At 51.1% G+C, this 72,089-nt stretch overlaps 1 protein-coding gene across 1 annotated transcript; it reads right to left on the bottom strand.

The window, feature by feature from the left end:
• Positions 1-15,937: 15,937 nt before the first annotated feature.
• On the bottom strand, positions 15,938-45,668 carry LOC144717333 (DEP domain-containing protein 1B-like). Its single transcript, XM_078592815.1, has 12 exons — positions 45,439-45,668; positions 38,061-38,329; positions 34,940-35,219; positions 31,004-31,284; positions 28,968-29,098; positions 27,271-27,318; positions 25,371-26,160; positions 24,753-25,006; positions 22,183-22,328; positions 18,302-18,463; positions 17,566-17,742; positions 15,938-16,344 (listed from the first exon to the last, which is right to left on the bottom strand). The coding sequence occupies exons 1-12, from the start codon at positions 45,484-45,486 to the stop codon at positions 16,195-16,197; spliced, it is 2,736 nt and encodes a 911-aa protein (XP_078448941.1). The 5' UTR covers positions 45,487-45,668; the 3' UTR covers positions 15,938-16,194.
• Positions 45,669-72,089: the final 26,421 nt, after the last annotated feature.

Below are 72,089 nucleotides of genomic sequence, written 5' to 3' on the forward strand. Positions count from 1 at the left end.
ACCACTCAACCTCACCACTCACCCTCACCACTCAGCACTCACCCTCACCACTCACCCTCACCACTCACCCTCACCACTCACGCTCACCACTCACCCTCACCACTCACAACTGCCACTCACCCTCACAACAACAACTCACCCTCACCGCTCACCACTCACCCTCGCCACTCACCCTCACCACTCACCCTGACCACTCACCCTCACCACTAACCCTCACCACTCACCTTTACCACTCACCCTCACCACTAACCCTCACCATCACCACTCACCCTGACTACTCACCACTCACCCTCACCACTCACCCTCACCACTCACCCCTCACCATCACCACTCACCCTCACAACTCTCCCTCACCACTCACTCTCACCATTCACCCTCACCATTCAGCCTCATCACTCACCCTCACCACTCACCACTCACCGTCACAACCACCACTCACCCTCACCACTCACCCTCACCACTCAACCTCACCACTCAACCTCACCCTCACTACTCACCATTCATCCTGACCAATCACCACTGACCAATCACCACTCACCACTCTCCACTAACCCTCACCACTCAACCTCACCACTCACCCTCAAAACTAACAACTCTCTCACCACTCACCCTCACCACTCAGCACTCACCCTCACCACTCACCCTCACCACTCACGCTCATCACTCACCCATCACCACTCGCAACTGCCACTCACCCTCACAACAACCACTCACCCTCACCGCTCACCACTCACCCTCACCACTCACCCTCACCACTCACCCTGACCACTCACCCTCACCACTAACCATCACCACTCACCCTTACCACTTACCCTCACCACTAACCCTCACCATCACCACTCACCCTTACTACTCACCACTCAACCTCACCACTCTTCGTCACCACTCACCCTCACCACTCACCACTCACTCTCACCATTCACCCTCACCATTCAGCCTCACCACTCACCACTCACCGTCACAACCACCACTCACCCTCACCACTCACCCTCACCACTCAACCTCACCCTCACTACTCACCATTCATCCTGACCAATCACCACTGACCAATCACCACTCACCACTCTCCACTAACCCTCACCACTCAACCTCACCACTCACCCTCAAAACTAACCACTCTCTCACCACTCACCCTCACCACTCAGCACTCACCCTCACCACTCACCCTCACCACTCACCCTCACCACTCACGCTCAGCACTCACCACTCACCCATCACCACTCACAACTACCACTCACCCTCACAACAACCACTCACCCTCACCGCTCACCACTCACCGTCACCACTCACCCTGACCACTCACCCTCACCACTCACGCTCACCACTCACCACTCACCCATCACCACTCACAACTGCCACTCACCCTCACAACAACCACTCACCCTCACCACTCACCCTCACCACTCACCCTGACCACTCACCCTCACCCCTAACCCTCACCACTCACCCTTACCACTCACCCTCACCACTAACCCTCACCATCACCACTCACCCTTACTACTCACCGCTCAACCTCACCACTCTTCGTCACCACTCACCCTCACCACTCACCCCTCACCTTCACCACTCTCCCTCACCACTCACCACTCACTCTCACCATTCACCCTCACCATTCAGCCTCACCACTCACCCTCACGACTCACCCTCACCACTCCCCACTCTCCCTCACCACTCACTCTCACCATTCAACTCACCATTCAGCCTCACCACTCACCACTCACCGTCACAACCACCACTCACCCTCACCACTCACCCACACTACTCACCACTCATCCTCACCAATCACCACTGACCAATCACCACTCACCCTCACCACTCACTAATCACCACTCACAATCGCCACTCACAACCGCCACTCACCCTCACCACTCACCCTCACCACTCACCCTCACTACTCATCCTCACCAATCACACCCTCACCATTATAATTTTGCCCCAGTCAACGCCGGATATTTCCCATTCGTAGCAGTTTATATCAACTCTATAACCAACTTATATTAAACGGGAACAGCGCGATCCTTAAAGTAATCTACAACCTTCGATTAGTCCTTTGTGCGATTCAAAGAATCGATTCCTGGCATGTTGGGGGTTTACATTTTAATCTTAATTTAGGAGCTTTCGTGACTGCAGGAATTATTCTTTGGTTCTTTTCGGTTAAGTCACGTCTAAAAGTAAAATAAAATAATAAATAACATATTACGACGTTTCGATTGCAACACAAGCAATCATCATCAGGCATAAAAGAAACAGCAACAAAAAATCTAACTAGAAAACTCTAGACAGACATACAAGCAGACAGACATCACGACGGCACACAGAGAGAGGACACAAATCGGCACAAAGAGAGGGGTCGTTTCTGTGACGGTCCTTAAATATAGAGAGGGGGGGCGGGGACGGAGAGAGGGAGGGGGCAGAGAGAATTAGCATATAAATGAGTGTACGGCAACGTAGTGTACGGCAACGTACTGCTGTGGAACGGGCACGCAAGATTGAAAACTAGGAGGCACACGAAAATTAAATAACCTAGCAAAATATCGAAATGTGATGTAATACAACACAGAGAGTCGGTTAACACACAATTAACGCATAGCCTGGTTGATTACGTGTTTCAAAATTTGCTAAGTTAGAATTTAAGTGTGAACATTCCAAAGAGAGGACACAGGCAGAGAGAACAAGTAATCAGAGAGAGAGAAAAAAAAAGATAAGTTTATCTAAAAAAAATGCCCACCGACTCCTCGCCCCGCCCACCGACTCCTCGCCCCGCCCACCGACTCCTCGCCCCGCCCACCGACTTCTCGGCCCGCCCACCGACTCCTCGCCCCGCCCACCGACTTCTCGCCCCGCCCACCGACCTCTCGCCCCGCCCACCGACTCCTCGCCCCGCCCACCGACTCCTCGCCCCGCCCACCGACTTCTCGGCCCACCCACCGACTCCTCGCCCCGCCCACCGACTTCTCGCCCCGCCCACCGACTTCTCGCCCCGCCCACCGACTTCTCGCCCCGTCCACCGACTTCTTGCCCCGCCCACCGACTTCTCGCCCCGCCCACCGACTTCTCGCCCCGCCCACCGACTTCTCGCCCCGCCCACCGACCTCTCGCCCCGCCCACCGACCTCTCGCCCCGCCCACCGACTTCTTGCCCCGCCCACCGACTTCTCGCCCCGCCCACCGACTTCTCGCCCTGCCCACCGACTTCTCGCCCCGCCCACCGACCTCTCGCCCCGCCCACCGACCTCTCGCCCCGCCCACCGACTTCTCGCCCCGCCCACCGACCTCTCGGCCCGCCCACCGACCTCTCGCCCCGCCCACCGACCTCTCGCCCCGCCCACCGACTTCTCGCCCCGCCCACCGACTTCTCGGCCCGCCCACCGACTTCTCGGCCCGCCCACCGACTTCTCGCCTCGCCCACCGACCTCTCGCCCCGCCCACCGACTTCTCGGCCCGCCCACCGACTTCTCGGCCCGCCCACCGACTTCTCGCCCCGCCCACCGACCTCTCGCCCCGCCCACCGACTTCTCGCCCCGCCCACCTACTTCTCGCCCCGCCCACCGACCTCTCGCCCCGCCCACCGACTTCTCGGCCCGCCCACCGACTTCTCGCCCCGCCCACCGACCTCTCGCCCCGCCCACCGACTTCTCGCCCCGCCCACCGACTTCTCGCCCCGCCCACCGACTTCTCGGCCCGCCCACCGACCTCTCGCCCCGCCCACCGACCTCTCGCCCCGCCCACCGACTTCTCGGCCCGCCCACCGACTTCTCGCCCCGCCCACCGACTTCTCGGCCCGCCCACCGACTTCTCGGCCCGCCCACCGACTTCTCGCCCCGCCCACCAACCTCTCGCCCCGCCCACCGACTTCTCGGCCCGCCCACCAACTTCTCGGCCCGCCCACCGACTTCTCGCCCCGCCCACCGACCTCTCGCCCCGCCCACCGACTTCTCGCCCCGCCCACCGACTTCTCGCCCCGCCCACCGACCTCTCGCCCCGCCCACCGACTTCTCGCCCCGCCCACCGACTTCTCGCCCCGCCCACCGACCTCTTGGCCCGCCCACCGACCTCTCGCCCCGCCCACCGACCTCTCGCCCCGCCCACCGACTTCTCGCCCCGCCCACCGACTTCTCGGCCCGCCCACCGACTTCTCGCCCCGCCCACCGACTTCTCGCCCCGCCCACCGACTTCTCGGCCCGCCCACCGACTTCTCGGCCCGCCCACTGACTTCTCGCCCCGCCCACCGACCTCTCGCCCCGCCCACCGACTTCTCGGCCCGCCCACCGACTTCTCGGCCCGCCCACCGACTCCTCGCCCCGCCCACCGACTTCTCGCCCCGCCCACCGACCTCTCGCCCCGCCCACCGACTCCTCGCCCCGCCCACCGACTCCTCGCCCCGCCCACCGACTTCTCGGCCCACCCACCGACTCCTCGCCCCGCCCACCGACTTCTCGCCCCGCCCACCGACTTCTCGCCCCGCCCACCGACTTCTCGCCCCGTCCACCGACTTCTTGCCCCGCCCACCGACTTCTCGCCCCGCCCACCGACTTCTCGCCCCGCCCACCGACTTCTCGCCCCGCCCACCGACCTCTCGCCCCGCCCACCGACCTCTCGCCCCGCCCACCGACTTCTTGCCCCGCCCACCGACTTCTCGCCCCGCCCACCGACTTCTCGCCCTGCCCACCGACTTCTCGCCCCGCCCACCGACCTCTCGCCCCGCCCACCGACCTCTCGCCCCGCCCACCGACTTCTCGCCCCGCCCACCGACCTCTCGGCCCGCCCACCGACCTCTCGCCCCGCCCACCGACCTCTCGCCCCGCCCACCGACTTCTCGCCCCGCCCACCGACTTCTCGGCCCGCCCACCGACTTCTCGGCCCGCCCACCGACTTCTCGCCTCGCCCACCGACCTCTCGCCCCGCCCACCGACTTCTCGGCCCGCCCACCGACTTCTCGGCCCGCCCACCGACTTCTCGCCCCGCCCACCGACCTCTCGCCCCGCCCACCGACTTCTCGCCCCGCCCACCTACTTCTCGCCCCGCCCACCGACCTCTCGCCCCGCCCACCGACTTCTCGGCCCGCCCACCGACTTCTCGCCCCGCCCACCGACCTCTCGCCCCGCCCACCGACTTCTCGCCCCGCCCACCGACTTCTCGCCCCGCCCACCAACTTCTCGGCCCGCCCACCGACCTCTCGCCCCGCCCACCGACCTCTCGCCCCGCCCACCGACTTCTCGCCCCGCCCACCGACTTCTCGGCCCGCCCACCGACTTCTCGCCCCGCCCACCGACTTCTCGGCCCGCCCACCGACTTCTCGGCCCGCCCACCGACTTCTCGCCCCGCCCACCAACCTCTCGCCCCGCCCACCGACTTCTCGGCCCGCCCACCAACTTCTCGGCCCGCCCACCGACTTCTCGCCCCGCCCACCGACCTCTCGCCCCGCCCACCGACTTCTCGCCCCGCCCACCGACTTCTCGCCCCGCCCACCGACCTCTCGCCCCGCCCACCGACTTCTCGCCCCGCCCACCGACTTCTCGCCCCGCCCACCGACCTCTCGGCCCGCCCACCGACCTCTCGCCCCGCCCACCGACCTCTCGCCCCGCCCACCGACTTCTCGCCCCGCCCACCGACTTCTCGGCCCGCCCACCGACTTCTCGCCCCGCCCACCGACTTCTCGGCCCGCCCACCGACTTCTCGGCCCGCCCACCGACTTCTCGCCCCGCCCACCGACCTCTCGCCCCGCCCACCGACTTCTCGGCCCGCCCACCGACTTCTCGGCCCGCCCACCGACTTCTCGCCCCGCCCACCGACCTCTCGCCCCGCCCACCGACTTCTCGCCCCGCCCACCGACTTCTCGCCCCGCCCACCGACCTCTCGCCCCGCCCACCGACTTCTCGCCCCGCCCACCGACTTCTCGCCCCGCCCACCGACTTCTCGCCCCGCCCACCGACTTCTCGGCCCCACCCACCGACTCCTCGCCCCGCCCACCGACTCCTCGGCCCCGCCCACCGACTCCTCGCCCCGCCCACCGACTTCTCGCCCCGCCCACCGACTCATCGCCCCGCCCACCGACTCCTCGCCCCGCCCACCGACTCCTCGGCCCCGCCCACCGACTCCTCGCCCCGCCCACCGACTTCTCGCCCCGCCCACCGACTTCTCGCCCCGCCCACCGACTTCTCGCCCCGCCCACCGACCTCTCGCCCCGCCCACCGTCGTGGAGAGGGAGATGGGCCACTGGGCCAGTAGCAACGACAGGAGGCAGAGGGGAACGAGGAGTGGGAAGGAAAAACGAATGAATGAATGATCCGCCGAGCTCTTTCATTCCCCGTACAACCCAGCAACGACAACAACAGCAGCAGCGGCAGCAACAGCCGCCGTTGTGACGTCACCACTGCGCTTGTGCCAGGCTAGGTGCACTTTGGAGGCCGCCCACGTGAAGAAGTGAAATGCGTGTGTGTGTGGCAAGGCTGTGGGTTGATGATGTTAACTACCTCGCCTGGTATACAGGAGGTCGTGGGTTCGATCCCGACCCTGACGCCTGCTGCTGTATATTTGGAGTTTGCGTGTCTCTCTCTCTCTCTCATCATCATGGTGGCTAGGAGATGTTAACCACCTCGCCTGGTATACAGGAGGTCGTTGGGTCAATCCCAACCCCTGACGATGCCTGTTGCTGTATATTTGGAGTTTGCGTGTCTCTCTCATCATCACGGTGGCTATGAGATGTTAACTACCTCGCCTGGTGTACAGGTCGTGGATTCGATCCCGACTGACACCTGCTGTATATTTGGAGTTTGCGTGTCTCTCTCATCATCATCATCATCACGGTGGCTAGGAGATGTTAACTACCTTACGTGGTGTACAGGAGGTCGTGGGTTCGATCCCGACCCTGACGCCTGCTGCTGTATATTTGGGGTTTGCGGTAAAGTCACGTAGAAGGGAAATAATAAAATAAAACATAATAAAATAATTCTCGCGACGTTTCGTCCACAACGCTGTCTTTCCGACAGACTTGTTCTTCACCTGAGGACGGCTGCTTGCGTTGTGGCCGAAACGTCGTGAGAATTATTTTTATGTTTTATTTTTATTATTTTATTATTTCTTTTCTACGTGACTTTACCGAAAGAACCAAGAAGATGATATCACTGTCCTGGTCACAAAAGCAAATTTTGGGGAATCAAAGCCAATTTTGCTGTACTTTTGAGGCACAAGCAAATTATAAAATACCACTTACTACCCAGGAACAATTTTTTTTTTGTTACACAGTGAAATCCAATAGCCGCGGATGATTCCTAATATCGGAAGAGCGTTCCAGACGGCCGCGGAAGAGCATGTGAAAGCCCCGCGCGACGATGCAATGACCACCGTCTCTGTCCGACGGGTGAGTCAAAGGCGGCCGCTGCTGTCGCTGCTGCCGCGTGGATAACAGGAGTGTCACGTGATGACCGACGGTCTATGACGCTCGACGACATGGACGCGCATTGTGGTGGCTCATTTGTGAGCACGCACTTTGTGAGAGTGTGGGGAGCGGTGGTGGAGCGGTTAGCGCTGCGCTATGAAACCGGCCACCCGGGTTCGATTGCTGCTCACGGCCAACACCAGTGACGGGATTATCTGAATTGTCATGGGCCTCCCCTAGGTCGACTCAGCCTCAAATGAGCACCTGGTGCGGTGTGTAGTAAACATCGCCACTGGGGAGACGAAGGCGGTCGGGCGTGGTGGTGCTGGCCACCCACCCCCCTCGTGTGCCGTGCAGGCCCTTCGTAGGTGCTCGCCAACAGCACTTGCCCTTACAGTCTGTTAAGGCTATACGGGGGATCTTTGTCTTTGTGGGGAGCGGTGGTGTAGCGGTTAGCGCTGTGCTGCGCTATGAACCCGGCGAACCGGGTTCGATTCCCCCTCAACGGCCAACACCAGTGACGGCATTATCTGAAACGGTCATGGGCCTCCCCTAGGTCGACTCGGCCTCAAACGAGTACCTGGTCCGGTGTGAACATCGCCACTGGGGAAACAAAGGCGGTCGGGCGTGGTGTTGGCGACGTTTCGGGCGCAACACGCCCGAAACGTCGTGATTTATGTTATAGCTACGCGACTTTACCGAAAGAAGCAAAGAGTATGTTGGGGTAGGTTCCCCTTCTCCCCTCTCTTGAGTGCCGTGGTGAGGATTCGGCATCACGATGCTACGGGAGAAGAGACCGGTCACTCCCAAAGAGAAAACGATTCCGATCCGATGTACAGAATTGCAAAACGAGACACCCCCGCTGTAGAAAGCATGATATATTGTTTAATACTTGTTGTCAATATGATACACACACCCACACACATATATAATCTCAACAATGGAAACGGTAAAAAAAAAGATTGTTAAAACAGTGAAATACAGTCCAGTAGTACGGTGTAAAGTGTTAAGCGGTGTAATATACATATTCACAAGCATGCTAAGAAAATGCATGGCAGCGTAAGCGTGAAACCAACTTGGAATTTTGGAAACAAAAACTCGCCAGGACATTGCTCTACTCTAAACATGTGTCATCGTGCGGAGGAGGTTGTGATGGGTGCGGGCTCGATTGTGGATGGCAGGAAGGGCAGGCTTACCAAGCCAGGCCGGACTGGCACCCAATCTGAAGTTCAAGTTCATTTATTAGGTATAGCCCTCTTCTTGGTTCTTTCGGTAAAGTCACGTAGAAGGGAAATAATAAAAATAAAACATAATAAAATAATTCTCACGACGTTTCGGCCACAACGCAAGCAGCCGTCCCCTCAGGTCCTCAGGTGAAGAACAGGTCTGTCAGAAAGACAGCGTCTGACAAGAATTCTCACGACGTTTCGGCCACAACGCAAGCAGCCGTCCTCAGGTGAAGAACAGGTCTGTCGAAAAGACAGCGGAAAGACAGCGTCTGTCTTTCAGGACGGTTGCTTGCGTTGTGGCCGAAACGTCGTGAGAAGTATTTTATTATGTTTTATTTGTATTATTTCATTATTTCCCTTCTACGCGACTTTACCGAAAGAACCAAGAAGATGAATCCCTGCGGTCACGAAAACTTTCAATCGAAAGCTATAGCCCTGTGAGCCATTCGGCTCTTGAATCGGGTGCAACCGCAAGATGATGGTCGGTAGTCGATGGCAACGAGACTGTGGCAGCGGTTATTGGAGGTGTGGTGTTGACGAGCGTGCAGCAGCAGCAGCCATGGTCATCCGACGACTTTCTTCGCACGTGGAACATTGACGTCGCTTGCCCGTGTGCAAGGCATCGCCCTGCGGCAGCTTGACCCCACGATGAGCGGCGGCTCCAAGCGGTTCACACATCGCATCGGCCGAGCCACTGAAACGTGACGAATTTCACTCCGAGTGTGTCCATCCAATACGCACTCGAGTGTGTTCAAGGAGGTATGCGGTCAACAATGCTTGACTCAGGGAGGAGGACGCCCCTGCCATGCATAGTCCCATGGGATGTTGGCTATCAACAACAAGGCAACTCCAATGACTAATTGGGAATGGGACGCAAGCGTAGGATTGATCACCCTGTCGCTGGCCGCCTTTGGGGAGGGTGTATAGTGTGAAAGGCCGAAACACCCCAGGAACCAAAGGTACACTACTGACGATGCGCTCCCCAAATTTCACCAGGCTCACTGTTCATGAACTCTTGGAAGTGCTTGCACAAAGGAGAGTAACATCTCATCCTGTGTTCTTGGAATCAGACGCACGCATCAAAATGTACGAGCATATTGCCCGGAACAACGGGAAAAGGGAACGTGAGCCTGGAGCCGCCGAAATTAAATTGACGCATTCCCAAAGCCAGCCCCCACACGCAATTCATCCCAACTACCCACAATTGCTGTACACATTTTTTTTCTGCCAGGGAGAATGAAAAACTTTACCCCCCCCCCCTCCCAAAAAAAATGTGCAATAGGTGAAGCAAATCTCCGCGACTCCGATGGACGATGAAAGTTGACATTCATTGCAAGAAATCGCTCCCCGTTGGTTCGATTCTCAGTCGGCTTGTCCTGACCCGCGGCATGTTGAGTAGCGGCGGTCCAGACCTCCCTTTCCCTGGCGACGGACTTCCACAGCTCTTCTGGTGAATTCACAGGAATTCACAGGAGTTCCCAGGCGTCCCTAGGAATTCCCAGGAATTCACAGGCATTCCCAGGAATTCCCGGGAATTCCCAGGAATTTACAGGCGTTCCCAGGAATTCACAGGAATTCCCAGGCGTTCCCAGGAATTCACAGGAATTTCCAGGCGTTCCCAGGAATTCACAGGCGTTCCCAGGAATTCACAGGCGTTCCCAGGAATTCCCAGGCGTTCCCAGGCCAGCCGAGTGACATCGTTTCGCCAGCAGCGTGGTCCGGGGCCGGCCCTGGGGTCTTCGCCCAGTGGGACATTGCTGCCAGGGGGAGTCTACCAGGGTGAGGGGGGGGGGGGCATCCTTACCAGGGTGCCCGAACCACCTGAACTCGCTCATCTCCATCCGGAGGAGCAGCAGAGGGGCTCTCGACTCTGAGGCTCTCCCCGATTAACCGATCGCTATGAAGTAAAAAAAAATAAAAAAGCATTTTCTGTAACAGAGCTCTGCGAATTTACACTTCCAAAAGTACCAAAAATGTATTTATCCGTGAAAGCGAGTGGGGGGTGCGGGGGGTGGGCAGTCAAAAACGCTTCGGCCTCGGCAAGGTAAAATAAAAAACGAGCCTACCTTTACCCTACCCTTTAGCAAGGTAAGGTAAAAGGTCAAAAGCAACGAGCCTACCTTTAACCTACCTTTTACCCTTTAGCAAGGTAAGGTAAAAGGTCAAAAGCAACGAGCCTACCTTTACCCTAACTTTACCCTTTAGCAAGGTAAGGTAAAAGGTCAAAAGCAACGAGCCTACTTTTACCCTACCTTTTACCTTACCACAATACAATCACTCTACCCTTTACATTTTATCCTTTAGCAAGGTAAGGTAAAAGGTCAAAAGCAACGAGCCTACCTTTACCCTATCTTTTACCTTACCACAATACAATCACTCTACCCTTTACATTTTATCCTTTAGCAAGGTAAGGTAAAAGGTCAAAAGCAACGAGCCTACCTTTACCCTACCTTTTACCTTACCACAATACAATCACTCTACCCTTTACATTTTATCCTTTAGCAAGGTAAGGTAAAAGGTCAAAAGCAACGAGCTTACCTTTACCCTTACCCCATACAAATTACCCGATTGCAGGGTAATTACTGGGGTACTACTACACATGAAAAAGGTTTCTAACAGGTAAATGCTCGGCAGAGTGCTTTATTCATATAGAATACTCTCGATGATTCCAATTTTAAATGGAGGCCACGGACTGCGCCACGGAGCTTTTAGCGAGTGGTAAACAAGGTGTTTACGGTAAACAAGGTGATGACCGGGTAATATTTCGCGCTACCTTTACCCTCCCCTTTACCTTACCTCTCAGCATGTCGACACCGTTACCCTCTAAAAAGGGGTAAATTACCTTACCTTGCCGAGGCCTAGTTCAGACGCTTAGTCAATCAGTGCTGCAGCAATATTCACAGTATATTCCTGAAAAAATAACATTCAAGGCACTTTGAAGACCAGGCCACACCAACGCTGCATAGCACCCGGATGGAGGATTCATTTCATGGTTTACAACCAAACACAAACATTCCCCGCGTTGATTTGAAGCTTTCGTGACTGCAGGAATCCATACCTCTTTGGTAATTTTGGTTAAAGTCGCGTAGGTAGAAAAAAAGAATAGATCACGACGTTTCGATCACTGCTGGATTATTTTTTCCGCCTGTTCAACTGCTGGATTATTTTATCCGCCTGAAACTAATCCAGCTGTTCAACTGCTGGATTATTGTTTCCGCCCGAAAATAATCCAGCAGTTCAACTGCTGGATTATGTTTTCCGCCCGAAACTAATCCAGCAGTTCAACTGCTGGATTATTTTTTCCACCTGAAACTAATCCAGCTGTTCAACTGCTGGATTATTTTTTCCACCTGAAACTAATCCAGCAGTTCAACTGCTGGATTATTTTTTCCACCTGAAACTAATCCAGCTGTTCAACTGCTGGATTATTTTTTCCACCTGAAACTAATCCAGCTGTTCAACTGCTGGATTATTTTTTCCACCTGAAACTAATCCAGCTGTTCAACTGCTGGATTATTTTTTCCGCTTGAAACTAATCCAGCTGTTCAACTGCTGGATTATTTTTTCCACCTGAAACTAATCCAGCTGTTCAACTGCTGGATTATTTTTTCCGCCTGAAACTAATCCAGCTGTTCAACTGCTGGATTATTTTTTCCACCTGAAACTAATCCAGCTGTTCAACTGCTGGATTATTTTTTCCGCCTGAAACTAATCCAGCTGTTCAACTGCTGGATTAGTTTTTCCGCCTGAGGACGACCGCTTGTGTTGCGATCGAAACGTCGTGATCCATTTATCATACTATTTGGTTTTGTAGGTAAAGTCACGTAGTAGTGAAAAATAAAATATAAATGAAAAAAACTACCGAATTAATAAATCACGACGTTTCGGAGGCAACACAAGCTTCCGTCGTGATTGAATTCAGTTGTTTTTTTCCATTTATTTTTACCTACTACGTGACTTTACCGAAAATACCAAATAGTATGAATCCTTGCAGTCACGAAAACCTCAAATCTAGAATCTATTTTTATGTTTTCTACCTCCGTGACTTTACCGAAAGAACCAAAGAGTATGGATTCCCCATGTTGCCTACGCATAAGTGTTGGAGCAAGTGCTGAAGGGCCAGGCAGACACCTTACTCTCTCCCCCCAGAGCTGACGCTTTCACGCCGTACCACATACTCACGTGTGTCTGAGCCGACCTACAGAAGGCTGAAAGGGGGACTGGCTTAGATAGCACTTGCCACTGATACTAGCAGCTGCCGGGAATAGAACCAAGGCTCATGCCGGGTTCCATGGCACTGTGCCAGAACTGCATGGCAGTTAAGAATGAGATTCTTTATCCTCGAGAAATCCGATGAGCTATGAAGTTCGTTGTTTATACAGATGTCTAGTTCACACAAAGATGCCCCCCCCCCCGTGTAGCCTCAACAGACTGTGGGAGCAAGCGCTGTTAGCGAGCACCTATGAAGGCCGGCACGGCACACGAGGGGGTGGGTGACCAGCACCACGCCCGGCCGACCTTTGTCTCAACGAGTGGCGATGTTTACACACCGCACCAGATACTCATTTGAGGCTGAGTCGACCTAGGGGGAGGCCCAGGACTGGTTCAAATCATCGTCACCGGCCGTGTTGGCCGCGAGCGGCAATCGAACTCGGTCCGCCGGGTTCGTAGCGCCAATCCGCGACGCTACCGCTCCCCACACCCAGGCAGCAATGCCGCCTTTCTTTGCCAGTTACGACAGCTGGGCAATAAACATGCAGCGGACGCACCAAAACTAAATAATTTCTCACACTTTGGCTAAATCAACATGGGGGGGGGGGGGGGGGGTGAGGGCCCCAAGCCCAAACACCCTTGGCCACCGTCATTTATAAATGGCCGGGAATCGAACTCGGGTCACCATGGATGGTGGTAGGCGGATATCATATTTTATTTGATCAGGTAAAGCCCACTGATCTGTATAGAGGGACTCTACTCTACCTAAGCATATTCGACTCACGAACTTTCGGAGATAGGAACGAAATTTGTCCGTGTGTCCGCTTGCAGCTGTTTGGACCGCTGCAACCGCCGCGCAATAGATGGTGGTGATGGCATTTAGATCTGCAGAAGGTGAATAACCAGTGGCATCTACATCTGCATAACGTGAAGAACCAGTAGCATCTACATCTGCAGAAGGTGAAGAACCAGTGGCATCTACATCTGCAGAAGGTGAAGAACCAGTGGCATCTACATCTGCAGAACATGAAGAACCAGTGGTGTCTACATCTGCAGAACGTGAAGAATCGGTGGCATCTACATCTGCAAAACGTGAAGAACCGGTGGCATCTACATCTGCAGAACATGAAGAACCAGTGGCACCTACATCTGCAGAACGTGAAGAACCAGTGGCATCTACATCTGCAGAAAGTGAAGAACCAGTGGCATCTACATCTGTAGAACATGAAGAATCGGTGGCATCTACATCTGCAGAACGTGAAGAACCAGTGGCATCTACATCTACAGAACGTGAAGAACCAGTGGCATCTACATCTGCAGAACGTGAAGAACCAGTGGCATCTACATCTTCAGAACGTGAAGAACCAGTGGCATCTACATCTGCAGAACGTAAAGAACCAGTGGCATCTACATCTGCAGAACACGTGAAGAACCAGTGGCATCTACATCTGCAGAATGTGAAGAACCAGTGGCATCTACATCTGCAGAAAGTGAAGAACCAGTGGCATCTACATCTGCAGAACATGGAGAACCAGTGGCTACATCTACATCTGTGACGCGATAAACTACGCCGCACACGCTCGATTCGACGGACGTGTCCCGCGGGAGAGTTAGAAACGATTTTTATCGATCTACGGCAGCGGGGGCCCCCCAACATATGAAGGCGCCGACTCGTTGTGTGGGTCTGCGCCTCCGCTAAGAATCCCTTTGGCCTCGTGGAAACCTGACCGCAGCTCCCTTTCAATCCACCTCCATTAAAACCAGGGCCTTGTTACCGCACGGCGCACGGCAGCAGCAAAAGCATTTAGAATGATAAAAAAAATGGTTAAAACGTGCAACGCACGAATGTTTAGACGACGCAAACATAAGACTAAAAGTCGCCTTGAAGCTAAAAGCGTTTCCCCCTCCTCCCCCGCCCCATCACGCGATCCGGGACCAATTGCATCTTAAATTCCCTTTTTACCGTACCAACTCTCTCTCTCTCTAGGATAACAACATTTTTTATTTTGTTATTCTACGAGTATCTCTAGGACGGAGCTAGCTGTGTCGCAGTCATCTGTGCGCTCGCTACGAACCCGGTAGCGGTGGGGGCGGGAGTAGGGGGAGGGGGTGTGTGTACCTGAGTTTCGTTCCTGGCCACGGCGGCTGACACCGGTAGCGAACGATATCCGAGCCGGTCCTGGGTTTCCAACCCGCACCGATCAACGTGACCGTGCGACTCGCTGTAACCGACCCTCATCCCGACACGGATGGACACCTAAAACTATTTTCAACTCTACCAGGTAAGGCACCACCACCGCCATCGCCCGGCCTATGGATCGTTATGTCATTAAATTATCCGGTGGCTAAAGCTCACCTCACCACTGCCTCCACTGCCTTCCTCTTCCCTTTCACTCCTTCCCGTACCTCCCCCCCTGCCCTTTCGTGACCCCGACGTGACCTCTGCTACGGTCACACATTCCTGGGCACCTTTGCACTGCCCCTGCCATCTTTAAAACATTTTTTTTAACGAGTTGCGACGTAGCTCTTTTTCAGAAGCGACCTGGGCATCGCAAATGATAGGCTCAACAAAAGTGGCCCATCACCGTCGCGTGGAAATTCATGGTACTCGAAACGCACGTCGATTCTAAATGTGGAGGGGGGGAAAAGCGGAGGACCCGGAGAAAAATCCACGTGACCACGCAGAGAGAGAGAGAGACACGCAAACTCCAAATATACAGCAGCAGGCGTCAGGGTTGGGATCGAACCCACGACCTCCTGCATACCGGGCGAGGGAGTTAACATCTCCTAGCCACCATATTGCGAGTCCGGTGAGTTCTAACCACCGAGCCCAACGCGAATGTAACAGTCAATACGGAAGCGCCGATAACCACGGCAACTTGGGAGGGAAGGTTTAAGTTACGGGGGAAGCAAGCTCCTGTGAGTTACTGCATTGAATTGTGGGAGTTGGGGGGAGGGGGGTACAGACCCAGCCGCACCCCACAAACCCTCCCCCCCCGGCCCCCCATTCCACTCCCCAACAGGCTGCCTGCAATCCCTTTCGTTGCCTCTCTGTATCCCCAAAATAACCCCGCAGGGGCAACAAATACAATTCCAAAGCTTCTGCGGCAGCGGCGGCCACAGTCCGTCGGGCGGCAGCCCCGAGCCAGCGGCAGAAATTCCACATTCCCTTGGCGGGAGCCAGTCTCTTGCCTCCGCTTGCTTGTCGTGGACGCCTCGCCCCTGCCCACTACCGCCACCACCCCCACTACCACCACCACCACCACCGCCACCACCACCGCGCTCTTCACGTAGGGCGCGTGCTGCTTTGGCGGGGTACTCGGTGGAGGTGGGTGGTGGTGGCGGGGAGAGTGGAGGGGGGGTTGGGGGGGGGGGCTCAGAAGCGCACGCGGTTGAAGGGGTTGGGAAGGGCCCCCTTCAGGGAGAGCAGAGGAGGCCGGCGTGGGGCCCTCGGCGGAGGTGCCGGAGAGCAGCCGGCGCCGTCGGGGAAACGGCTTCTGTAGACGTCCGGGTACGCCTTGCGGAACTGGCGGGAGAGAGACGCACGCACGCAATGACCACCCCCACCACCGCCCCGTCAGAGGTCGCAAACGGGTTTTGATTCCTTACCCGTACCCGTACCCGGCCGCACCAGGGTCGCAAACGGGTACTCGTACCCGGCCGGGTACCGGGTAGAGTACGGGTATCGGGTACCCGGTTGCGACCTCTGCCCCCCGTATAGCCTTAATGCATGTGTGTGTGGCGAGAGGGGGGCGTCGTGGTGGCTAGGAGATGTTAACTCCCTCGCCTGGTATGCAGGAGGTGCCGTGGGTTCGATCCCGACCCCTGATGATGCCTGCTGCTGTATATTTGGAGGTTGCGTGTCTCTCTCTCATCATCATCACGGTGGCTAGGAGATGTTAACTACCTCGCGTGGTATGCAGGAGGTCGTGGGTTCGATCCCGACCCTGACGCCTGCTGTATATTTGGAGTTTGCGTGTCTCTCTCTCTCTCATCATCACGGTGGCTAGGAGATGTTAACTACCTCGCCTGGTATGCAGGAGGTGCCGTGGGTTCGATCCCAACCCCTGATGATGCCTGCTGCAGTATATTTGGAGTTTGCGGTGTCTCTCTCTTCCGGTTTTTCCCTTCCGCAATTAGAATCAACGTGCGTTTAAGAGAATTTGGTCGCTATAAACTTCCACACGACAAGCCACTTCGTTGAACTATCATTTGTGGCCAGCTCGCTTCTAAAAATGAAGCCAATAAGCTCAGTGGGCTTTAGCTGGTAAGATACAAACTGTTTAAGTTGTATTTGTATGTTTTTTTAAGTGATTTGTTTACCTTTGCTATACTGTGCACTCCTTTAGTGTTTTTCGTATAGTTTGTTGTTGTAACGTAACTGACCCCCTTATTGGTGGACATCTGCATCGGATACCTCCAGCTACAAACAAATATTTCGATTATCGTCTTGCAGATGTCTCGCAACGGGAAAGAGGTTAAGACAACCGAAAAAAACTCGCAGCCGCATGCGCCCGCACCACGCATGCGCCTGCCTGCCCACTCACCCGCCTGCCCGCCCGCTCACCCGCCTGCCCCCCCGCTCACCCGCCTGCCCCCCCGCTCACCCGCCTGCCCCCCCGCTCACCCGCCTGCCCCCCCGCTCACCCGCTCACCCACCCGCTCGCCCGCCCACCCGCTCACCCGCCCGCTCGCCCACCTGCTCACCCACCCGCCTGCTCACCCACCCGCCCGCTCGCCCACCCACCTGCTTGATCTTGCGCTGCTTCTCGCGCTGGCTCATTCGCCCGTCGTCCACGAGGCCGTCGAGCAGCGCGATGAGGGCGGCCCGCGACTCGCTCTGCCCCTGAGCGCGGAACTCGCTCACGCTGATCTGGCGGCAGAACCAGTGGCTGGGCTGGAGCTGGGGCTCGCGGCCCGGATCCTGCGGGCAAACGGTGAGTGAGGCTAGGACTGGGCGTCCCCCCGCTCGACACGTGGGTTGTTGTATTGTATGCTGTTGCTTGTCACGTTCTCAACCCATTCAGATTTTTGGCGGGCGCGCTCGCAGACTCGCTGACTCGGGGGCGGGCACGCCAGCGAGCCAGCGAGCGAGTCAGCGAGTGAGCGAGCAAGTGAACGAGCGCGCCCGCCAGCGAGTCAGAGAGTGAGCGAGCGAGTCAGCGAGCCAGCGAGCTCGCCAACACGCTCGTCAGAGAGCCAGCGAGCCAGCGAGCTCGCCAACACGCTCGTCAGCGAGCCAACGAGCTCGCCAACACGCTCGTCAGAGAGCCAGCGAGCTCGCCAACACGCTCGTCAGCGAGCCAGCGAGCTTGCCAACACGCTCGTCAGAGAGCCAGCGAGCTCGCCAACACGCTCGTCAGCGAGCCAACGAGCTCGCCAACACGCTCGTCAGAGAGCCAGCGAGCTTGCCAACACGCTCGTCAGAGAGCCAGCGAGCTCGCCAACACGCTCGTCAACACGCGGAGAGTCGCCACACTCACGGGGGCGGCGCGGGGCTGCGGGCCGGCAAGGAGGTGCACGGGCGGCCGCAGCACCAGCGCGTGGTTCCGCGCGATGAAGTCGAGGGCGCGGCGACACAGAACCTCGTCGAGACGCGAGGGGTCGCGGGGTCGCAGCACGCAGCGCCACAGGCTCTCCAGCATCTACGCGGGGGGGGAGGGGGGGGGGCGGAGATGTACGGATGTTACGTGTATACTTACTTTAACATTTCATCTACAAAATTACACCTTGCCATATTTACAACATGATACCCTATTTGTATTTTTGTATTTTAAGATTGTATATTACGTATAGTTTATATTTGATATTGTGTACTTATTCAAAATTTTACATACTTTAGCCCCTGAGTATTAGTTAGACTTTGAAATTTTAGTATAGTTAGACTGTATACCACTTATTTAAGTTTTAAGATTCTTACATGTTGAATGTACGCACCTTCCTGCCAAAGTAAAATCCTTGTTTGTGCAAACTTCCATGGCGAATAAAACCCTTTCTGATTGTGATTGTATGCATGTACGTGGAACTTTTTTCGCAGCGTAGGTAGGCGGACGTGCCGTATCGGAGGTGCGGGGGAAGGACGACAAACTAAACAAAGCAAGCAGTTCTAAAGAAATGAGTTTTCAATCGAGATGATGATTTAAAATTACCCTCTCCAACACACCGGTGGGCTGAAGTAGTATACTACACTATACACTACACTACTATACACACTACTATACACAATACAATACACTACTACACACTACACTCTACACTACACTACTATACACTACACTACTATACACAATACAACTACACTACTATACACTACAGTACTCTACCACACACTACACTATACACTAAACTACTATCCACAATACACTACACTACTACACACTACACTATACAACTATACACTACCCTACTACACACTACACTATACACTACACACTAGTGCTGTACTAGTGACGAATTGGCCACGTTCTGTTTATGTGACAACCCTTACAAGTTGGCTGTGTCGGGTGGTGGCGGGTTTAACGACACACTTATACTTTTACGCAGATCTAACCCCAAACAACCTCTATTATGGATGCCATTGGTCGCGAATGCCTACTACATGTTAAACTATACGTAGAGTGCTTAGTCTATGGGCAGTGTTGAGTCTATGGTGCAGTGCTGAGTCAATGGGCAGTGTTGAGTCTATGGTGCAGTGCTGAGTCTATGGGCAGTGTTGAGTCTATGGTGCAGTGCTGAGTCAATGGGCAGTGTTGAGTCTATGGTGCAGTGCTGAGTCAATGGGCAGTGTTGAGTCTATGGTGCAGTGCTGAGTCTATGGGCAGTGTTGAGTCTATGGTGCAGTGTTGAGTCTATGGGCAGTGTTGAGTCTATGGGCAGTGTTGAGTCTATGGGCAGTGTTGAGTCTATGGTGCAGTGTTGAGTCTATGGGCACGTGTTGAGTCTATGGGCAGTGTTGAGTCTATGGGCAGTGTTGAGTCTATGGGCAGTGTTGAGTCTATGGGCAGTGCTGAGTCTATGGGCAGTGTTGAGTCTATGGGCAGTGTTGAGTCTATGGGCAGTGTTGAGTCTATGGGCACGTGTTGAGTCTATGGTGCAGTGCTGAGTCTATGGTGCAGTGTTGAGTCTATGGTGCAATGTTGAGTCTATGGGCAGTGTTGAGTATGGGCAGTGTTGAGTCTATGGGAAGTGTTGAGTCTATGGGCAGTGTTGAGTCTATGGTGCAGTGTTGAGTCTATGGGCAGTGTTGAGTCTATGGTGCAGTGTTGAGTCTATGGTGCAGTGTTGAGTCTATGGTGCAGTGTTGAGTCTATGGTGCAGTGTTGAGTCTATGGGCAGTGTTGAGTCTATGGGCAGTGTTGAGTCTATGGGCAGTGTTGAGTCTATGGGCACGTGTTGAGTCTATGGTGCAGTGCTGAGTCTATGGAGCAGTGTTGAGTCTATGGTGCAATGTTGAGTCTATGGGCAGTGTTGAGTATGGGCAGTGTTGAGTCTATGGGAAGTGTTGAGTCTATGGGCAGTGTTGAGTCTATGGTGCAGTGTTGAGTCTATGGGCAGTGTTGAGTCTATGGTGCAGTGTTGAGTCTATGGTGCAGTGTTGAGTCTATGGTGCAGTGTTGAGTCTATGGGCAGTGTTGAGTCTATGGTGCAGTGCTGAGTCTATGGGCAGTGTTGAGTCTATGGTGCAGTGCTGAGTCTATGGGCAGTGTTGAGTCTATGGGCAGTGTTGAGTCTATGGGCAGTGTTGAGTCTATGGTGCAGTGCTGAGTCTATGGGCACGTGTTGAGTCTATGGGCAGTGTTGAGTCTATGGGTAGTGTTGAGTCTATGGGCAGTGTTGAGTCTATGGGCAGTGTTGAGTCTATGGGTAGTGTTGAGTCTATGGGCAGTGTTGAGTCTATGGGCAGTGTTGAGTCTATGGGTAGTGTTGAGTCTATGGGCAGTGTTGAGTCTATGGGCACGTGTTGAGTCTATGGGCAGTGTTGAGTCTATGGGCAGTGTTGAGTCTATGGGCAGTGTTGAGTCTATGGGCACGTGTTGAGTCTATGGTGCAGTGCTGAGTCTATGGGCAGTGTTGAGTCTATGGGTAGTGTTGAGTCTATGGTGCAGTGCTGAGTCTATGGGCAGTGTTGAGTCTATGGGCAGTGTTGAGTCTATGGGCAGTGTTGAGTCTATGGTGCAGTGCTGAGTCTATGGGCAGTGTTGAGTCTATGGGTAGTGTTGAGTCTATGGGTAAACACTACACGACTAAACACTATACTACACACGTCTATACACTATACTAGTAACTAATTGGCGTTATGTTTACGTAACAAATCCCTTACTTATTGGCTGTGTCGGGTAGTGGAGGGTTACGACACATTGACACGCGCTCTAACCCAAAAACATTATGAGCTTTTAGTTTAGTTTATGTAAACAGGGCTCAGTGGGGGGGGAGGAGGGGGGTGAAGAAACGGGGGGGGGGGGGACGGATTCTCTCCCATCGCACGCTCAGGGGCGGTCAGTCGCCTCCTTATCGCACCTCTGTAGCTACCACCGTGGTTACCGTCCCTGTCCACTTGTCGATTCCCGCACCGACTACTCGGTGCGCGTGCGTATGCTCAACTTCCCGCGCGCGTGCTAGTGCCCACCGTCACCACCATCGCACAAACCGCCTCCGCCAACACCGCCCACCGTCATCGCACAAACCGCAGCCTCCAACACCGCTCACCCTCACCGCCATCGCACAAACCGCCTCCGCCAACACCGCTCACCGCCACCGCCATCGCACAAACCGCCTCCGCCAACACCGCTCACCGTCATCGCACAAACCGCAGCCTCCAACACCGCCCACCCTCACCGCCATCGCACAAACCGCAGCCTCCAACACCGCTCACCGCCATCGCACAAACCGCCTCCGCCAACACCGCTCACCGCCACCGCTATCGCACAAACCACCTCCGCCAACACCGCCCACCCTCACCGCTATCGCACAAACCACCTCCGCCAACACCGCCCACCCTCACCGCTATTTGCACAAACCGCCACCGCCAACACCGCCCACCGTCACCGCCATCGCACAAACCGCAGCCTCCAACACCGCCCACCCTCACCGCTATCGCACAAACCGCCACCGCCAACACCGCCCACCGTCACCGCCATCGCACAAACCGCCTCCGCCAACACCGCCCACCGCCACCGCATTCGCACAAACCGCCTCTGCCAACACCGCCCACCGTCACCGCCATCGCACAAACCGCCTCTGCCAACACCGCCCACCGCCACCGCTATCGCACAAACCGCTGCCTCCAACACCGCCCACCGTCATCGCCATCGCACAAACCGCCTCCGCCAACACCGCCAACCGCCCAGTCTGTGGCCTCACTCACCAGGCTGCGGTTGTCCATCGGCGGCTGCAGCGGGGGCAGCTGGTCATTGTGAGCCACGCGCACCACCACACGCACCAGCAGCTGCAGGCGGCGCCGCGACAAGGGCGGTAGCAGGGCGCAGCAGAGCTGCAGAGCCAGGGCGACGCCTGCAGGCGGCGCAAGCGGGGGAACAGGCGCAGGCGGGTGAGGGTGAGCGAGCGGGCCGCCGCGGTGGCGGAGATGTCGTGCACGTTGAACTGCTTTCGCGCCGTACGTAGCCAACCGCGGTGTTAATTGGAGGTGCGGGGGAAGGACATGAAACGATGGGTCTAAGTACGAGTAGTCTACGGGTCTCTGTGTGAGTCTACGGGTCTCTGTGTGAGTCTATGGGTCTTTGTGTGAGTAGCCTATGGGTCTCTGTGTGAGTCTATCGGTCTCTGTGTGAGTCTACGTTGAACTTTTCACCGTATGTAGCCAACCGTACCAATCGGAGGTGTACGTATGTTGAACTTCTTTCGCGTTGAGTCAATGGGCAGTGTTGAGTCTATGGTGCAGTGCTGAGTCTATGGTGCAGTATTGAGTCTATGGTGCAGTATTGAGTCTATGGTGCAGTGTTGAGTCTATGGGCAGTGTTGAATCTATGGTGCAGTGCTGAGTCTATGGTGCAGTATTGAGTCAATGGGCAGTGTTGAGTCTATGGTGCAGTGTTGAGTCAATGGGCAGTGCTGAGTCTATGGATCTGTGTTGAGTCTATGGGCAGTGTTGAGTCTATGGTGCAGTGTTGAGTCTATGGCGCAGTGTTGAGTCTATGGTGCAGTGTTGAGTCTATGGGCAGTGTTGAGTCTATGGTGCAGTGCTGAGTCTATGGTGCAGTGTTGAGTTAATGGGCAGTGCTGAGTCTATGGATATGTGTTGAGTCTATGGGCAGTGTTGAGTCTATGGTGCAGTGTTGAGTCTATGGGCAGTGTTGAGTCTATGGTGCAGTGCTGAGTCTATGGTGCAGTGTTGAGTCAATGGGCAGTGCTGAGTCTATGGATCTGTGTTGAGTCTATGGGCAGTGTTGAGTCTATGGTGCAGTGTTGAGTCTATGGGCAGTGTTGAGTCTATGGGCAGTGTTGAGTCTATGGTACAGTGTTGAGTCTATGGGCAGTGCTGAGTCTATGGTGCTGTGTTGAGTCTATGGGCAGTGTTGAGTCTATGGTGCGGTGTTGAGTCTATGGGCAGTGTTGAGTCTATGGTGCAGTGTTGAGTCTATGGGTAGTGTTGAGTCAATGGGCAGTGTTGAGTCTATGGTTCAGTGCTGAGTCTATGGACAGTGTTGAGTCTATGGTGCAGTGTTGAGTCTATGGGCAGTGTTGAGTCTATGGGCAGTGTTGAGTCTATGGGCAGTGTTGAGTCTATGGGCAGTGTTGAGTCTATGGTGCAGTGTTGAGTCTATGGGCAGTGTTGAGTCTATGGTGCAGTGCTGAGTCTATGGGCAGTGCTGAGTCTATGGTGCTGTGTTGAGTCTATGGTTCAGTGTTGAGTCTATGGGCAGTGTTGAGTCTATGGTGCAGTGTTGAGTCTATGGCGCAGTGTTGAGTCTATGGCGCAGTGTTGAGTCTATGGTGCAGTGTTGAGTCTATGGTGCAGTGTTGAGTCTATGGGCAGTGTTGAGTCTATGGTGAAGTGTTGAGTCTATGGGCAGTGTTGAGTCTATGGTGCAGTGTTGAGTCTATGGGCAGTGTTGAGTCTATGGTGCAGTGTTGAGTCTATGGGCAGTGTTGAACTTCTTTCGCAGGAGGTCGTGGGTTCGATCCCGACCCTGACGATGCCTGCTGCTGTATATTTGGAGTTCGCGTGTCTCTCTCTCATCATCATCATCACGGTGGCTAGGAGATGTTAACTACCTCGCCTGGTATACAGGAGGTCGTGGGTTCGATCGCGACCCTGACGCCTGCTGCTGTATATTTGGAGTTTGCGGTGTCTCTCTCTCTCCCCGTGGTGGTGTGGATTTTTCTCCGGGTCCTCCGTTTGTTTTCCCTCCACATTTAGTACCGACATCAACAATTGAGAACCCAAGGGGTGCCAGTAGGCGGCAGTGAAGGTTAGGAACCACTGGTTTAGAGTATCTGTCTGGTGTAAATGTCCACGTGACGATAAGCCACATCTCGTCGGGCCATCACTTGTGATGTCCAGGTCGCTTTGGAAAAAGAGCTACAAAACTCAATGGGCCTCACCTCGTGAGATAGAAAATTGTTTATAGAGTGAGTGAATTCGTGGAGAGGGCGAGCTATGAGCGAGTGAGCTAGTTTGCGAGCTGGCGGGCGATTTAGAAACGGGTCAGAGAGTCAGATGTGAGCTAGTGGGCGAGAAAACAAGTGAATTGTGAACGAGTGGGTGGGTGAGCGAGCGAGTGATCGAGCGAGTGATCGAGCGAGTGATCGAGCGAGCGAGTGATCAAGCGAGCGAGTGATCGAGCGAGCTGGCGAGCGATTTCAAAATTGGTGACAAGAGGTGAGCGAGTTATGAGCGAGCAAGTGGGTGAGGGGCGATTGATAAATTAATGAGTGAGGAGACGGGGGGGGCGAGCGGGTGGCCGGGTGACTCACGCGTGTCGACGTCCGCCAGAGCCGTGGTCCCACGGCCGCCGCCTGCTGCTGCGTTCCCCGCGTTGGGATCGGCGTTCTCCTGCGAGCGCGGCTCGCGTCTCACACCACCAAGACCACCACCAGCACCACCACCACCACCAGCACCACCACCACCAAGACCACCAACAGCACCACCACCAAGATCACCACCAGCACCACCACCAAGACCACCACCAAGACCACCAGCACCACCACCAAGACCACCACCACCACCACTAGCACCACCACCAAGACCACCACCAGCACCACCACCAAGACCACCACCACCACCACCAAGACCACCACCAAGAACACCACCAAGACCACCACCAAGACCACCACCAAGACCACCACCAAGACCACCACCAGCACCACCACCACCAAGACCACCACCAGCACCACCACCAGCACCACCACCACCAAGACCACCACCAGCACCACCACCACCAAGACCACCACCAGCACCACCACCACCAAGACCACCACCAAGACCACCACCAGCACCACCACCAGCACCACCACCAAGACCACCACCAGCACCACCACCAGCACCACCACCAAGACTAATACCACCACCACCAGCACCACCGCCACCGCCGCCCCCCCCTGCCGGCATTGTAGCGCACGCTGCGCGAGCGCTGGAACTGCGGCTCCGTCTCCAGCGAAGAGTTGAGGTTGGCGGCGCCGGCCACGCGGTACAGCCCGTTCCCCCGGAAGCTCGCCGCATCATCTCCGGCGTCCCCGCCATCGTCGTCGTCGTCGTCGCGACGGTCGCCGTCCGAGCCCTCGTCTCCGGGAGACGCGAGGCACCGCGACATGTCGAGGATGAGGCTCTCGGTGGACGCGAACGAGGGGAGCGTCCGCTGCGGCGGCTGCGGCGACGGAGGAGCCGCGGCCGACGAGCAACTTCTCGACGACGGGGGCTGCGACGACGACCGAGGAGGCTTCGGCGCCCACGGGTTCGCCGCCGACGAGGACGCAGGCGGATCTGCCGGGCACGACGATGCCGCCGCCGCCGCCGCCGCCCTCGAGAAAGTCGTCGTCGTCGTCGTCGGCGGCCGCCGTGATGCCGTCGTCGCGATCGGAGGAGGAGGAGGAAGAGGCTCGGACGAAGACGACGAAGGATAAGACGGCGTTTGCCTCGATGCGGACGAAGGTTGCGAACACGATGCTGACGATGACGTCAGTGACGACGACGAGGACAGCGACGAGGAGGAGGAAGAAGAGGAGGAGGCGGCGGAGGAGGTGAGCGAGAGGGCGTAGGCGACGACGCCGTACAGGGGGAACGCCAGCAGCGGCTCGGGCAGAGCGAGGAAGTAGTCGGCCACCGTGCGGAAGACGTCGCGCTCGAAGCCCGGGTACGACGGGCCCGGGGCATCGCCGGCCGGCCCTGCGGGGGGGGGGGGGGCGACACGCGGGCACAAAGACGAAGGTCCCCCGTGTAGCCTGTTAGCGAGCACACACGCACACACAAAAACAAAGATACCCCATTGAAGCCTTAACAGACTGTCGGGGCAAGTGCTGTTAGCGAGCACCTATGAAGGCCGCAACAGTACACGAGGGGGTGGGGGGTGGCCAGCACCACGCCCGACTGCCTTTGTCTCCCCAGTGGCGATGTTTACTACACACCGCACCAGGTACTCATTTGAGGCCGAGTTAACCTAGGGGAGGCCCGGGACCGGTTCAGATAATCGTCACTGGTGTTGACCGTGAGCGGGAATCGAACTCGGGTCGCCGGGTTCGTAGCGCAGCGCGCTAACCGCTACACCACCGCTCCTCACAACACACACGAGCACGCACAAAGACAAAGATCCCCCATTTTAGCCTCAACAGACTGTAGGGGCAAGTGCTGTTAGCGAGCACACACGCACGCGCGCACACGCACGCACACGCTTCTGAGATTCAGAATATTTATTTAAACCGGAAAAATCCGATGAGCTATGAAGCTCTTTCATCCAGAAGTCCAGTCGGGGGGCACACGGGGTCAGAACGTTTCAACGAGGACAACAACAACAACAATGTATGATAATTGTTTTTTTACCCTTCTATCTGGCAACAAAACTGACACCTTTTTTTACAAGGAGTCATGTTTGCATAGACCACAATGCCTGCATCTGGTCCAACCCATGTGAGACTAGGCTCTAAGGAAAGCTGTCTCGGGTGTGGACCAATCAACTTCAAGGACAGTGCATACATTATCAGAGTTATGTTTTTTGTTTGCATTATGGCTGCAGGCATTGTGGTCTATGCAAACATGACTCCTTGTAAAAAAAAGGTGTCAGTTTTGTTGCCAGATAGAAGGGTAAAAAAAACAATTATCATATTTTTTACTGGCAAATGAGGTTCCAATGGTGGAACAAAAACAAACAAACACAAAACACACGACAGGAGAGCCAAGCGAAAGCTTCTGAGGCTCGCAGCGTCGGCGCGTCGTTACGCGACGGGAGCTGCCTTGTTTTGTGGGTCGTGCGGACGGGGGGCGGGGGGGGGCCGTACTTACACGTGGCCAGGCACTTCATGGCGGACAGCACCCAGCTGGGAAGGTCTTCTGCAAAAAAACAAAAGACAAAGATTTCTCCCCCACCGCCCCGTGTCGCCTTAACAGACTGTTCAAGGCAAGCGCCGTCCGCGATCAGAGGGCACCTATGAAGGCGGGGCGCGGCACACGAGGTGGGTGGGTTGGCCAGCACCAAGCCCGGTGACCGCCTTTGTCTCCCCAGTGGCGATGTTAACTACACACCGCACCGGGTACTCGTTTGAGGCCGAGTCGACCTAGGGGGAGGCCCGGAACCGGTTCAGACAATCGTCACCGGTGTTGGCAGCAAGCGGGAATCGAACTCGGGTCACCGGGTTCGTAGCGCAGCGCGCTAACCGCTACACCACCGGTTATATCTTCTGCAATACAAAGACAAAGATCCCCCGTGTAGCCTTAACAGGCTGTCGGGGGCAAGGGCTGTTAGCGAGCACCTACGAAGCCCAGCACGGCACGGCACACGAGGGGGTGGGTGGCCAGCACCACGCCCGGCCGCCTTTGTCTCCCCAGTGGCGATGTTTCAAGACTGCACCAGGTTACATGTTTACAATAAATAAATACAATCTCCCCCCCCCTCCCACTGGCTCCAATCCTGCATCAATATCAGTCTCACACATTCACCATCTTCAAGATCCTCAATGGGTGAGTCCCTTGCCAGCCTCTCGTCTCTTTTCACTCCCCTACCGCTCTCCTCCTCACACTCACACCTCCTCTACAATCTCATCTCACTCCCTTCCCCCCTCCGTGCTCTCTCCTGCCTCTCTCTTTTTTTTTAGGATCAGTGGAAACAAGAAGATGCTCGGTGTAGTCGGCACTTTGCTTCGTTCATCATTTCATTTTTACATTTTTAAACTTTGCTTTATGTAAACCCCCACCTCTCGGTCACTCTCTCGCTGTCTCTCTCTCGCTGTCACTCTCTCGCTGTCTCTCTCTCGCTGTCACTCTCTCGCTGTCTCTCTCTCGCTGTCTCTCTCTCGCTGTCTCTCTCTCGCTGTCACTCTCTCGCTGTCTCTCTCTCGCTGTCTCTCTCTCGCTGTCTCTCTCTCGCTGTCTCTCTCTCGCTGTCTCTCTCTCGCTGTCTCTCTCTCGCTGTCTCTCTCTCGCTGTCTCTCTCTCGCTGTCTCTCTCTCGCTGTCTCTCTCTCGCTGTCTCTCTCTCGCTGTCTCTCTCTCGCTGTCTCTCTCTCGCTGTCTCTCTCTCGCTGTCTCTCTCTCGCTGTCTCTCTCTCGCTGTCTCTCTCTCGCTGTCTCTCTCTCGCTGTCTCTCTCTCGCTGTCTCTCTCTCGCTGTCTCTCTCTCGCTGTCTCTCTCTCGCTGTCTCTCTCTCGCTGTCTCTCTCTCGCTGTCTCTCTCTCGCTGTCTCTCTCTCGCTGTCTCTCTCTCGCTGTCTCTCTCTCGCTGTCTCTCTCTCGCTGTCTCTCTCTCGCTGTCTCTCGCTCCCTCTCTCGCTCACTCTCTCGGTCCCTCTCTCGCTCACTCTCTCGGTCCCTCTCTCGCTCGCTCGCTCACCCTCTCGCTCACTCACTCGCTCGCTCACCCTCTCGCTCACCCTCTCGCACACTCACTCGCTCACTCTCTCACTCTCTCCACCCCCCCTCCACGCGCTCCCGACTCCGGCGAGCGGGGATGGGGGCTGAGGTTGTGGGGCCCGTAGGCCTCGCGTACCGGAGCCGTCGGCGAGCACCACCACCCCGTGGCGGTTCACGCTGCGCAGGTTGTGCACGAGGTGGCGCCCGTGCACCAGCGTCGGGTCCAGCAGCCCCTCGAGGGAGCGCAGCGCCAGCAGCGCCCGCAGCCTGCCAGCGCACGACACGAGGCTCCGTCAGCACGGTCTCGGCGCTTTGCAGCAGCGCCTCCGATTAGCACGGCTGGCTACGTACGGTGCGAAAGAAGTTCTACGTACGTGCGTGCATCGCTTGCAAATTCATCAGTACCAGCAGTGTCGTCTACGTCAGTGTCGTCGTCAATAGCGCGGGGTCATCGGCATAGCCGTCGGCAACGGCATCGTCATCGGCATCGCCACCAGCATCAGAATAACAATGGGTTGAACTTGTACAACGCACAGTTTTCGCTCACTCTGGGAGGAAAGAAACGACTCTGAGCCGCGAGGAGTCAGAGGCAAGTGGAAAGGCAGCCTGGCGGTGAGCCGGCGACAGTGATTGCCGGAGCGCTGCGGTCATCCAAACACTCTGAACGCATGACGCCCGTTGTAAATGCGGAGCGAGAAAAAAGCGGAGGACCCGGAGAAAACTCCACGCGACCAACACGGGGAGAGAGAGAGAGAGAGAGAGGCCGCAAACTCCGAATATACGGCGGCAGGCGTCGTCAGGGTCGGGATGGAGCCCACGACCTCATGCGTACCTGGCGAGGTAGTTAACATTTCCGACATCTTAAAAAACCCGCGTCCCCGATCGCTACCCTTATGTGAGTGGGGCAGTGAGCCCAATCGTCATTCCCTCCTCCCCTTATCCCGTGGGCACCTGGCTTTGGGCTCGTCATTCCGCGGAATAACTGCACCCCCCCCCCCCCCATCCTTCTCATGCTTTGTAACAGGCAATTGTAAAAATAACAAAAATAAATTGTAAAAAATCACCACCGCGGCAACCCCACAGGCATCACCACCCACACACCGGTGCCAGTTTACACGGGGGGGGGGGGGTGAGAGGGGGCCTTGCAACATAAGCCGCTCCTCTCAATGCACGACGTGTCTCTCGTTTTGCTGAAGCGTCAAGATCTGCCGCTCGCGTGCCCACCACTCGCCCCTCTTACCAATGTGTTTTTTAGTTGTCCACGTAAGGCCCCGCTGAGTTGCCGCTACTTAGCAACCGGGCCAACGCAAATGATAGCTCAACGAGGTGGCTTAAAATGTGGATATTTAGAGCAGCCAAATGCTCTGAGTGCAGTGATGTCGATTCTAAATGCGGAGGGGGAAACCGGAGGACCCAGAGGAAAAAATCCACTACGGAGAGAGACAACGCAAACTCCACATATACAGCAAATGCCAGTGTCGGGATCGAACCTGCGATCTCATGTGTACCAGGCGCGGTAGTTAACATCTCCTGGTCAACGTGATGATGATGAGAGAGAGAGAGACGCAAACTCCACATATACAGCAAGCGCCAGGGTCGGGATCGAACCTGCGATCTCATGTCTACCAGGCGAAGTAGTTAACATCTCCTGGCCACCGTGATGATGATGAGAGAGAGAGAGACACGCAAACTCCACATATACAGCAGGCGCCAGGGTCAGGATTGAACCTGCGACCTCATGTGTACCAGGCGAGGTAGTTAACATCTCCTAGCCACCGTGATGATGATGATGATGAGAGAGAGACAACGCACGCTCCACATATACAGCAGGCGCCAAGGTCGATGTCAAACCTGCGATCTCATGTGTACCAGGCGAGGTAGTTAACATCTCCTAGGCACCGTGATGATGATGATGAGAGAGAGAGACACGCAAACTCCACATATACAGCAGGCGCCAGGATCGGGATCGAACCTTCGATCTCATGTGTACCAGGCGAGGTAGTCAACATCTCCTGGCCACCGTGGCACCCCACAAGCATCACCGCGAGCCCACGACGGTGCCCGTGTGCACAGGGCATAGAGCGGTCCTTGCTACGTAAGCCGGTTTTTCCCCGTCCGCTCCTGCGCCAACCTCTCCGACCTTTTTCCACGCACCCCCCCCCCCGCCCTCACCGCTCCAGCGCGTCCCGCTTGTACTCCTCCTCGGCGCAGACCGCCGACGCCGCCGTCGCCGCCGGCCACGCCGCCCCCACCACTGCGCCGCCGCTCCGCTCGGTGCCCCTGCGCCGATGCAGCTCGGCCTCCCGCTCCGGGGCGGCGACGCTGTGACGCGAGCCGGGGGCGAAGGTGGCGGCCGTCCCCGCTGCCACCGCTGCTGCCACCTCGGCAGACTCGAGGCCCGCGACGCCGTCGGCGATGGCGACGCTGTGCCGCTTCCGCCAGTCCGCCGACTGCTGTGGGAAGGGGGGGCGGGAGAGAACGTTTGTTTGACGCGGGCGGATTCCCTCGCGGGGTCAGCGCCTGCCCGCTGTAGCTTTCTTCATTATTGACGACTTGCAGCTCGGCACACGGCAGATTGCCTGCGCAGAGCGACTCACGACCTCCTCTCGATACCAAGATCCAGGATGGTCGTCGCGTCTACGCGCCGCTTCTCGGTGGCAGCCCCAACAGTCTGGAACGATATTCCTCTGCACGTTCGCAGCATCGCCTCAATCGCCTCCTTCAAGAGAGACTTAAAAACTCACCTCTACAATCACGTGCATTTGAGCGACTCTGAGCTTGGCTCCGCGCCTCTGAGTTGCGGCCACTACGTCCGCAAATTTGCGCGCGTTACAAATTGAACTATTATTGAACTATTATTATTGTCCGGCAGGCCGGGCCCAGGGTTAGGAGCTCGCAGCAAGCCACGAGACGCTGCCAATATGTGATGGCTGTGGTTCTCAAACTTTTTTGGTTACTGTACACCCCCCCCCCCCCCCTTAGGCTTTCGCGACAAAGAGTGTTAACGCGCACGCGTAATGTATGTTGATTACGATATAAATAAGCCCAACGGCAATGGATACCCATTAGTCATTGATATGCATTCATTAATCCCCCAAGTGACGTCATCACATCTACCCCTCTATGTAAGGAACGAATCAGGAGGATTTCTCCACACATCTGGCTGTCACCTGATGAAGCTGGTTGCAATTGCTGGCGAAACGTCGTACTCAGATTGTTAATGTTGTGGCTTGGCTCTCCAACACACAATCGGTGTTGCTATGCTAGTATACTACACTATACTACTATACACTACACTACACACACTACACTATACACTACACTACTATACACAATACACTACACTACTACACACTAGTGTCGTACTCATAACAAATTGGCCACGTTCTGTTTACGTGACAAACCCCTTACCAATTGTCCGTGTCGGGTGGTGGCGGGTTTAATGACACATTCATATATTTACGCGATCTAACAAAAAAAAAACCTGCCATTGTACCCCCCCTTGTTAAATTTTGTTTCAACAGAGTATACTCCACCTTGCTGGACCCAACAACGTTCTGAGAAATGTACGGATAATGAAAATCAATATTTGATACAATTGTCCACTTTGTGAGGTTATCACTCCTAGCTTAACTAGTGACCGCAAGCGATTAAAAAAAACAATTCAACAGACGCTCTGCACGCCGCATGACGTCATTTGTTCGCGTTTGCCGGTTGCCCTTGGAAACCAAATTGATCACGATCAATGAGTTGAGAAAGGTCGTGTATAGCATTATGGGTTAGATCATATGGATTCCCATTTTAACGTAGTTATTTGACATTGCCAGATTCACACCCGACCATTCACCACTCTCACATATGATATACAAGTAGTCCCCGAGTTACGATGGTCCGACTTACGATATTTCGATCTTACGATGGCGATACGACAAAATTGCCATCAACAACCTAACATCGTTAAAGTGTTCAGACGACGGACAGAATCTTGGTGAGTACAGTACAATATGATACGTTACGATACGTTCAATGCATGCATGATATGTAGCTTTAGCGATTTAATTTTAAGGTTACCACGATACGATACGTTCAATGCATGTTAAAAGTTTTTATAATACAGATAGGATTGTTTCCTGCAGTTCATATAGGTAGGCTAAGAATTTACCTTGTTTTTTTTACTTTACATTTTGCCGTGCAATACAGTATTGTAATTAATAAATACATACAGTATATAGTTTATACAGTACGGTACTGTAAATTGCTCTGTTTTGCTAAATTATCACCATTCTTTAAGACTCCTGGGTAGACTATAGGCCATCTTCGACTTACGATATTTTCCACTTACGATGGGGTCGTCGTAACGCATCTCCGTCGTAAGTAGAGGACTGCCTGTAATTTCACCATTTATAGAGATGACCTCACGTAACCCCTGGGATATTGCCACGTGTACCCCCCCCTCAACCTCCCCCCAGGATTCTGCGTACCCCCCCGGTTGAATACCGCCGCGTTATCCCACTTTCGACAGCCTAGAGCGTGACTCAGGGCCCAGTTTGAAAATCATTCTACGGGTAAGCTGGGCCGGGTTAGCCCTCGATGCACGAATGTTCGGGTTTTGCGAAAAATGTTGCGTGCGCACGAGCGATACAAATCTACTGACGCTCTTCGCTTGAACAAAATGGAATTTCCGCGTTGGTGAAGTTGCTAACTACGGGCACCGCGCCGTGAGACAAGAAGCCCAGTCGGCGGAGGCTGCGTTGTCCGTCCGCGGACAGCGTCGCCGTGTCCCTGCCGTGCCATCGAAACTCTTCCGCGTCACCTCCCCAAGTCATTCCAACGACACGCGTGTGCCCCCCATAACCCCCCCCCCCCCTTCCCCGATGCCTCTCATCCACGCTGCACCCATCCGTCGCCCTCATTCGCCATCACACTCCACCGTATTCCTCCTTCCCTATGTAGTGTTGTAAAGGACGGACTTCTAAACTTCTTTATGGCACACACTGTTTATTATCTTAATACACAGTCCCTATCACACTAAGGGGTATATGGTCCCCTCACCCGTTACCCTCAGAAGGTACAAGCCACCGGACCCTGCAGGCTATCTAATCTCCCTGCTATCCCAGCGTCCTCTGGCTGGACCTAGGGGATCTCTCCCCGACCACTGGTTACACTGAGCCCTAGCCCTGATAAGAGCTGGAGGGCTTGGTCCAGGGTCCTAGATGTCTTCGGCCGACTTGGGTCTTCGTGTAGCAGAACTGGCCAAGAGCTCTCAGCGCTCTGGCTTTTATACCTGTTCGTGGCCGGGTTGTCCAATCCCCGGCCACCTTGTGGAACCCTCCGATTGGTCCTTCCCAATCTGGCGTTTGGATCCTACCTCACCCCATTTTGACCCTGACCGTTTGATTGAGCGGGAAAACCTTATTCACGATCCGCTCTCTCAGTTTGCGAACAGCGAGTAGTTAACACCACTAAACCTACAACCCCGGCTAACATCACGCGCGGCTCCATTCCCAGCCCCTCCGTCCCTTCCGTCACCTCACTCGCCGACAGTCGCTCCACCCCACCCTCCTTCTCCGCGTACCGCCCCGTCGGTTTGCGTTGTAAAGAGCCCGGGATAAGGAGCGCTGGCTACATTCTAAACAGAATAGAATGCCGCGGATCTGACGGCAAGTTCCCTGAAAAGATGCGCCGCTTCTGTTCACTTGTTATTGTTCAACCGTTTAAATATTCACGTTTCTTACGCTTATTATCATTAGTTTGAGATGTGAAAAGTGACGCAGGAGTGTATAGTGTAGGGTTCGGAGTCGAGTTGGAGTGACCGCCCCAAAGCACGTGCGTAAGCGTTGTATTAACGCGGAAAAGCAAAAGCACTTCACCACCCGGAATGCTCTCTTAACCGGCATCTGTCATAGGCGGAAATACAAATATCTTACGTCACCTATCCGGGAAAAATTCCGACAGCCATCCCCGGCATCTTGCCGTGCACCTCTCATAGATCTGTTGTTGTTGTTGTTGTTCACGGGAGCTTCCGGACGCTGCCGAGCGGTGGCGGTAGCGACAGTCTATACGTACGGTACGCCGCCGCTGCCGACGCTACCGCATCTCCAGCCTCACCAGCAGGAACCGGGGCGGAGGTCCGGTGATTCCCGCGGCCCGCGTGATCCTGCGCCGGCCCGAGCCGCCGGAGCTCTGGCAGGGGGCGGATGCGAGCCGGGGCCGCCGGCGCGGAGACAGACCCTCCTCCTCCTCCTCGTCGTCGTCGTTGTGGCGGCGATCGTCCTCCACGTCCCGTCGCTTCTCCTGCCGAGCGCCGTCCAGGGAGCCTCGCGGGCGGTGACCCCGGGGAGAGCGCCGGCAGCCGGCAGCCGCCTTCAGCGGCGACTCGGGCGGGAACCTGCGAGGGCGAGAGAGTCGGGCGAGAAAGTCGAGCGCGAGAGAGTCGGGAGAGAGAGTCGGGAGAGAGTGTCGGGAGAGAGAGTCGAGCGAGAGAGAGTCGGGAGAGAGAGTCGGGAGAGAGAGTCGGGAGAGAGAGTCGGGAGAGAGAGTCGGGAGAGAGAGTCGGGAGAGAGAGTCGGGAGAGAGAGTCGGGAGAGAGAGACGGGAGAGAGAGTCGGGAGAGAGAGAGTCGGGCGAGAGAGTCGGGAGAGAGAGAGTCGGGCGAGAGAGACGGAGTCGGGCGAGAGAGTCGAGCGAGAGAGAGTCGAGAGAGAGAGTCGGGAGAGAGAGAGTCGGGCGAGAGAGTTGAGCGAGAGAGAGTCGGGAGAGAGAGTCGGGAGAGAGAGTCGGGAGAGAGAGTCGGGAGAGAGAGAGTCGGGCGAGAGAGTCGAGCGAGAGAGAGTCGGGAGAGAGAGTCGGGAGAGAGAGAGTCGGGAGAGAGAGAGTCGGGAGAGAGAGAGAGAGAGAGAGTCGGGTGAGCCGTTGACGTTGGCACGACGGGTTCGAGCGACGCGGGCGTTTGACATCCTTTTGTAGGGGTCGGGAGAAACGACGACAAAACGCAGCGTTTTGAAACGTGCCATGGAGTAGAACTCCCCTCTCGACGACGGTAATTGGTTCCAAGAAACTGCCCACTAAGTCATTTGGTATTTACACCCGGTTGGCTGACGAGTGACGACATCACATGGATCCCTCTATTCAAGACCGGAACAGGATGAGGATTCCTCCACAACCCTGGCCGTCGCCTGATGATGCTGGTCGTTGTTACTGTAATCACCGGCGAAACTTCGTACTCAAATTGAAAATATTGTGGGTTCACTCCCTAACACGCGAGCGGTTAGTGCTGTACCGAGTAACGAATTGGCCACGTTTTGTTGACATGACAAACCTAACCAATTGGTTGTGTCGGGTAGTGGTGGGTTTAACGACGCATTTATAGTTAAGCGATCGAACCCAAGGACTGTACAAATTAGCCAGAGTTGGCCCGTGGCCCTGGACAACGCGGTATTATTATGTCTCGCCAGAGGTCGCAACCGGGTACCCGATACCCGTACTCTACCCGATACCCGGCTACCCGTACCCGGCCGGGTACGGGTACCCGTTTGCGACCCTGGTGCGGCCGGGTACGGGTACGGGTAGGCCGTGAGTCACTGATGAGTAACTATTTGTCACTCATTTCCCAACATCTTGTCTCTTCTCACAATTCAAGTTCCTACAATCAACCCACCCGCGCCTGCAACATGGCTTCATCCCAGAGGTCGCAATCGGGTACCCTACCCGTACCCGGCCGGGTACGGGTAGGGTACGGATACGGCCGGGAACGGGTACGGGTACCCGTTTGCGACCCTGGTGCGGCCGGGTACGGGTACGGGTAAGGAATCAAAACCCGTTTGCGACCTGTCTCTCGCCGACTATGACGCGCCATCATCTCTCAGTAAACCGACGCAGTTATAGTCTCTTGAGCCACACGACAGAAGCCGGATTCAACGCAGAGGCTTTAAGAGGCTGCAACGTGGGACCACGAATTTTTCGAGTCTTACCCCAGATGTAGCTGTGAATGTCGTGTAGGTGATTTGGTTCTTAAAGCTACAGCATCGCTCTGTGTCTGTACCACTACCCAGTTACGTGCCAAAAGTTAAGACAGCCTTGTTGACCGCAACTCCGATTTAGCTTTACGGTTCGTTTATCGCGTTTAAAATCCACGCGACCACGGGGAGAGAGAGAGAGACCGCAAACTTCAAATATACAACAGGCATCGTCAGGGTCTGGATCGAACCCACGACCTCCTGTATACCAGGTGAGGTAGTTAACATCTAGCAACTGTGATGATGATGAGAGAAAGAGAGACACTGCAATCTCCAAATATACAGCAGCAGGCATCGTCAGGGCCTGGATCGAACCCACGACCTCCTGTATACCAGGCGAGATAGTTAACATCTAGCAACTGTGATGATGATGATGATGGTGAGAGAAGAGCGACACTGCAATCTCCAAATATACAGCAGCAGGCATCGTCAGGGCCTGGATCGAACCCACGACCTCCTGTATACCAGGCGAGGTAGTTAACATCTAGCAACTGCGATGATGATGATGAGAGAAGAGCGACACTGCAATCTCCAAATATACAGCAGCAGGCATCGTCAGGGCCTGGATCGAACCCACGACCTCCTGTATACCAGGCGAGGTAGTTAACATCTAGCAACTGTGTTGATGATGAGAGAAAGAGAGACACAGCAATCTTCAAATATACAGCAGCAGGCATCGTCAGGGTCTGTATCGAACCCACAACCTCCTGCATACCAGGCGAGATAGTCAACATCTCGCAACTGTGATGATGATGAGAGAAAGAGACACAGCAATATCCAAATATACAGCAGCAGGCATCGTCAGGGTCTGTATCGAACCCACGACCTCCTGCATATCAGGCGAAGTAGTTAACATCTCGCAACTGTGATGATGATGAGAGAAAGAGAGACACAGCAATCTCCAAATATACAGCAGCAGGCATCGTCAGGGTCTGTATCGAACCCACGACCTCCTGCATACCAGGCGAGGTAGTTAACATCTCGCAACTGTGATGATGATGAGAGAAAGAGAGACACAGCAATCTCCAAATATACAGCAGCAGGCATCGTCAGGGTCTGTATCGAACCCACGACCTCCTGCATACCAGGCGAGGTAGTTAACATCTCCTAGCCTCCGTGGCGCTCCCAGCCGTGCGCCCGACCACCACAAAACTCGATGACACAGACGCCCCCACCCCCGCCCCCCCCCACCCCCTCCGTCCCCCCCACCGCACCGGTAGAGCCGCCCGTCGTCGGCGTGGACGTCCTCGGAGCCCCAGCGCCCCTTCACGTCTTCGATGACGTGGTTCTTGAGCAGCTTGCGCAGCAGCGCTGCGGCCTGCGGGCGCCCGACGCGGTGCCCGAAGGCGGAGTGCGCACGCAGCACGGACAGGAGGCTGTCGCACGCCTCCGCCGCCGTGAAGCAGCGAGCGTGCGAGCGCAGGCCAGCGCGGTGCCTACGCAGCGGCACCGACGCGCGGAACTGCGAAGTCACCTCGTTCCACTGTTGGGACCCGGGGGAGGGTGGGGGGTGGGGTGGGGACGGGCGGGTGGGTAAAGAGAGATCAGAATCAGATTTTGTATTTATTGAACTAAGAGGTTCTTTTTTAAAATCCTTTATATTAAGTTCGCTTGCTTGCTTGCGCGCTTACGACCGTGCAAATCTTTCGGTCGTTTTTTAACTCACTTCCCGCGATCCAATCGAGCTGACATTTTGCACACAGACTCGTTGTGCGTGACAATTAATGTTCGTGAATTTTACACTGTTTAGGGAATTTTTTTAAATATTTAATTACCAATTGCTTAATGCTGGCAGACAATCATCTGACCCATAGGTGGCAGCCATCTCAAGCCAGAGGACGAGAGGACTCTAGCCGCCACGCATATAAAAGATTTAGAGTGAAAAACTTTGTTTTTACGGGTTAATTTTTTCGGAGTTTGACTCGGCCGGCAGACGACATCGAAGCATTCTGCAATTACAGATTCAAAAAAACAAACAGGCTAAACTTCGATTTAAATTTCGATTTAAAGCTTTCGTGACTGTAGGGATTAATTTTCTTGGTTCTTTCGGTAAAGTCACGTAGAAGGGAAGTAATTAAATAATAAAAATAATAAAGCATAATAATTTTATTATGATTTTGTTATTTTTATTATAAAAAAAATCAAACATAATAATTGTATTCTGTTTTATTATTATTATTATTTTATTACTTCCCTTCTACGTGACTTTACCGAAAGAACCAAGAAGATGAAACAGGCTAAACTTGTAGATTTGAAGCTTTCGTGACTGCAAGGATTCACGCTCTTAGTTTTTTCGGTAAAGTCACGTGGGTAAAAAAAATTTATAAGTTCCATTCATTGGCTACCACATTCTGATAAGCTCCCCCCCCTCTCCTCCCCCTTAACTTGTATTTAAGAACTTGCATCTTGGAATCCCTGCCTCACTTGATACAGCAAATCTATCTGTGACGGTCCCACCTGATGACGGAGACTTGTGTTGCCTCCGAAACGTCGTGATTTTTATTATAATTTTATTTTTATTAATTTTAATTTAATTTTTTTACCTACAGGCTAAACTTAACAGCAATCGTGTTGCTAAATGGCGTTCGCACTTAAGAGTTCGGTGACGTTAACAAGAGAGTCGCTTTAAATGAGTGCAGAGACGACAGAATGGAGACGCCAATTACTTTGGGGCACCCACATCAAACGCCTTTGATCCGAATCGGTAAGTTTTCACAGATGCCCAGTTTGAGATCGGTTTCGGGGGGGGGGTGGGTATGGTGAAAAGGGGGAGTTAAACGAGATAAACTGTGCACACGTAACGGTTAACCTAGGCCCTCTCGTTCTGCGATTCTGCGTTACAATTCAAATGATTTTTTTGAAGTGTCCGTGATGTCCATCTCGTATGACCCGTCGTCCCACCCACGTCACCTCATCTACGACGTCACCTCGTTCCACTGCAGGGAGGGTAGGAAAGGTACGAGGAGTGCCTTCCCTAACCTTCTCGCCGCGGTGGCGAGGAGATGTTAACTCTAGATTTGAAGCTTTCGTGACTGCAAGGATTCATCCTCTTAGGTTTTTTCGGTAAAGTCACGTAGGTAAAAAATTAAAATAAAATTAATAAAAGTAAAGTAGAAATTAAAATAAAAAAGAGATGTTAACTACCTCGCCTGGTGTGCAGGAGGCCCTGGGTTCGATCCCGACCCTGGCGCATGCATATTTGGAGTTTGTATGTTTACGCTCCCCCGTGGTCGAGTAGATTTTTCGAAGGGTTTCTATGTACGCAGAACTTCTTTCGCACCGTACATAGCCAACCATGTTCATCAGAGGTGCGGGGGGGAGGACAACTCTCCACAAAAATCAGTTCTAAAGAAATTAGTTTCAGTCTAGATGATTTTAAAGTTGCAAAGCTCCCAGTGGCTGCCGAACGTCGGAAGGAAGAGAGCGTTCCAGACGGCCGCAGAAGCAGCGAATTTGAAAGAGCCGCGCATCTTGACTGCTACGTCACCACTACCCCCTGTACGGAGAGGGGGTGGTGGAGCGGGTAACGTGGGTAGAAGAGGTAGGTGAGGGAAGAGGGTAGGAGTAGGAGGGTTGGATAGTTCACTGACACCCACTTGTTCCACGATTGGTAGAAAACTAAAGGAGTTTATCCCTATTCCTGGTTCTTTCGGTAAAGTCACGTAGAAGGGAAATAATAAAATAATATTAATATAAAACAATAAAAATTCTCACGACGTTTCAACTGCAACACAAGCAATCATCATCAGGTGTAAAATCCACAGAATTTTTTTTTGAGTTTATCCCTTTCAATGTTTTACGCAACCGGTCCCAGTTGGTTAATAGACCACAGCCAGTAGGTTAATATTGGAAAGCGTATTAGGAGGTGGGGCGGGGTGTGTGTGTAGTGGGTGAGATTATGATTTAAATATTTTAGACAGGGCATTGAACCAATGGTTTAATAATTAAAATGCGACCTTACGCTCACGAGGGAAGCTCCATAAATGGAGGCAGCCGGTCAAAATATCGACACGATCCTAAATATAGCAATGGGGTTGTCGTTTTGAGGTCACTATTTGGTTGTTTTAAAAATATGGCTTGTTTATGTAATAAGTCAGCGACTTTTGGCAAGTGAACAAAATTGATTGCACCATTACCATCCCAGCATGGTTTAAAATTTGCGCTTCAAAGTTCAAAGTTAATTTATTAGGTAAAAGCCCTGTGAGCCATTCGGCTCTTGAATCGGGTGCAACCGCAACAAACAAAAACATGAACAAGAAAACATCTTAAAGTGACTATGTGACTGAGTGCAAACAGAAAATCCAAGAAAAGACAGCAAAATATTGCAGAAAAATCACCGTACACCAACCCTGTGCAAGTATCCCAGTAGGATGCAAGTCAAACAACAACAACAACCACAAGACAACTTAGATGAAGGCCATCAGTCTAACTCTGTACTACAACAAACAAACAAACATGGCCAAACCAAAAAACTTTTCGAAAATCACCAAAATAAAGTTTGCCCGAGTATGACTCACATTGTGGTATTTGACGAACATGTTTTTTTGTTCCCTTCTTTAAAATAAAATGGACATGATCTATACGCAAGCTGCAGTCCTAATTGGTTGGCAAACTTTGCCGGAGTAAAAAGCCACTCCGTGACTATACTCAAGAAAGTGTGACATTTCGATTTAAAGCTTTCGTGACTGCAGGGATTCATCTTCTTGGTTCTTTCGGTAAAGTCACGTAGAAGGGAAATAATAAAATAAAAAAAACATAAAAAATAAGACAGCGTCTGATCAGATACTGTCTTTCCGACAGACCTGTTCTTCACCTGAGGACGCCTGCTTGCGTTGTGGCCGAAACGTCTTGAGAATTGTATTTTATAATGTTTTATTTTTATTACTTTATTATTTCCCTTCTACGTGACTTTACCGAAAGAACCAAGAAGATAAGTTTCCTTTCCCAGGAAAAGCCATTATCTTTGCATGAAACTTGATTTGAAGCTTTCGTGACTGCAGGAATTACTCTTTGGTTCTTTCGATAAAGTCACGTAGAAAGGAAATCAATTAAATAATGATAATACGACGTTTCGATTGCAACACAAGCAACCGTCATCAGGCATAACTAAATTTGAGAGAGAGACAAAACAGACACGGAGACACACAGACACACAAGCAGAGAGACAACACAGACACACAGAGACCCAATGCCTCTGTGTCGAGGCCTTAATTATAGAGAGAGGGGGGGTTGAATGAATGACCATAAAATAGCCAAACAACCCAATACCGACTCCTGAGAGGTTTTTTTTCTTAGATAAAGAACATTTTATAATCGTCATCATGGCAGTTTCCACAGGAATGCAGAAATCCTGGCCACTAAACCACTGCCGTATACCCAGCATCTTACGGATACTGTGCCAACGTGGGAGAGGTAATAGCTCCACACACACACACTGTGCTCTGTACACAGCGGCAACCCAAGCTCGATTCCCGGCCACAGCTTGCAACACCACGTTCAGGCGTTATCCGAGATGTGCGTTCAGATATCACTCACCACCAACGACCGGCGTGTGTGTGGCGAGATGTTTACTACCTCGCCTGGTATACGGAAGGACACGGGTTTGATCCTGACCATGAAGCCTGCATACTTGGAGTTTCCATGTTCTTCCCCAGGTCATGTGAAATTTTCTCCGGGTCTTCCGGCTTTTCCCTCCACATCTAGAAACATGCGATTGGAGTATTTGGCTGCTATAAATTGGTTTTCGATGTAGAGTATCTCTGAGTCTCTGTACAACTCTATGTATACTCTTTGGTTCTTTAGGTAAAGTCACGTAGGTAGAAATAAAACAAAATAAGTCACGAAAGCTTCAAATCAAGATCTCTATGTATCTCTGGGTTTACCATAGAGGTCAATAGTTTCGGCTGCATGACCACAAACTCAGCCCTGTGGCTTGTCTTAAATGTGTTTCTATGGGTTTCTATGTAGAGTATCTCTCGGAGTCGCTATGTATATATTGAACTTCTTCCGCACAGTACGTAGCCAACCGTACCAATGTAACGTTTAACCTACTCACGCCGGCTTGTGCCCGCCCTCACAGTCGGGCATATTTGCGGAATACAACACGCCGCCGTTGACCCTGGCCATTGACCGAGCAACCCAACGTTCCTACCAGCTCCCTCCTGCAGGAATGTGTTTATGAGATGGAGGGATTGGGGTGCAGTATCGGCGGCTGATTACACTGGTCAACAACAAAAAAACATTTTTTTTCTGGCCTGGACTTTTGCAGCTGTTTTAGACTAACTTCAGGGTGCTGATTCCAAATCTGATCTCAGATTTGCTCTATCACATCTCATTTTATGCTATCGGCATACCCCATTTTCATTGATTTTACCCGAAATTAACTCCGTCACTTATGATTGCAAGTTGTTGCGAGTCAGTGACTGCTTTAGTGTTAAAATATGGTGCTGTATTTTTAGGATAGTGTGTTTATAATATGATTTTATGTAGATATCCACATTTATTTGATATTTTTCTTCTGCAGTTTTGATTGAAAATGCAATATTTGGAATACCTTATGCCAGAAAAAGTGTGTTGACCAGTGTTATTGATGTTGATATGCGGCTGTAAAGCTTTTTGTCCAGACATATCCAGCCGGGGGCACAGGTTAAGAACGTTACAACACACAAATAAAAAATTAACCCGAAAAAACGAAGTTTTTCACTATAAATCCTTTATATGCATGGCGGCTAGAGTCCTCTCGTCCTCTGGCTTGAGATGGCTGCCACCTATGGGTCAGATGATTGCTTGCCACCATTAAGCAATTGGTAATTACATATAATTATTTTTTCCCTAAAAAGTGTAAAATTTTTGAATTTTTTTTTCACGAACATTAATTGTCACGCACAACGAGTCTGTGTGCAAAATGTCAGCTCGATTGGATCACGGGAAGTGGGTTAAAAAACGACCGAAAGATTTGCACGGTCCTAAGCAAGCAAGCGAACTTAATATAAAGGATTTAAAAATAGACACACGATATAGTTCGTGCAAAGGTAAACAAATCACCCGAACAACATACAAATAAACCATCCCCATCCTAGCAGGAAAAGCCCCACTTATACTGGTAGGAACGAAGTGAACCAGCCTACAATAGATTATACCGTCCGTCCGTCCGTCCGATGTCCGATTAGGTGTAGCAACATCGCCCCCTACTGCAAACACTTGGCAGGACCCTACAAAACCTTTAGACTCAGTGAGGCTTTCCTGGCTAAACAAGTGTAACATTCCCTTATAATTCCCTGAGATAGTTTTTAATTAAAACATTTAAATTAAAAATTAACTCACAGCGGCCTAAAGCCTACAGCTAGGCCTAAAGCCTAGAACTAGGCCTCAAACTCTCCCTTCGTATCGTACCCCAGCCATTTCATTTTATTATAGCCATTCATTTGTTCGTTCCTACCAGCCCACCCCGCAGGGACCTGTTTTTTTGCAGAAGCGACTTGGCCATCCACAAACTCGACAGAGTGGCCCATCAAGTGGACATTTATAACAGCCAAGATCATCTGAATGATCTCAAGGCACGGAGACTCCGCTCCTATGCTGCTGCTGCTGCTGCTGCTTCGTGCTGGGTTCAGAATCAGAATATTGATCGTTCAGGAGGAATCCGAAAAGCTATAAAGCGCTTCATCACAGATGTCCAAGTAATGGGGCACGTGGTAAGGACGTTACAACAACAAACAGTACAATCACACACGACAGTTTGCCCAAAGTTACAATAAAGGTAAACAAATAACTTTACAAATATATCCAAATAATACTAAACTAATTTTTTAATCTCAGCAGGCTTATTAACTGTTGTTGTTGTTGTTGCAAAACTGAGCCTGGCCATTCCGCAAACGAAATAGCTCGGCAGAGTGGCTATCATCATCATCGTGGACATTAATACAACAGTACAATAACACGACAGTAGTGCCAAGTGACAAGATAAACTAATCAAATTTCGATTTAAAGCTTTCAGTGACTGCAGGGATTCATCTTCTTGGTTCTTTCGGTAATGTCACGTAGAAGGGAGATAATAAAATAATATAAAATAATTCTCACGACGTTTCGGCCACAACGCAAGCAGCCGTCCTCAGGTGAAGAACAGGTCTGTCAGACGCTGTCTTTCCGACAGACCTGTTCTTCACCTGAGGACGGCTGCTTGCGTTGTGGCCGAAACGTCGTGAGAATTATTTTATTATGTTTTATTTTTATTATTTCCCTTCTACGTGACTTTACCGAAAGAACCAAGACACCACGGATGCCTTTTACTTTCTCCAACATGCATAAGCGTGGCGACGGCCGTGATTGGTCAAGACCGCTTCGCCCCGCCCCCCGGGGACACGACGGCGCCCCGTGATTGGCTGACGACGGGAGGGGGAGGGGTGTGGGGCGCGAGCGGCCCAATCAGCGGCGGCGTTACGGCCGTCGAGCCGAATGCGCGCTACCAAATCTAAACATCGTTATTATCGATTTGTTTTTAAATCGATTTAGATTAAAACGACAGAACGCGGCGGCGATGAATCGATAACTGACGTCGACAATCTCAACCTCGCTCAGTGGCGACAGACTCACGAGTTTAGTCGCTCTGTACGGGCCGGCGGTGTACGACGTTTTATCCATGACCCTCTGTTAGTTCCGTCTCTTTGTTTCGCAGCCCGACGGAGGATGTTTCAAAGCATGGCGAACTTTTGTTGTTGTTGTTGTTGTTAAACGTTTTCCTTCCTTCGCTCCCTCACGCGAAACGTCGCCTCGGTCTCTCCCTCAGAGGCGCCGCCGCCGCCACCGCCACTGCCGCCCAGAATCCAAGTTTGAATGAAGCCACAGGCGAGCTGCTCACCCATTGGTTGGCTTGGGGGAGTGGGCGTGGCATAGCGAGGGTTTGGGGTGGGAGGGGTTAAGGAGGGTGGGGGTTAAGGAGGGTGGGGGGTGTGGGGTGGGGGTTAAGGAGGGTGGGGGGTGTGGGGTGGGGGGTTAAGGAGGGTGGGGGTGGGGGTTAAGGAGGGTGGGGGTATGGGGGGGGGTTAAGGAGGGTGTGGGGTGGGGGGGGTTAAGGAGGGTGGGGGTGTGGGGTGGGGGGGGTTAAGGAGGGTGGGGGGTGTGGGGTGGGGGTTAAGGAGGGTGAGGGGGTGTGGGGTGGGGGGTTAAGGAGGGTGGGGTGGGGGTTAAGGAGGGTGGGGGTATGGGTGGGGGGGGGTTAAGGAGGGTGGGGGGTGTGGGGTGGGGGGAGTTAAGGAGGGTGGGGGTGTGGGGTGGGGGGGGTTAAGGAGGGTGGGGTGGGGGTTAAGGAGGGTGGGGGGTGTGGGGTGGGGGGGGTTAAGGAGGGTGTGGGGGTTAAGGAGGGTGGGGGGTTTGGGGTGGGGGGGGGGTTAAGGAGGGTGGGGGGTGTGGGTGGGGGAGGGGGTTAAGGAGGGTGGGGGGTGTGGGGTGGGGGGGGGTTAAGGAGGGTGGGGGGTGTGGGGTGGGGGTTAAGGAGGGTGGGGGGTTTGGGGTGGGGGGGGTTAAGGAGGGTGGGGGGTGTGGGTGGGGGGGGGGTTAAGGAGGGTGGGGTGGGGGTTAAGGAGGGTGGGGGGTGTGGGTGGGGTGGGGGTTAAGGAGGGTGGGGGGTGTGGGGTGGGGGGGTTAAGGAGGGCGGGGGGTGTGGGGTGGGGGGGTTAACGAGGGTGGAGGGTGTGTGGTAGAGACACCACAAACTCCAAATACACAGCAGCAGGCATCGTCAGGGGTCGTGATCGAACCCTGACGACACCTCCTGTATACCAGGCGAGGCAGTTAACATCTCGCCATTGTGATGCCCCTTGTTGATGTCAATCTGCCTCTTGCATCTTGCCCTTAATTAGCCGCGTGTCGACTTTTTCCACTTGTTAAGCGTGTGACCTTGCTTTGCGTAACACCTGTCACCCACCAACGCTTCCTGTGTTGAATGTTCTCGGCTATTCTTAAGCACATGATGACAGCAGCTTATCTCGAATGTATCTCTATGGGTCTATGTGTATCCCTACGTGTCTCTATCTCTATGGGTCTTTACGTATCTCCTTGAGTCTCTAAGGGTTTATAATTATTTGGCCATACTGTTAGTTTCATAGCCATAATCGCACTATTTTGGCTTAACTCGAATGTATCTCTATGGGTCTATGTGTATCCCTACGTGTCTCTATCTCTATGGGTCTCTACGTATCTCCATGAGTCTCTTAGGGTTTATTATATGCGCCATACTGTTAGTTTCATAGCCACAATCGCACTACTTTGGCTTAACTCGAATGTATCTCTATGGGTCTATGTGTATCCCTACGTGTCTCTATCTCTATGGGTCTTTACGTATCTCCATGAGTCTCTAAGGATTTATAATTATTGGGCCATACTGTTAGTTTCATAGCCACAATCGCACTACTTTGGCTTAACTCGAATGTATCTTTCGATTTAAAGCTTTCGTGACTGCAGGGATTCATCTTCTTGGTTCTTTCGGTAAAGTCACGTAGAAGGGAAGTAATAAAATAATACAAATAAAACATTATTTCATTTTATTATGTTTTATTTTTATTATTTTATTACTTCCCTTCTACGTGACTTTACCGAAAGAACCAAGAAGTCGAATGTATCTCTATGGGTCTATGTGTATCCCTACGTGTTTCTATCTCTATGGGTCTCTATATATCTCCATGAGTCTCTAAGGGTTTATTATATTGGCCATACTGTTAGTTTCATGGGCATAATTCCACTACTTTGGCTTGTTTCTAATGGATATCTATCAGTGTCTATGTATATCGTTGTGTCTCTATGAGTTTACTGTGCAGTCCGGAGTGCGAGTGGCAGAGGTGGGACAAAGTCATTGTTATGCAAGTCCAAGTCGAGTCGCAAGTCATCAAATTCATGACTCGAGTCTGACTCGAGTCCAAGTCACATGACTCGAGTCCACATCTCATAGGTGGGACAAAGTCATTGTTATGCAAGTCCAAGTCGAGTCGCAAGTCATCAAATTCATGACTCGAGTCTGACTCGAGTCCAAGTCACATGACTCGAGTCCACACCTCTGGCGAGTGGTATGGCAACAATCACATCGCTGTGGCTTCTTGTCTCTAATGTAACTCTATGGGTCTCGAATGTATCTCTATGAGTCTCTATGGGCCATATAGTGAGTTGCATGGCCACAATCTCACTACTGTGGATTGTCTATAATGTATCTCTATGAATTTCTGAATCTCTTTGTCTCTGTGTGTCTCGATGTACTGTATCTCTGTGGGTCTCTGTATATCTCCATGTCATCTTTGGGTGTCTACAGGTTTCAATTATGGGCAATAGTTTGTTTTGCATGGCCATAATCTCACTACTGTGGCTTATATCTAAAGTATCTCTACGTTATGTGTATCTTTGGGTGTCTATGCCCGTTCGGACCGAGAGTCGTGAGTTCAACCGCTGCGCAACAGATGGCGGTGGTGGCATCTACATCTGCAGAACGTGAAGAACCAGTGGCATCTACATCTGCAGAACGTGAAGAACCAGTGGCATCTACATCTGCAGAACGTGAAGAACCAGTGGCATCTACATCTGCAGAACGTGAAGAACCAGTGGCATCTACATCTGCAGAACGTGAATAACCAGTGGCATCTACATCTGCGGAACGTGAAGAACCAGTGGCATCTACATCTGCAGAACGTGAAGAACCAGTGGCATCTACATCTGCAGAACGTGAAGAACCAGTGGCATCTACATCTGCAGAACGTGAAGAACCAGTGGCATCTACATCTGCAGAACGTGAAGAACCAGTGGCATCTACATCTGCAGAACGTGAAGAACCAGTGGCATCTACATCTGCAGAACGTGAAGAACCAATGGCATCTATATCTGCAAAAAGTGAAGAACCAGTGGCATCTACATCTGCAGAACGTGAAGAACCAGTGGCATCTACATCTGCAGAACGTGAAGAACCAGTGGCATCTACATCTGCAGAACGTGAAGAACCAGTGGCATCTACATCTGCAGAACGTGAAGAACCAATGGCATCTATATCTGCAAAACGTGAAGAACCAGTGGCATCTACATCTGCAGAACGTGAAGAACCAGTGGCATCTACATCTGCAAAACGTGAGAACCAGTGGCATCTACATCTGCAGAACGTGAAGAACCAGTGGCATCTACATCTGCAAAACGTGAAGAACCAGTGGCGTCTGCATCTGCAGAACGTGAAGAACCAGTGGCATCTACATCTGCAGAACGTGAAGAGCCAGTGGCATCTACATCTGCAGAACGTGAAGAACCAGTGGCATCTACATCTGCAGAACATGAAGAACCAGTGGCATCTACATCTGCAGAACGTGAAGAACCAGTGGCATCTACATCTGCAGAACGTGAAGAACCAGTGGCATCTACATCTGCAGAACGTGAAAGAACCAGTGGCATCTACATCTGCAGAACGTGAAGAACCAGTGGCATCTACATCTGCAGAACGTGAAGAACCAGTGGCATCTGCAGAACGTGAAGAACCAGTGGCATCTACATCTGCAGAACGTGAAGAACCAGTGGCATCTACATCTGCAGAACGTGAAGAACCAATGGCATCTATATCTGCAAAACGTGAAAAACCAGTGGCATCTACATCTGCAGAACATGAAGAACCAGTGGCATCTACATCTGCAGAATGTGAAGAACCAGTGGCATCTACATCTGCAGAACGTGAAGAACCAGTGGCATCTACATCTACAGAACGTGAAAAACCAGTGGCATCTACATCTGCAGAACGTGAAGAACCATCTACATCTGCAGAACGTGAAGAACCAGTGGCATCTACATCTGCAGAACGTGAAGAACCAGTGGCATCTACATCTGCAGAACGTGAAGAACCAGTGGCATCTACATCTGCAGAACGTGAAGAACCAGTGGCATCTACATCTGCAGAACGTGAAGAACCAGTGGCATCTACATCTGCAGAACGTGTAGAACCAGTGGCATCTACATCTGCAAAACGTGAAGAACCAGTGGCGTCTACATCTACAGAACGTGAAGAACCAGTGGCATCTACATCTGCAGAACATGAAGAGCCAGTGGCATCTACATCTGCAGAACGTGAAGAACCAGTGGCATTTACATCTGCAGAACATGAAGAACCAGTGGCGTCTACATCTGCAGAACGTGAATAACCAGTGGCATCTACAACTGCAGAACATGAAGAATCAGTGGCATCTACATCTGCAGAACGTGAAGAACCAGTGGCATCTACATCTGCAGAACGTGAAGAACCAGTGGCATCTACATCTACAGAACGTGAAGAACCAGTGGCATCTACATCTGCAGAACGTGAAGAACCAGTAGCATCTACATCTGCAGAACATGAAGAACCAGTGGCATCTACATCTGCCGAACGTGAAGAACCAGTGGCATCTACATCTACATAACGTGAAGAACCAGTGGCATCTACATCTGCAGAACGTGAAGAACCGGTAGCATCTACATCTGCAGAACATGAAGAACCAGTGGCATCTACATCTGCAGAACGTGAAGAACCAGTGGCATCTACATCTGCAGAACGTGAAGAACCAATGGCATCTACATCTGCAGAACGTGAAGAACCAGTGGCATCTACATTTGCAGAACGTGAAGGAAGAACCAGTGGCATCTACATCTGCAGAATGTGAAGAACCAGTGGCATCTACATCTACATAACGTGAAGAACCAGTGGCATCTACATCTACAGAACGTGAAGAACCAGTGGTATCTACATCTATAGAACGTGAAGAACCAGTGGCATCTACATCTGCAGAGCGTGAAGAACCAGTGGCATCTACATTTGCAGAACGTGAAGAACCAGTGGCATCTACATCTGCAAAACGTGAAGAACCAGTGGTATCTACATCTACATAACGTGAAGAACCAGTGGCATCTACATCTGCAGAACGTGAAGAACCGATAGCATCTACATCTGCAGAACGTGAAGAATCAGTGGCATCTACATCTGCAGAACGTGAAGAACCAGTGGCATCTACAGAACGTGAAGAACCAGTGGCATCTACATCTCCAGAACGTGAAGAACCAGTGGCATCTACATCTGCAGAACGTGAAGAACCAGTGGCATCTACATCTGCAGAACGTGAAGAACCATCTACATCTCCAGAACGTGAAGAACCAGTGGCATCTACATCTACAGAACGTGAAGAACCAGTGGTATCTACATCTGCAGAACGTGAAGAACCATCTACATCTGCAGAACGTAAAGAACCAGTGGCATCTACATCTGCAGAACGTGAAGAACCAGTGGCATCCACATCTGCAGAACGTGAAGAACCAGTGGCATCTACATCTGCAGAACGTGAAGAAGCAGTGGCATCTACATCTGCAGAACGTGAAGAACCAGTGGCATCTACATCTACAGAACGTGAAGAATCAGTGGCATCTACATCTGCAGAACATGAAGAACCAGTGGCATCTACATCTACAGAACGTAAAGAACCAGTGGCATCTACATCTACAGAACGTGAAGAAGCAGTGGCATCTACATCTGCAGAACGTGAAGAACCGGTGGCATCTACATCTGCGAGAACATAAAGAACCAGTGGCATCTACATCTGCAGAACGTGAAGAAGCAGTGGCATCTACATCTACAGAACGTAAAGAACCGGTGGCATCTACATCTGCGAGAACATGAAGAACCAGTGGCATCTACATCTGCAGAACGTGAAGAACCAGTAGCATCTACATCTGCAGAACATGACGAACCGGTGGGATCTACATCTGCAGGAGAATATGCAACTTTTAAAGCCATTCTCCGTGTTTAATGTGCATGCCATACAACGTGTTTGAACAGGAGTAAAGTTGGGACTTAGACTTACGGACAGACCTCTGTCACCTAACTCGTTCGTAAGTAGAGGGAGTCCCTGTCGTCTCGAGCTCCGTCTTGTGGAGGCTCAGTGCAACCAGCAGTGGATGAAGAAGAATCGCAGTGCTGCAGCCGGAAACTATTTCAAACGGGGCTCTGCAGCACGCTTCCAGGAGGAATCCTCCACAACTCTCTGGCTCCATTGGAACCTCATTTGGTAGTAAAAAAATATGATAATTGGTTTTTTACCCTTTTATCTGGTAACAAAACTGACACCTTTTTTTACAAGGAGTCATGTTTACATAGACCACAATACCTGCAGTCATAATGCAAACAAAAAACATAACTCTGATAATGTGCACTGTCCTTGAAGTTGATTGGTCCACACCCGTGTCAGTTTTGTTGCCAGATAGAAGGGTAAAAATCCAATTATTAACTCTAGATTTGAAGCTTTCGTGACTGCAAGGATTCATATTCTTAGGTTTTTTTCGGTAAAGTCACGTAGGTAAAAAATTAAAATTAATAAAAGTAAAATAAAATAAAAATCACGACGTTTCGGAGGCAACACAAGCTTCCGTCTTCAGGTGGAACCGTACAGCTGTCGTGGCTGTGACGGTTCCACCTGAAGACGGAAGCTTGTGTTGCCTCCGAAACGTCGTGATTTTTATTTTATTTTACTTTTATTAATTTTAATTTTTTACCTACGTGACTTTACCGAAAAAACCTAAGAATAACAATTATCAACTCTCTGGCTGTCCGCCTGATGATGATGCTGCTGCTGCTTGTTGTTTTTGTTGTAATTACGCCGGCAAAATGTCACGGCTACACGAATTGTAAATGCTGGAGTGGGTTTTGCTCTGCGACACGTAACCGGTTCGTGCTCTGGACTAGCAACAAATTGGCGTGCTTTGTTTATGTGGCAGGCTTTGCTCGTTGGCTATGCCGGGTGGTGGCAGGTTTCACTACGCATTTATATTTACGCGATCTAACCTAAAACCTCTTACGGATAATGGTAGAAGGTATAAGCAGCACTGGGTCCCGATTTAGGTTTGAACAACGGTCATTTGTTATTCTTCCTCTTCATCCATACGGCTGCTGATGTAGATCCAGAGCCAACAACGAACAATCTCACGTTCAGGTGGTCAAACCCAGATCATAACCTCGACGGGAGCAGCAGTGGAGTTGAATTGCCGTGGTGATGCCTCCTCTTCGTATTTGTGGATCGGGGCATTGGCGTCGTTAGGTGGTGTACTGCGGTCTACTTCTGGATGACCACAGTGATACACCACGACTGGAGAGTCTATGGGTAGCGGTGTTGGGTCTATGGGTAGCAGTGTTAGTGACTCTATGGGTAGCAGTGTTAGTGGGTCTATGGGTAGGGCTGTGAGTGAGTCTATGGGTAGCAGTGTTAGTGAGTCTATGGGTAGCAGTGTTGGTGAGTCTATGGGTAGCGGTGTTAGTGGGTCTATCGGTAGCGGTGTTAGTGAGCCTATGGGTGGCAGTGTTAGTGAGTCTATGGGTAGCGTGTTAGTGAGTCTATGGGTAGCAGTGTTAGTCTATGGGTAGCAGTGTTAGTGAGTCTATGGGTAGCAGTGTTAGTGAGTCTGTGGGTATCAGTGTGAGTCTATGGGTAGCGGTGTTAGTGAGTCTATGGGTAGCAGTGTTAGTGAGTCTGTGGGTATCAGTGTGAGTCTATGGATAGCAGTGTTAGTGAGTCTATGGGTAGCAGTGTTAGTGAGTCTATGGGTAGCAGTGTGAGTCAATGGGTAGCAGTGTTAGTAAGTCTATGGGTGGCAGTGTTAGTGAGACTATGGGTAGCAGTGTTAATGAGTCTATGGGTAGCAGTGTTAGTGAGTCTATGGGTATCAGTGTTTGTGAGTCTATGGGTAGCAATGTTAGTGGGTTCTATTGGTAGCAGTGTTAGTGAGCCTATGGGTGGCAGTGTTAGTGAGTCTATGGGTAGCAGTGTTAGTGAGTCTATGGGTAGCAGTATTAGTGAGTCTATGGGTAGCAGTGTTAGTGAGTCTATGGGTAGCGGTGTTAGTGAGTCTGTGGGTAGTGGTGTTAGTGAGTATATGGGTAGCAGTGCTAGTGAGTCTATCGGTAGAAGTGTTAGTGAGTCTATGGGTAGCAGTGTTGGTGAGTCTATGGGTACGAGTGTTAATGAGTCTATGGGTAGTAGTGTTAGTGAGTCTATGGGTAGCGGTGTTAGTGAGTCTATGGGTAGCAGTGTTGGTGAGTCTATGGGTAGGAGTGTTAATGAGTCTATGGGTAGTAGTGTTAGTGAGTCTATGGGTAGCGGTGTTAGTGATTCTATGGGTAGCAGTGTTGGAGAGTCTATGGGTAGCAGTGTTAGGAAGTCTATGGGTATCAGTGTTAGTGAGTCTATGGGTAGCGGTGTTAGTGAGTCTATGGGTATCAGTGTTAGTGAGTCTATAGGTAGCAGTGTTAGTGAGTCTATGGGTAGCGGTGTGAGTCTATGGGTAGCAGTGTTAGTGAGTCTATGGGTAGCCGTGTTAGTGAGTCTATGGGTAGCAGTGTTAGTGAGTCTATGGGTAGCGTTGTTAGAGAGTCTATGGGTAGCGGTGTTAGTATGTCTGTGGGTAGCGGTGTTAGTGAGTCTATGGGTAGCAGTGTTAGTGAGTCAATGGGTAGCAGTGTTAGTGAGACCATGGGTAGCGGTGTGAGTGAGTCTATAGGTATCAGTGTTAGTGAGTCTATGGGTAGCAGTGTTAGTGAGTCTATGGGTAGCAGTGTTAGTGAGTCTGTGGGTATCAGTGTTAGTGAGTCTATGGGTGTCAGTGTTAGTGAGTCTATGGGTAGCAGTGTTAGTGAGTCTATGGGCTGCAGTGTTAGTGAGTCTATGGGTTGCAGTGTGAGTCTATGGGTAGCGGTGTTAGTGAGTCTATGGGTAGCAGTGTTAGTGAGTCTATGGGTAGCAGTGTTAGTGAGTCTGTGGGTAGCGGTGTTAGTGAGTCTATGGGTAGCAGTGTTAGTGAGTCTATGGGTATCAGTGTTTGTGGGTCTATGGGTAGCGGTGTTAGTGAGTCTATGGGTAGCAGTGTTAGTGAGTCTGTGGGTAGCAGTGTTAGTGAGTCTATGGGTAGCAGTGCTAGTGAGTCTGTGGGTAACAGTGTTAGTGAGTCTATGGGTAGCAGTGTTAGTGAGTCTATGGGTATCAGTGTTTGTGGGTCTATGGGTAGCGGTGTTAGTGAGTCTATGGGTAGCGGTGTTAGTGAGTCTATGGGTAGCAGTGTTAGTGAGTCTATGGGTAGCGGTGTTAGTGAGTCTATGGGTAGCAGTGTTAGTGAGTCTATGGGTAGCGGTGTTAGTGCGTCTATGGGTAGCAGTGTTAGTGAGTCTATGTGTAGCGATGTTAGTGAGTCTATGGGTAGCAGTGTTAGTGAGTCTATGGGTGGCAGTGCTAGTGAGTCTATGGGTAACAGTGTTAGTGAGTCTATGGGTAGCGGTGTTAGTGAGTCTATGGGTATCAGTGTTAGTGAGTCTATGTGTAGCTGTATTAGTGAGTCTATGGGTAGCAGTGTTAGTGAGTCTATGGGTAGCAGTGTTAGTGAGTCTATGGGTAGCAGTGTTAGTGAGTCTGTGGGTAGCGGTGTTAGTGAGTCTATGGGTAGCGTTGTTAGTGAGTCTGTGGGTAGCGGTGTTAGTGAGTCTATGGGTATCAGTGTTTGTGGGTCTATGGGTAGCGGTTTTAGTGAGTCTATGGGTAGCGGTGTTAGTGAGTCTATGGGTAGCAGTGTTAGTGAGTTTTTGGGTAGCAGTGCTAGTGAGTCTATGGGTAGCAGTGTTTGTGGGTCTATGGGTAGCGGTGTTAGTGAGTCTATGGGTAGCGGTGTTAGTGAGTCTGTGGGTATCAGTGTTGGTGAGTCTATGGGTAGGAGTGTTAATGAGTCTATGGGTAGTAGTGTTAGTGAGTCTATGGGTAGCGGTGTTAGTGAGTCTATGGGTAGCAGTGTTGGAGAGTCTATGGGTAGCAGTGTTAGTAAGTCTATGGGTATCAGTGTTAGTGAGTCTATGGGTAGCGGTGTTAGTGAGTCTATGGGTATCAGTGTTAGTGAGTCTATAGGTAGCAGTGTTAGTGAGTCTATGGGTAGCGGTGTGAGTCTATGGGTAGCAGTGTTAGTGAGTCTATGGGTAGCCGTGTTAGTGAGTCTATGGGTAGCAGTGTTAGTGAGTCTATGGGTAGCGTTGTTAGAGAGTCTATGGGTAGCAGTGTTAGTATGTCTATGGGTAGCAGTGTTAGTGAGTCTATGGGTAGCAGTGTTAGTGAGTCAATGGGTAGCAGTGTTAGTGAGACCATGGGTAGCGGTGTGAGTGAGTCTATAGGTATCAGTGTTAGTGAGTCTATGGGTAGCAGTGTTAGTGAGTCTATGGGTAGCAGTGTTAGTGAGTCTGTGGGTATCAGTGTTAGTGAGTCTATGGGTGTCAGTGTTAGTGAGTCTATGGGTAGCAGTGTTAGTGAGTCTATGGGCTGCAGTGTTAGTGAGTCTATGGGTTGCAGTGTGAGTCTATGGGTAGCGGTGTTAGTGAGTCTATGGGTAGCAGTGTTAGTGAGTCTATAGGTAGCAGTGTTAGTGAGTCTGTGGGTAGCGGTGTTAGTGAGTCTATGGGTAGCAGTGTTAGTGAGTCTATGGGTATCAGTGTTTGTGGGTCTATGGGTAGCGGTGTTAGTGAGTCTATGGGTAGCAGTGTTAGTGAGTCTGTGGGTAGCAGTGTTAGTGAGTCTATGGGTAGCAGTGCTAGTGAGTCTGTGGGTAACAGTGTTAGTGAGTCTATGGGTAGCAGTGTTAGTGAGTCTATGGGTATCAGTGTTTGTGGGTCTATGGGTAGCGGTGTTAGTGAGTCTATGGGTAGCAGTGTTAGTGAGTCTATGGGTAGCGGTGTTAGTGAGTCTGTGGGTAGCGGTGTTAGTGAGTCTATGGGTAGCGGTGTTAGTGAGTCTATGGGTAGCGGTGTTAGTGAGTCTATGGGTAGCGGTTTTAGTGAGTCTATGGGTAGCGGTGTTAGTGAGTCTATGGGTAGCAGTGTTAGTGAATCTATGGGTAGCAGTGTTAGTGAGTCTATGGGTAGCGGTGTTAGTGAGTCTATGGGTAGCGGTGTTAGTGCGTCTATGGGTAGCAGTGTTAGTGAGTCTATGGGTAGCGGTGTTAGTGAGTCTATGGGTAGCAGTGTTAGTGAGTCTATGGGTGGCAGTGCTAGTGAGTCTATGGGTAACAGTGTTAGTGAGTCTATGGGTAGCGGTGTTAGTGAGTCTATGGGTATCAGTGTTAGTGAGTCTATGTGTAGCTGTATTAGTGAGTCTATGGGTAGCAGTGTTAGTGAGTCTATGGGTAGCAGTGTTAGTGAGTCTATGGGTAGCAGTGTTTGTGAGTCTATGGGTAGCAGTGTTAGTGAGTCTACGGGTAGCGGTGTTAGTGAGTCTGTGGGTAGTGGTGTTAGTGAGTCTACGGGTAGCGGTGTTAGTGAGTCTATGGGTAGCGGTGTTAGTAAGTCTATGGGTAGCAGTGTTAGTGAGTCTATGGGTAGCAGTGTTAGTGAGTCTATGGGTATCGGTGTTAGTGAGTCTATGGGTAGCAGTGTTAGTGAGTCTATGGGTAGCAGTGTTAGTGAGTCTATAGGTAACAGTGTTAGTGAGTCTATGGGTAGCAGTGTTAGTGAGTCTATGGGTAGCAGTGTTAGTGAGTCTATGGGTATCGGTGTTAGTGAGTCTATGGGTATCGGTGTTAGTGAGTCTATGGGTATCGGTGTTAGTGAGTCTATGGGTATCGGTGTTAGTGAGTCTTTGGGTATCGGTGTTAGTGAGTCTATGGGTAGCAGTGTTAGTGAGTCTATAGGTAACAGTGTTAGTGCGAGCATTGTCGCGGGCCTCTCTTTTCAACTCCATTCAGTCGCTTCTCTCTCTCTCCAAGCTTCATCGGTGGGCAGAGAGGCCGCTGAGAAGACGCCACCGACAAATGACCGCGCCGTTTTTTGCGTCGTTTTTATTCAAGGTTTATTTTTATTTTTTGTAACCATAATCATTAATTTCGTGTAATATTAACAAGAAAACAGCCAAAAAAATCGTTCACCTCAATTATATATTTTTAAACAGTACCCTGTCATATACTGTACAAAGTTTTTTTTATGAATATTTCCGTTAAATTATCGTCACCACCCGTCGGCATGAGCGCCAACCTCCGCCGTTCATTACAATAATCATCGTCGTCATTACAGCAATAATGATCTTTTTTTTCTTTCCTAAATGTATTTAAATATATATACAAAAAAAACTGCTGTAGATTGTACACGGGGCGGAGGAAGGAGAGGGGGGGTGGTGGAACGGTGGATTTGAGGTGTACCGTACGATCCAGAAAAAAAGAAATCCGCGCACTCGATCGCGAACCGCGGCGACGAGAAAACGAATAAACGCCAACGCGCTCGGTACCGTAATAGAGATATATATATATACTCTTAACAATAATCTTTTGTCCTCGTAATATTATAGCATCGATAAATAGATGTAAATACTGTCTTTGAATAATGGAAGAAGGGGCGGGGGGGGGGGGTCGGAGAGGTCGGGAAAAATAAAACCAAACAAAAACCCCACACACTCTCTCTAGCAATACTTCGTCTTTACCGCGGGTGGGTTCATACTCGCAGGAAAAGGTGCCGTTAAAACGTCTAAATCATACCCCAACCACTCAACCACCACCACCACCAGAGCGAATCCGCGCGACATTCCCATCGCTCCGTCAGACTCGCGCGGCGGCGGCGGCAGCGTTAATCATTAACTCAAACGACCATCGTTAAAACGACCACGTGCACGCGCGTCACGCGTGACGCGTCACAGGCAGGCGTCGTTCAAACGTGGCAATATGGCCGCTTCGCGGGCGAGGCTTCGCTCCGTTTTGTACATCGTAGGGCTTGCCGCGAGAGTACCGCGTTAGTATGTGTGTCCGCAGCAGCAGCAGCAGCAGCAGTAGATAAGCAAGTACGTAAGTAGTAGGAATAATCATAACATCAACAACACAGCGATGCAGTAAAATGAGATCATTCTCAAGGGTCGGGGCACCGTCGGCACTGCCCCGCACACAATCGTCGGTAAGCGAGCGAGTGAGCGGTAAACCCCGAGTGGCACGCGTCACAGCGACGGGTGAGATCGTAAATCGCCATGGGTCACACAACTTTTTCTTTTGAGAACAGACAAAACACGTTCCCACCCACCACTATCTACGCCAACTTTCGACCGGGCCAAAAGTAACAAGGTAAATTTCCACAAAAAAGCCATTTTGTGTCCACTGAAGTTTCTATACCTTGTACAAAAAAAAAACAGAAACGCTCCAATTGGGACGGAAACTCACGGAACACAAAATGACCTCCTATTCGACTCGCACGGCGGCGAAAGAAATTCAACGCGGCGCTACGGCCTGTCCTCCTATAACGGCGCGCGCTGTTATTGTTGTTGTTGTTTTCATAACGCGAATTGGATATGGAAAGGCGACGGGTGGATTGGGGAATGCGTTTGTTTTATAACGCGGACAGAGAATCGGATATAAAACGCTATCGAGCGAAACGGAACCTACGTCAGATGAACGCAAAGGCTTTCGCGACCAACATTATCCGTAATACGGATAATCATACGGATAATATCCATAATACGGATATGGATAATATTGCCCTTTGCAGCTGATTGGCTCGAAGGCGACGTCATCGCATGTATCCCCTCTATTTAAGACCGAAACAGGAGGACAAACGCAGGGCTGCACTTTTACCCATGCGGTTCTTCCGCAGTAGGAATTTCACGCGGGGCTCCAGAGGGAATTCCTCCAGGAACTCTGGCTGTCTCCTGATGATGCTGGTTGCCGTTCTTGTAATTGCCGGCGAAACGTGACAGCCTACTCGAATAGCAAATGTTGCAGTGGGCTCACTCTCTCCAACGCACAGGCGGCGTGTGCCGTACTCGTAACGAATTGGCCACGTTTTGTTGACGTGACAAACACCTTGACAAATTGGCTGCGGACGGGTTTAACGGCGCGTTTATATTTTCGCGATCTAACCCAAAAGACTTCTAGATTTGAAGCTTTCGTGACTGCAAGGATTCATATTCTTGGGTTGTTTCGGTAAAGTCACGTAGGTAAAAATGTAAATTAATAAAAGTAAAATAAAATAAAAATCACGACGTTTCGGAGGCAACACAAGCTTCCGTCTTCAGGTGGAACCGTCACAGCACGATAGCTGTATCAAGTAAGAGAAATTCCAAGAAAACGGTCCTTGTATATATACTGGTTGAGGGTGGGAGGAGCCAAGGTAGGCACCCTTTTAATTATTATGGTAAGGTTGGTGCGGCTGAAACTACGGCCTCTATCACGGAACTAACACAGCGCGCTGGTCAGACAGAGCTGGCGGTCGCTACGGCCGCCTCGGGCGTTGTGTCGTCATTGTCGCACGAGGCAGCGGGGATGCTGCTGGATGCTTCCAGACGCTCTGCCCGCCACGAGCCTCACGTCCCTGTTCGGCCTGCGTTGCGCATCTCCGCGCGTTATCGCGGATTGCGCTTTATTCCCCCGCGTTATATTATTGTTCATTTTTCACCGAAGGACGCCCCGGCGTTTTTTCGGGAGCGCAAACTACCACCGCGACGTTGTAGGACAAATAGACTGCGGGTACGGACGTACGTATGTACCCCACTGCAAATGAAACGAAACCGATCCGAGTGCGTTTATAGCTATGGTGGATTAGGGGCAAGGCTTGAACGTCTCTACGCACATTCCGTTGCCAGGCTGTCACGAGACCACGACGCGATTTCCCAAATTGATCACGTGGTGACGAACTCAACCGAGGGGGTTGTCCCCAAAAAAGTCAGTCGCTCGCGAACGCCGCTGCCACCACCGCCACCACCACCACCACTCCACCACCACCACTCCACCACCACTGCCACTCCACCACCACGCTACCACCACGACTCCACCACCACCACGCAACCACCACGCCACCGCCTTTCCCCTTTTACCAAAATTCAATCCACGCGCTGATTTGTTCAAACACACGGCACGCGAGGCACCAAGCAATCGACGCTGTCTGCGTCACGTGAGACGCACATGGAACACGTGTGCGCACTGAACACGTGTGCATAATGAACACACGTGTACAAGGAACACGTGTGCACACTGAACACACGTACACGTGCACAGACACGTACACAAGGAACACGTGCATACACACGTACACAAGGAACACGTGTGCGCACTGAACATACGTGTTCAAGGAACACGTGTACGCACTGAACACACGTGCACAAGGAACACACGTGTGCACACTGAACACGTGTGCGCACTGAACACACGTGTACAAGGAACACGTGTACGCACTTAACACGTACACAAGGAACACGTGTGCGCACTGAACACATGTACACGTGTACACACTGAACACACGTACACGTGCACAGACACGTACACAAGCAACACGTGCACACACACACTCACACGTACACAAGCAACACGTGCACATGTGTGCACGCGCACACGCGCACACCCAGATATCTCAACCTTCATTTGAATCGGCTCCTGCGTTTAACAGTTTCAGCAACGTCACGTGGGACGTGTTTTAACAATCGTCGTGCGGAGGAGCGAAGCGGTAAACGAGGAGGAGGAAGAAGAGGAACCGACGTGGCGCCACCGTGGGTCACGTGGACCGGAGGTGTTGGGGGTGGGGAGGGGGGCCGAGAGAAATCTGAACAAAAAAACCTTGTCGTGAATTCTAGATTTGAAGCTTTCGTGACTGCAAGGATTCATACTCTTAGTTTTTTTCGGTAAAGTCACGTAGGTAAAAAATGAAATTAAAATTAATAAAACTAAAATAATAAAAAAGCACGACGTTTCGGAGGCAACACAAGTCTCCGTCATCAGGTGGGGCCGTCACGGCTGAATTTGCTGTATCAAGTGAGGCAGGGATTCCAAGATACAGAAAATTCAGCTGTGACGGTCCCACCTAATTTAATTTTTTTACCTAGGTGACTTGTCGTGAATTTGAGGGGCTCTCGATATTGCAAAGGAATTCCCACAGCTGCCGTCTCTCCCCTCTCTCTCACTCTCTCACTCTCTCTCACTCACTCTCTCACTCACTCTCTCACTCTCTCTCTCACTCACTCGCGCTCTTTCACTCGCGTGGGGATTTTGGCAAACCGCCCTCCGTAAAAAAAGAAGTGTGACAAAAATTAACCCGTAAAAACAAAGTTTTTCACTCTAAATCCTTTATATGCGTGGCGGCTAGAGTCCTCTCGTCCTCTGGCTTGAGATGGCTGCCACCTATGGGTCAGATAATTGTCTGCCAGCATTAAGCAATTGGTAATTAAATATTTTAAAAAAATTCCCTAAACAGTGTAAAATTTTGGAAAAAAATTTTCACAATAAATTAATTGTCACGCACAACGAGTCTGTGTGGAAAATGTCAACTCGATTGGATCACGGGAAGTGGGTTAAAAAACGACCGAAAGATTTGCACGGTCATAAGCAAGCAAGCGTCGCACTATTTGGCAGCTCCGCGTTTTTGTCGATCGGCGGCTCATCGTGGGCTCATCGCGGCTCATCGCGGCTCATCGCGGCTCATCGCGGCTCATCGCGGCTCATCGCGGCTCGGCCGTGGGAATCGTGAGAATCGTCGTCAGGGATCTTTACTTTCGGACTGGAGGAGGAATCCAATGTGCCGTGAAGATGTCCAGTATGGGAGGGGTGTGGGGAGGGGGGGGTTACGGGGGTTGGGGTCACAGAGGGGGGTGAGGGGCACGGGGGGTGGGGGGCAGGTCAGCAAACGATACGCAAACAAAACGATCAGAGTGCAAAATAGAGAATAAATAAATACATTTTACATGTCCGATGTTGTCAAGATTGGGTAAGGCGGCAAAAACAACAAACAACCCCAATAGCAGTGAAAAATATAAATTCATTAATTTCAATAAATCCGAGATTTTTTAAAATCAAGCTTGGGCAAAGGCGGAAAAAAACAACAACAACAGTAGCAACTTTAAATTTCGATTTAAAGTTTTCGTGACTGCAGGGATTCATCTTCTTGGTTCTTTCGGTAAAGTCACGTAGAAGGGAAGTAATAAAATAATAAAAACAAAACATAATAAAATAATTCTCACGACGTTTCGGCCACAACGCAAGCAGCCGTCCAGTAGCAACACCAGTCCCAGACCACACCAAGATGAACACCACGTGGGCACTCATACCCCCCCCCCCTCAATAAATAAACTGGGAATGACTGAACTCCATGAAACTGAACATGACCCAGAGTTGGGGGGGGGGGTTGAGCAATTTGGAATGTTGCCACGAACTAGCGAACGCCAGGTGGGTGAAAGGTCAGCGACGTTGTGTTTTTCATAATAAAGGTATGTTGTGTTATTCATTATAAAGGTATGTTGTGTTATTCATTATAAAGGTACGTTGTGTTATGCCACTCTCAGAGTGGAAGCCGCTTGCGTCTGCAAGGGGCTCCTGCCTCCGCCAACGCTCGGTGACGATAATTTGAACCGGCCCTGAGCCCGCCCCCTCCCCTAGGTCGACTCAGCCTCAAATGAGTACCTGGTGCGGTGTGTCGTCCACCCAACCCCTCGTGCGAAGTGCCGGCTGCCATAGGGTGCTGTATGCTGACGGCACTTGCCCCAGCAGTCTGCTACGGCCAATACGGGGGATCTTTGCCATTGCCTGCCAGTGTGTCTCTCTGCCAGAGGTCGCAACCGGGTACCCGATACCCGTACCCTACCCGATACCCGGCTACTCGTACCCGGCCGGGTACGGGTACCCGTTTGCGACCCTGGTGCGGCCGGGTACGGGTAAGGAATCAAAACCCGTTTGCGACCTCTGCTCTCTGCCAAAAAGCCAGGGTCCACCTCTGCCGGCGGATCCTCGGGCGAGCTGTGGAAATTCCATGTTCTTGCGGCAGGGACCAGGCGGGTCCACGAAATCCGCTGCGGGTGTAGGCAAAGTGTGATCTGTGTTTTGATTTAGTATGCTGATCTTAAAGGTGCATTGAAAATTATAATACTCCGATTGATGCTCCTGCTGTTGTGGAGTGACTCGTGCAGCCAGCTATGGCTGCAGGGTTTTGGTGGTACGTGTTGTTTATGTCGTTTATTGTGAAAATTCCGTCATAGTTCCTATGACCACTGTCTCATTGCTTTCATGGCTTTATTTTGGTGATTTCGAAAAGTGTATTGGTTTGGCCATGTTTGTTTGTTGTAGTACAGAGTTAGACTGATGGCCTAAGTTGTCTTGTGGTTGTTGTTGGTTGTTTGACTTGCATCCCACTGAGATTTTTGCACACAGCGTTGGTGTACGGTGATGTTTCTGCAATATTTTGCTGTCTTTTCTTGGATTTTCTGTTTGCACTCAGTCACATATTCACTTTAAGATGTTTTTTGTTCATGTTTTAGTTTTTTGTTTGTTGCGGTTGCACCCGATTCAAGATTCGAATGGCTCACAGGGCTATACCAGATAAATGAAACTTGAAACTTGAAGGCGCGGTGTTGAGTCTATTTATTTTGCTCGTTACCGTTAATCGAATAGTAACGCAACGTTCCTCAGATGGCTGTAAATCCTTCCGTTAGTAAGTAGAAAATAAAAGAACGACAAAAAACACCCACGAAACGAAACACCGTTGGAGATTTCCGTTATCTTAAAAGCGAGGGCTGAGAGAGAGAGGTCGCAAACGGGTTTTGATTCCTTACCCGTACCCGTACCCGGCCGCACCAGGGTCGAAAACGGGTACCCGTACCCGATACCCGGCTACCCGTACCCGGCCGGGTATCGGGTAGGGTACGGGTACGGGTACCCGATTGTGACCTCTGGGATGAAGCCATGTTGCAGGCGCGGGTGGGTTGATTCGAGGAACTTGAATTGTGAGAAGAGACAAGACGTTGGGATATGAGTGACAAACGGTGACTCACCAGTGACTCACGGTCTACCCGTACCCGGCCGCACCAGGGTCGCAAACGGGTACCCGTACCCGGCCGGGTACGGGTAGCCAGGTATCGGGTAGGGTACGGGTATCGGGTACCCGGTTGCGACCTCTGGCTAAGAGAGAAAGAGAGCCCGCTGGGACACTCAACGTCTCGTGTTTCCAAAGGGAGACCTGGGTAGTAACAAAAAACTCATCACGCATCTAAAAAGCGCTGCCAGTGCGTACGTGGAGAGCATTACACTCGACATGGTGGTGAGATACAAATGTCCTCGGGCGTGGGAACGTGGAATGTCCACCGCTTTAGTCCGAAGTGGGAAAAAACACTCAACCGCAAAAGCGAACGCAGGCGCGAAGAAATCTCGAGGTACAAAATAACAAGCCTCTTGAGTTATTGACACACGACTCACCCAAAAATGCCTCAGTGAATGCATTATCAGTGGCGTAGTGACTACATTATCAGTGGCGTAGTGACTACATTATCAGTGGCGTAGTGACTACATTATCAGTGGCGTAGTGACTATATTATTAGTGGCGTAGTGACTATTATCAGTGGCGTAGTAACTACATTATCAGTGGTGTAGTAACTACATTATCAGTGGTGTAGTAACTACATTATCAGTGGCGTAGTAACTACATTATCAGTGGCGTAGTAACTACATTATCAGTGGCGTAGTAACTACATTATCAGTGGCGTAGTAACTACATTATCAGTGGCGTAGTAACGACATTATAAGTGACGTAGTAACTACATTATCAGTGGTGTAGTAACTACATTATCAGTGGCGTAGTAACTACATTATAAGTGACGTAGTAACTACATTATCAGTGGTGTAGTAACTACATTATCAGTGGTGTAGTGACTACATTATCAGTGCCGTAATAACTACATTTTCAGTGGCGTAGTAACTACATTATCAGTGGCGTAGTAACTACATTATCAGTGGTGTAGTAACTACACTATCAGTGGCGTAGTAACTACATTATCAGTGGCGTAGTAACTACATTATCAGTGGCGTAGTAACTACATTATCACTGGTGTAGTAACTACATTATCAGTGGCGTAGTAACTACATTATCAGTGGCTTAGTTACTACATTATCAGTGGCGTAGTGACTGCATTATCAGTGGCGTAGTAACTACATTATCAGTGGCGTAGTGACTACATTATCAGTGGCGTAGTAACTACATTATCAGTGGTGTAGTGACTACATTATCAGTGGCGTAGTAACTACATTATCAGTGGCGTAGTAACTACATTATCAGTGGCGTAGTAACTACATTATCAGTGGCGTAGTAACTACATCATCAGTGGCGTAGTAACTACATTATCACTGGTGTAGTAACTACATTATCAGTGGCGTAGTAACTACATTATCAGTGGCTTAGTAACTACATTATCAGTGGCGTAGTGACTGCATTATCAGTGGCGTAGTAACTACATTATCAGTGGCGTAGTGACTACATTATCAGTGGCGTAGTAACTACATTATCAGTGGTGTAGTGACTACATTATCAGTGGCGTAGTAACTACATTATCAGTGGCGTAGTAATTACATCATCAGTAGCGTAGTAACTACATTATCAGTGGCGTAGTAACTACATTATCAGTGGCGTAGTAACTACATCATTAGTGGCGTAGTAACTACATTATCAGTGGTGTAGTAACTACATTATCAGTGGCGTAGTAACTACATTAAAAGTTGCATAGTAACTACATCATTAGTGGTGTAGTAACTACATTATCAGTGGCGTAGTAACTACATTATCAGTGGCGTAGTAACTACATTATCAGTGGCGTAGTAACTACATTATCAGTGGCGTAGTAGCTATATTATCACTGGTGTAGTAACTACATTATCAGTGGTGTAGTAACTACATTATCAGTGGCGTAGTAACTACATTATCAGTGGCGTAGTAACTACATTATCAGTGGCGTAGTAGCTATATTATCACTGGTGTAGTAACTACATTATCAGTGGTGTAGTAACTACATTATCAGTGGCGTAGTAACTACATTATCAGTGGCGTAGTGACTGCATTATCAGTGGCGTAGTAACTACATTATCAGTGGTGTAGTAACTACATTATCAATGGTGTAGTATCTACATTATCAGTGGTGTAGTAACTACATTATCAGTGGCGTAGTAACTACATTATCAGTGGTGTAGTAACTACATTATCAATGGTGTAGTATCTACATTATCAGTGGTGTAGTAACTACATTATCAGTGGTGTAGTAGCTACATTATCAGTGGTGTAGTAACTACATTATCATTGACGTAGTAACTACATTATCAGTGGCGTAGTAACTTCATTATCAGTGGTGTAGTAACTATATTATCAATGTTGTAGTATCTACATTATCAGTGGTGTAGTATCTACATTATCAGTGGTGTAGTAACTACATTATCAGTGGTGTAGTAGCTACATTATCAGTGGCGTAGTAACTACATTATAAGTGGTGTAGTAACTACATTATCAGTGGCATAGTAAATACGTTATCAGTGGCGTAGTAACTACATTATAAGTGGCTTAGTAACTACATTATCAGTGGTGTAGTAACTACATTATCAGTGGTGTAGTAACTACATTATCAGTGGCGTAGTAACTACATTATAAGTGGCGTAGTAACTACATTATAAGTGACGTAGTAACTACATTATAAGTGGTGTAGTAAATACATTATCAGTGGCGTAGTGACTACATTATCAATGGTGTAGTAACTACATTATCAGTGGTGTAGTAACTACATTATCAGTGGCGTAGTAACTACATTATAAGTGGCGTAGTAACTACATTATAAGTGACGTAGTAACTACATTATAAGTGGTGTAGTAAATACATTATCAGTGGCGTAGTGACTATATTATCAGTGGTGTAGTAACTACATTATCAGTGGCGTAGTGACTACATTATAAGTGGCGTAGTAACTACATTATCAGTGGCGTAGTAACTACATTATAAGTGGCGTAGTAACTACATTATCAGTGGCGTAGTGACTACATTATCAGTGGCGTAGTAACTACATTATCAGTGGCGTAGTAACTTCATTATCAGTGGTGTAGTAACTACATTATCAGTGGCGTAGTAACTACATTTTCAGTGGCGTAGTGACTACATTATCAGCGGCGTAGTGACTACATTATCAGTGGCGTAGTGAATATATTATCAGTGGCGTAGTGACTACATTATCAGTGGCGTAGTAACTACATTATCAGTGGCGTAGTAACTACATTATCAGTGGTGTAGTAACTACATTATCAGTGGCGTAGTAACTACATTATCAGTGGTGTAGTAACTACATTATCACTGGCGTAGTAACTACATTATCAGTGGTGTAATAACTACATTATCAGTGGCGTAGTAACTACATTATCAGTGGCGTAGTAACTACATTATCAGTGGTGTAGTAACTACATTATCAGTGGCGTAGTAACTACATTATCAGTGGTGTAGTAACTATATTATCAGTGGTGTAGTAACTACATTATCAGTGGTGTAGTAACTACATTATAAGTGGTGTAGTAACTACATTATCAGTGGTGTAGTGACTACATTATAAGTGGTGTAGTAACTACATTATCAGTGGTGTAGTAACTACATTATAAGTGGCATAGTAACTACATTATCAGTGGTGTAGTAACTACATTATAAGTGGTGTAGTGACTACATTATCAGTGGCGTAGTAACTACATTATAAGTGGTGTAGTGACTACATTATCAGTGGTGTAGTGACTACATTATCAGTGGTGTAGTAACTACATTATAAGTGGTGTAGTGACTACATTATCAGTGGTGTAGTGACTACATTATCAGTGGTGTAGTAACTACATTATAAGTGGTGTAGTGACTACATTATCAGTGGCGTAGTAACTACATTATCAGTTGCGTAGTAACTACATTATCAGTGGCGTAGTAACTACATTATAAGTGGCGTAGTAATTACATTATCAGTGGCGTAGTAACTACATTATAAGTGGCGTAGTAACTACATTATCAGTGGCGTAGTAATCTACAATATCAGTGGTGCAGTAATCTACATTATCAGTGGCGTAGTAACTACATTATCAGTGGCGTAGTAACTACATTATCAGTGGCGTAGTGACTACATTATCAGTGACGTAGTAACTACATTATCATCATCAGTGGGTGTGCGGCAATCGGTGGCCCCAATATTTGTATTTGTCTCGCCCGATCACACCGAGAGGCTGTTTTTATATCGCATCCCCTCTGGCCCTGACAAATCACCATCGCCGTCACGCTCACGGTCTTGAACGTTTAACGCTGTTAGGGGGCAGCCGCTGAAGTATTGCTCCCTTCGCAACGTTCCGCCGCTTGTCTCGGATTAAATTTGAAATGAAACGACGTGGAACGTAAAAGATGAAAGCGTTTCTCGCGAGTTACATTTTTATTTATCGTACACCGCATTTGCGAACAAGTTGTTCGCCGTTCTTTTACGCTGTTGCTGTAAACCACTCTCGTCGTGGTTGTCAATGGGGGGCAGTGGGCCAAGATACCCTCTGCCCCCTCCCAGCCCCCCCCCCCCCCCACGATATAAAGATCTCTATAGCTCATCGGATTCCTCCAGTTATAAATAAATATTCTGATTCTGATAGTTACGCTACTGGTACACGGCGGTCGTGCAACGCTAGTTAACCCTCCATTCATTCTCACCCCCCTCCGTCCTCACCCCCCCCGGCCCCCAGATTCAACAGCGCATGCGGCGAGAAAGAGGAAAATATAGATATAAGATATCTAAAAACCAAATATATATTGACGCGCGAGCGAGCAACCGATTTGGTGCGTCGTTAGCCGCCCCTCGATCGCGTCGAGGTGGTGGGTGGGGGGGGAGTCAACGACACAGAAACCCCGGCACGTGCACAAAAACCCCGTGGGACAAGCAAACCGATCGCACAGACGGCTCTCGGTTATCCGCGCTCATGACGGAGAGGGGAGAGCGGAGGAATGCCTGCGGATAATTTAAAAGTCGCGGACGATCCAAAATAAAATCTCCCCGTGCCCAAAATCCACTAACGTAGGTGTAAGTTTACGTTTAGGTTAAGAAGATTGAGAACGGATACTGACGGTCGACCGACCGATCGATGCGCACGCTCGCCACGAGCGCTGTGAGCGGTGAATACAGTGAACTTGATTCCTTGCGAAAGGTAATCATCTATTTGGTGTTTGAACATCTTCACACCTCCTGGTTTATTGCCAGCAAAGGGTAAAACACAATCTTATTTACATCATTAGACCTCCTTTGCCAGTACCAAAATATAATAACAGTTTTTTCCCCATTTTTCTGGCAACAAAACTGAAACCTTTTTCGAAGGATTCGTGTCACTGCATTAACCACAATACTTGCGGTTAAAATGCAATCAAAAACGCACTCTGATAATATATGCATTGTCCTTGAAACTGATTTGTTTGCATTTTGACTGCAAGTATTGTGGTTAATGCAGACACGAATCCTTGTAAAAAGGTTTCAGTTTTGTTGCCAGAAAAAATGGAAAAAACCCTATTATCATAATCTTATTTTTTCGCACTTTCCTGCTCCCGCTCAGCAGGAGACTCGGCCCCCCCCCATCGGTCAAACTCTGCCCCACCGTTGTAAAGATATTGCAACTCCTGTACTGTAGAGGGCGATCAAGTGGATTTCGGATGAACCGGAGCGCAATTATTTGTTTGGTTTAAGCACCGCGTGACTTGCAATAATCATTTCCAAGAAAAGCAATGTTGCGTCACTGTTTTCAGATCATTAAGCTGGGGCTCAAGGGAAAACCCACGGGTTTGTTAATTTACGTCAAAATCTCGGATAAATCGCACGCGGATAATCGAGAATCTCCCGCACTCGTAAGGAGCGGTACGGACAGACGGCAACGCATTCTGCGTACTCGTTGGCATCCCACGTAGGTCACCATGAATTCCAACAAGCTCCTCAAGATCTTTTGACCTGCGACTGCTCAGCACTCCCAGGCGCAGGTCTCCATGCTTGTGGCTCGCGTGGCTTCAAAACAACACGCCAGATCTGTTCAGCACGTAGTGGGATTTCACGACCGATCCATTAGCAGAGATTGATTAAAATGTCCACGCAATCTGACCCGAACGCACAAACAGACAAAAAAAGAACCCTCCATTATGGAAGCCAATATCTGACGGAATCGCCGGTTGTTATAATTGTCATCGCGCGCCCGCCTCTCTCCGATTATTGCAACTTTTTTTTAACAATGTAACCCACCACCCTTTGAGCACAGATGCAACTCGTGACGCCAAATAAATCGTCACGCTAACAAATGGAGCGGCGAGCGATGACGACGACGACCATAATAACATTGTGAGTAGAATACAAATCCAGATTCAAACACGGCCGCTGAACACACACACCCACCAGCCAGCCAGCCCGCCCGCCCGCCAGCCAGCCCGCCCACCAGCCCGCCCGCCCGCCCGCCCGGCCCCAACAAAAAAAGTGAACGAAAGTTTCGAAGGCCATCGACGGACGCACGGTGGAAGAAACGTTTCGGGTGAAAATCAATCGACGGGGTCCGTCGAGAAGTTGCCATCGGCAGCGGCGGCGGCGACCTCTGCGATTACATCTCGTACCCTCCAAATGAACGGGCGGCGACAAAAGCGTGAATTGGCGACTCGCCGTTCAAGGAGTTACGTCAAGACTCCTTGCATCTTTCGGTAAAGTGACGTGGGTGAAAATAAAAATAAAATAAAATAAAAAAGTGGAAACAACTAAATTCAATCACGACCTTCTTGGTTCTTTCGGTAAAGTCACGTAGAAGGGAAATAATAAAATAATACAAATACAACATAATAAAATACAATGTTCAATTTTTTTATTTTATTATTTCCCTTCTACGTGACTTTACCGAAAGAACCAAGAAGATGAATCCCTGCAGTCACGAAACCTTAACATCGAAATTCAATCACGACGTTTCGGGCGGCAATACAAGCGCCCGTCATCAGGTGAGGACAACCACAGCGAAAACAGTTGCTGAGGTATGCCAAAGAGATGGCTTTGACAAGGGTTTATATAGCTGAGGAGGGTGGGTGGGTGGGTGGGGGGGAAGGGAACGAGAGCAGGGTGAGTGACTTTACCGAAAGAACCAAAGAGTATGGATCCATGCAGTCACGAAAACTTCAAATATAGAGAAGTTATGTCAAGACGTCTGCAGGCGAAACCACCACTGGGTCTGCAGGCTTCACACAAAGTCCGTACGTCCCAGGTGCCTGTCGTACACGCACACTCATCACACGCGCATGTACACTGCCGGTATAGCTGCATTGACGCACGCATACAGACCCCGCTCGCTCGCTCGCTCACTTTCATAGAGACGCGCAAAAAAGAGAAATCTCAACGCGCGCTCTCGCTTACGCGCGCACGAAGCCACGCACGCGCGCACCAAGGGTGGCACAGTCGGGTTTTTTTTAACAATCGGGTTGAATTGTCTTT

The sequence above is a fragment of the Lampetra planeri genome, chromosome 3 (genome assembly GCF_965212315.1).
Source record: "Lampetra planeri chromosome 3, kcLamPlan1.2.h2, whole genome shotgun sequence".
Taxonomy (NCBI): Eukaryota; Metazoa; Chordata; class Hyperoartia; order Petromyzontiformes; family Petromyzontidae; genus Lampetra; species Lampetra planeri.

Bases quoted from the DNA above. Each gene is read 5' to 3' on its own strand.
- LOC144717333 (XM_078592815.1), bottom strand. From the start codon at position 45,486: ATGGATAAAACGTCGTACACCGCCGGCCCGTACAGAGCGACTAAACTC. The intron at 26,161-27,270 runs GTAAGTACGGCC...CCCCCCCCGCAG, and splicing joins CATGAAGTGCCTGGCCACGT to GGCCGGCCGGCGATGCCCCG. The intron at 16,345-17,565 runs GTGGGTGGGCGA...CTCTCCCGCCAG, and splicing joins AGCAGCGCAAGATCAAGCAG to TTCCGCAAGGCGTACCCGGA.